A 69,353-nucleotide genomic window follows, 5' to 3' on the forward strand; every position below is an offset into this window, starting at 1 on the left:
TCCAGCCCAGAACAGAGGCAACTATCCAAACAGAAATGGAAGAACAGCCCTCTTCTTGTCCTTGTATAGTCAGTTTTTCCCTTTTTGAGTCTTGTAAAAGGGAGTTCTGCCTGAAATTGTTTCAATCTGTCATCTTTCATTCTGGCCAGAACTACTGGTTTTTGTACTGAGGAAAATTGTAAAAGCCCTTACCAGTCTAAGGCATAGGAAAGAACTTACTTGGGAGATATTCTTCACCCAAATTCACAATCGCTTGTTCAAAGTCAATAGCTTGGGGCGCAAGTTATTTTTACTCTCTCAAATCTGTTAGAATTGAAAAATTGCTAACAGTGGCACGCTCGACACACAAAGAAAGTTAATTTATTGACCAACCATGGTCTTTAAATTAATGGGGAACTTTACCCTACCATCACAGGTACACAAAAAGGGGTGAACACAGTGCACTAGTGTTGGCCGATTCAAAGGCTACGAGTGGTCAATTTTATTGGAAAAAAGAAGAGAATTCAAATTAGAGATTTAGGATTCCAAATGATAAAAAAGATATGCAAAAACAAGACTGAACCGGTTCAGCTATACCAGTCTGTACAGTGAGCTAGGGTTGGCTGATACAAGTGCTAGAAGTGGTCAATTTGATGGGAAAAAGTATCATGATTCAAATCAAAGATTGGGGATTCAAAAGGATAGAAAAGATCTGCAAAAACAAAACTGAACCGGTTCAGCTAATACTGTCCGTACAGTGAGCTAGGGTTGGCTAATACAAGTGCTAGAATTGGTCAATTTTATGGGAAAAAATATCAGGATTCAAATTAGAGATTGAGGATTCCAAATGGTTGAAAAGATCTACAGAAACAAAACTGAACCGGTTCAGCTAATACAGTCCGTACAGTGCACTAAGGTTGGCCGATTCAAAGGCTACGAGTGCTCAATTTGATTGTAAAAAAGAAAAGAATTCAAAGTAGAGATTGAGGATTCAAAAGGGTAAAAAAGATCTGCAAAAACAAGACTGAACCGGTTCAGCTATACCAATCTGTACAGTTAGCTAGGGTTGGCTCATACAAGTGCTAGAAGTGGTCAATTTGGTTTGAAAAAATATCAGGATTCAAATTAGAGATTGAGGATTCAAAAGGACAGAAAAGATCTACAAAAACAAAACTGAACCTGTTCAACTATCCAAGTCCGTACAGTGCGCTAGGGTTGGCCGATTCAAAGGCTACGAGTGGTCAATTTGATTGGAAAAAAGATGATAATTCAAGTTAGAGATTGAGGATTCAAAAGGGTAGAAAAGATCTACAAAAACAAGACTGAACCGGTTCAGCTAATACAGTCTGTACGGTGAGCTAGGGTTGGCTAATACAAGTGCTAGAATTGGTCAATTTGATGGGAAAAAATATCAGGATTCAAATTAGAGGTTGAGGATGCAAATGGATAGAAATGATCTGCAAAAAAAACTGAATTGGTTCAGCTATACCAGTCCGTACAGTGAGCTAGGGTTGGCTGATACAAGTGCTAGAAGTGGTCAATTTAATTGGAAAAAATATCAGGATTCAAATCAGAGATTGAGGATTCAAAAGGGTAGAAAAGATCTGCAAAAACAAGACTATACCTGTTCAGCTAACCCAGTCCGTACAGTGAGCTAGGGTTGGCTGATACAAGTGCTAGTAGTGGTCAATTTGATGGGAAAAAATATCAGGATTCGAATTAGAGATTGAGGATTCAAAATGGTTGAAAAGTTCTGCATAAACAAAAATGAACCGGTTCAGCTAATATAGTCCGTACAGTGCACTAGTGTTGGCCGATTCAACGGCTACAAGTGGTCAATTTTATTGGAAAAAAGAAGAGGATTCAAATTAGAGATTTAGGATTCCAAATGATAAAAAAGATCTGCAAAAACAAGACTGAACCGGTTCAGCTATACCAGTCTGTCCAGTGAGCTAGGGTTGGCTGATACAAGTGCTAGAAGTGGTCAATTTGATGGGAAAAAGTATCATGATTCAAATCAAAGATTGGGGATTCAAAAGGATAGAAAAGATCTGCAAAAACAAGACTGAACCGGTTCAGCTAATACTGTCCGTACAGTGAGCTAGGGTTGGCTAATACAAGTGCTAGAATTGGTCAATTTGATGGGAAAAAATATCAGGATTCAAATTAGAGATTGAGGATTCCAAATGGTTGAAAAGATCTACAGAAACAAAACTAAACCGGTTCAGCTAATACAGTCCGTACAGTGCACTAGGTTTGGCCGATTCAAAGGCTACGAGTGGTCAATTTGATTGTAAAAAAGAAGAGAATTCAAATTAGAGATTGAGGATTCAAAAGGGTAAAAAAGATCTGCAAAAACAAGACTAAACTGGTTCAGCTATACCAGTCTGTACTGTTAGCTAGGGTTGGCTGATACAAGTGCTAGAAGTGGTCAATTTGGTAGGAAAAAATATCAGGATTCAAATTCGAGATTGAGGATTCAAAAGGACAGAAAAGATCTACAAAAACAAAACTGAACCTGTTCAGCTAACCAAGTCCGTACAGTGCGCTAGGGTTGGCCGATTTAAAGGCTACGAGTGGTCAATTTGATTGGAAAAAAGATGATAATTCAAATTAGAGATTGAGGATTCAAAAGGGTAGAAAAGATTTGCAAAACAAGACTGAACCGGTTCAGCTAATACAGTCTGTACGGTGAGCTAGGGTTGGCTGATACAAGTGCTAGAATTGGTCAATTTGATGGGAAAAAATATTAGGATTCAAATTAGAGGTTGAGGTTTCAAATGGATAGAAATGATCTGCAAAAAAAACTGAATGGGTTCAGCTATACCAGTCCGTACAGTGAGCTAGGGTTGGCTGATACAAGTGCTAGAAGTGGTCAATTTAATGGGAAAAAATATCAGGATTCAAATTAGAGATTGAGGATTCGAAATGATAGAAAAGATCTACAAAAACAAAACTGAACCTGTTCAACTAACCAAGTCCGTACAATGCGCTAAGGTTGGAAAATTCAAAGGCTACGAGTGGTCAATTGGATTGGAAAAAAGATGATAATTCAAATTAGAGATTGAGGATTCAAAAGGGTAGAAAAAATCTGCAAAAACAAGACTGTACCAGTTCAGCTAACCCAGTCCGTATAGTGAGCTAGGGTTGGCTGATACAAGTGCTAGAAGTGGTCAATTTGATGGGAAAAAATATCTGGATTCAAATTAGAGATTGAGGATTCAAAATGGTAGAAAAGATCTGCAGGAACAAAATTGAACCGGTTCAGCTAATAGAGTCCGTACAGTGCACTATGGTTGGCCGATTCAAAGGCTACGAGTGGTCAATTTGGTTGGAAAAAAAGAAGAAAATTCAAATTAGGGATTGAGGATTCAAAAGGGTAAAAAAGATCTGCAAAAACAAGACTGAACCGGTTCAGCTATACCAGTCTGTACAGTGAGCTAGGGTTGGCTGATACACGTGCTAGAAGTTGTCAATTTGATGGGAAAAAATATCAGGATTCAAATCAGAGATTGAGGATTCAAAAGGATAGAAAAGATCTGCAAAAACAAGATTGAACCGGTTCCGCTAATACAGTCCGTACAATTAGCTAGGGTTGGCTAATACAAGTGCTAGAATTGGTCAATTTGATGGGAAAAAATATCCGAGTATAGTTGAGGGATCATTGCTACAAATAATCCCAACTGAAAAGTCACATTTGCCCATCAATAATCTAAGAAATGCTTGTCACGTCATCATTTTAAACAGAAAAAGTCACATACTTGACGGTAGTGACTAATGTTGCAACACAACACCCAATTGAGTGACCTCTGCAACTAATATTTGAGTTGAGTGACCAAAATGTAACTTCGAGTATGGTTGAGGGACCATTGCTACGAATAACCCTTATGTTTTTTTCAAATAAGGTTGGGGAAGTTTTCCAAACATTTCTAGACAAGGCTGGGCCCGTGCCTGCTCCTAGCTAGTGGTTTTATAATTGCATACATATTATAGCAAGCATATATCTCCACGCACCCATCATGATCATGATCAGAGCTAGGAGTGGGCACGGTCCGATTTGGTTCGGTTCTCGCTCAAAACCGAAATCAGTACTGTTCATCCGGTCCAATTCAGACCAATTTTCATAAAAATGTACTAACTAAACAGAACCAACCCGCACCAGTTTAAATTCGGTTTGGTTTCAGTTTTCCTAGTTTGGACCAGCTCTAGGAACGATATGGAGCACCTACTCTATGGGTCGTCTGCTCTCTCGAGGTCGTCCTCGAATGTTCGGAAAATGCTATGAGGTGTTCGAAAATGGTTGAAGTAGTTGAATAGGAGGATCACTATTACTATAGCCCTTGGTAAATTTAAGCCCAATTGATAATTTTTTCCATTTTGAATTTTTAGAGCTTCAAGCCGAACTGAATTCTTTTACATTTTTGGGCTCTAAACCCGGGCCGGTTTAAACAATTGAATGTGCAATGTAGAAAATCGACGAATCCATACAAGTAAAACCATATCTGAACCTTCTCAGCCAAAAGATACCAAAACTAAATAATCTATCCAACAAACCATCCTTCGAAACCAGAAACAAAAAATGACATTCCACGATTTATAATAAAAATGAGAATCTAAAGAACACTAAAAGACCAAAACATATCCAATCGAAGAGAGTAAGAAACAAAAAGAGAAATCAGACAGAGAGAGGAGAGGAGAGGAAGAAGAGAACAAGAAGAAGAAAAAAAAGAGAAAAAGAGAGAAGAAGTGGCGGCTAGGATTTTCTTCAGGAGAGAGAGGAGAAGAACGAGAGAAGAAATGAGAGAGAGAAAGCACCTAGCTAGGGTGAGAGAAAAGAGGGAAGAAAAAAGAAAAAAGAAATAGAGAGAAGCTTTTCAGTCTTGGGATAAGAAAAGTACTTTTTCTTTTGGAGTGGGCTTGGATTTGGGATTGAGGTATAAGAGCATCTCCAACCGATGTGTCAATAGTGCCACATAGACATTTAACGGCTAGAAATAACATCTCTCATCACTCCAACCGATGTGTCAAAGCTTACGTGGAATGAAGGCTGGAGGTTGAGATGTTATTTTTGACATCCCAAAAGCAAGATGTCAAATGAATATTTTTTTCTTTTCTTTTCTTTTCTTTTTAATTAAAAATAAATCAACACTAAAATGTAATAAAATAATAATTTAATTTGACATATCGGGTGAAGTGCAAAGCTGTGTAAGACGTCAAATTGCCACATCAGCAATCAAATTTAGGGTTAATGACCTAAATGGTCCCCCAACTATTGCCCTATTATCATTTTGGTTCACCAACTAAAATTTTCAATTCAAGTGTCCTTAAACTTTTTATTTTATACCAAGATGGTCCATCCGTCAAAGTCTGTGTATTATTCCGTGAAATCAAGGGACAAAACCGTATTTTTAAGTGAGTATCCTCCTCTAAAAGGGTTATTGATCCTAATGGTCCCCCAACTATTGCTCTAGTATTATTTTGGTTCACCAACTAAAATTTTCATTTGAACCGTCCTTCAACTCTTTTTTTTTTTTTTTTTTTTTGTATCAAGATGGTCCTATTGTTAAAGTCTGTCAATTTTATTGTTAAATTGAGGGGTAAAAATGTCTTTATGAATTAAAATAGTAATATATAATTAAAAATTAAAGGAAACTATTATAAAACTTAAAAAAATTTAAAACATTGAATCTCACCAGATACATGGCTTCTTTTTTTTTCGTGAGACTGACCTAACAATTAATAATAATAAATTCTCTATTGTATAAATTAATAAAATCAAATAAATATAAAAATAAAATAACAATTTTTTTAAAAGAGTAAACAATAACTAAAAATTAAAGGAAACTATTATAGGAACTTGTACCTAATTTTAAAATTGAAAAAATTGAATCTCACCACCAACATGGCTTTTTTTTACTGACATGGACTTAAAATGTAATAATTTTTTTTCTCTATTGTTTAAATTAATTAAAAATTTTAAAATCAAATAAATACAATAAATAAATAAAATTGTCGGACTTTGACGGTAGTACCATCTTGATACAAAAAAAAAAAGAGTTGAAAAACGGTTCAAATGAAAATTTTAGTTGGTGAACCAAAATGATACTAGAGCAATAGTTGAGGGACCAGAGGTACTTTGGTTTTGAACGATAGAGCTTCTCAAAAAGTCACATATACCCTTCAAAACTCAGTCACGTGGCCATCACGTGATCAGAAGTAACGGAATCTGTAACGGATGGACCATCTTGGTACAAAATAAAAAGTTTAAGTACGTTTGAATTGAAAATTTTAGTTGGTGGACCATAATGATAATGGGGCAATAGTTTGGGGACCATTTAGGTCATTAACCCTCAAATTTAAATTTGATGTTTGGTATTTGACATCTCCCTTGGAGATGCTCTAATTGATAGGTTTAGGCCAATTGTTTGGGCTTGAAGCTGGGAATGGAAGGTTTAGGTAAAATAAGGCCCACTGCATATATTAATTATATTCAAGCCTGTCCGGTTTTTGAAGGCATGGAATTGGAACCGGAACCAGCTAGAACTGGTTCGGTTCGGTTTGTTGACCGGTTGTTGACTTTTTCGTCAACTCGGTTTTCCGGTTTGCTGGTTTGAATGCCCACCCCTACTAGAAACTACTGAAAATTCTGTAATTTATCACAAACCTGATCATCAGCCAATCTCAATCATTGACTTGAGATCCTTCACAGCTTCATGAAAGGGGTTTGCATCTTCTTCAAGTCATCCTTAAGACCAACTTCCGGTATGTCTTAAGGGTTTGCAGTTGCGTTCCGAAATGTACATATAGGCATCAAGCATCCACGTGTTCCTGTCGTTGGAGGGCTTGCACCGCTCTCAACAAATCTTCGATCATTTGCCACATCTCAACCATCTCTTTTTGTTGGGCTTGGTTTCCTCGTCCACGACCTCTAGCACGTCCAACCATGGTGTGGAGCAAGGATTAACCTATGCTCTGGTACCAATTTGATGCAGGGCAGCGGCTATAAGCTTCTGTCAGCAACCCAAGCATTCCCAAAATACAGAAAATAGAAGGATAAAGCAATATAATTGAGTTCCAGGGCAAAAATCCCAAAAGAAACTTCTATATACTAAAGTCTGGAATTATATTTATACTAGATTACATCAGCCAAACATTCCTATTCCTGGTTTATTAAGAAAACCTAATTAAATAGGGAAATTAAAAACTAAACAGGAAATTAAACCAAATTCTAATAAGAATAGGAAAGCAATTAACAAAATAATTTATTAATTTAATATAACTAAAATTATTAGCTGATGAGCCTACTTAGGGCCAGTTTGGCATTGCTGTGCTGTGAAAATAATCGCTGTCAGATTTGCTGTGAGAGAAATCAGCTGTGAGAGAAAGCAGTTTGGCGTTTGGTAAACTTTTTGTTATAAGTGCTGTTTGTACAATAATCAGTTTCTGAGTGTTTGGTAAATTTGTTTGTAAAAGTGCTGTGAGTTGTGTATAATAACTAAAAAAGGCATTATGCTGAAATGACTTTTTTGTTCAAGTGTTTGGTAAAAGGAAAAGCACTTTCACTTTAGCTTATATAATATATTTTTTATTAAATATGTTTCCATCACACCCTAAAAATTATTTTAATTATAAAATAAATAAAGTATTCCATTAAAAATAAATATATTGTCAATAATATAGTTATAACAAAAATTAAACTAGTCCTAAACAAGCAATCATATACATTTCTAAGCAGATGAACTCATTAAACTTGCGGCTATATTATTTCTCAATGCCTCCATTTCTTGTGTTACAGAACCATCTTCTTGTTGTGCATCAACCTCTCTCTCAATCTCTTCATCTTGAGTACCATTTAAGTCATCTTCACTTTCATCAAAATGACAATCACGTTTGGCATGTCTTCTTATATAGTTATGAAGTGTCATGGTTGCAATAACTATTTGACTTGTTTTGCAAAAGGATAACTAGGCATGTCTCGTAAAATACTCCATCTCTTTTTCATACCGTGAAATATGTAGGAATTTTAGGAATCACAATCTTGAATTACTCATGAGATAGACCCTATCATATAATTAAAGTAAAAATTGGGTAAACCACATTGTCAAAAGAAATCTTACAATAAACTGACAAGTAAATGTATTCCAGCAATAAAAGTTCCCAAAACAGTGACCACATTTTGGAAAGCATGCTCTGTGTGAAACGGCGCACTGATATAAATTATAATCCAAAAGTCTCATACTCTCCTTCAATCATTTTGTTTTTTAGGATACGAAATACAGAGTATTTCATAAATATCCAAGTTCTTATTTACACTGCTAGTGGAAACTAGGCCCCTAAAACAAGAAACAACACCGAATAAAGTCACTACCATTTTACGATTTAGGGTTGAAAGTCACTATGATTTGAAATGCCACCAAAACTGTCCAAAGTTGAACTATACGCCTCAAATAATCCCAGCCCCAAACTACCACTTACTATTCAAAGGCTTTGTCATTCAACTCTACAAAATAAACCAAAAGGTTGCCATCACAATAAAATTTCATAACACAGCTTTCTTCCCTCCTCAGACACACATGAAAATAAAACAAGCTTTCCTCAACAGTTTCAACGATATGATCAAAGCACATTAACTATTAATGACCAAATATCTTTCAATCAAATATTATATATAACGTATAGGGAAATGTTTGGGATAGAAATATTTCAATTGTTCAGGCTTGCAAAGCTGATATTCACTAGGAAAGTTTGTATGGACCCCTCTATTAACTAAGGTACATGAATTAGTTTAGAAATACCAAAACTCTTATATAATTAACAGTATTAACCAGAAATAGAAAGCCTCTTGAACTGTGGCAACACTTGACTTTCTTTATCTCTATCTCTAAACTAATAAAAAGAATTCACCTAACCAACTTGCAACTCAATAAGATACCAAATAACAGTGGCTCACTACTGATATAAAAATTCATCTAGAACCCAAAATTCCAAAATGAAAACATAACCAATGAATCAATGATAGTTTTTCAGCATACATATATTAGGAAGACAAACAAAACAAGACCATAACAAAATCTGTCATATTAACACGAATGCAAGCATTTCAGGACCATTACAGTGAAATATAAAAAGATTTAAAACCACTAAGAGGGGTTTAGAGCTTTATTCTTTGGAGGTTATGACCAAGATAATAGAGAAAATTCCAAGAAAAAAATACTGATGGCCAAGATAATATAGAAAATTCCAAGTAAAAATTAGAGCTTTATGCTTTGGAGGTTTGACCCCCTCGAAATCTATTTGCCCATAACCAAATAAAGAGAAACAGCAAGAGAGAGAGAGTGAGTAAGTGAGGAAGGCTGGGATATTTTTTGCAAGCGAGACAAATAGTAATAGAGCAACAGACAAAGACAATAGGGATATTTTTTGCAAATCGGGCAGGACTGACTTTCTAATCTAAGCCCATTTTCTTGGGTCAGTGGTGATGTGCGTTTTTGCTGTTGGTTTTCTATATCACGTATTGGCATGAGAATGACATTTTTTTCATTTGAGAAGATAGTTAAAACCCTAGAAATTAAATAGAAAGAGGGAAGATTGAAATTGAAAAAAAAATAAACATAATATGCGTCTCTTACCTGAGTCTTGTGGCTCAGCAATGAGCTTCAATGGATCCAACAACAAAAAACCATAGGCAGAATGGAAGAGAAGGAGAAGAGTGGGCTCTGTGAAGAGATTGTGTGAAGAAGCAACGTGATGTGAGGGAAGGAGGAAGAGAGAGCGTGAAAATAGATTGGGGTATTTTCGGAAGTTGTAAAATTCATTAAAACCCAGCGCTCCCTCAAATCTGATTACCGTATAATCAGAAAATGAAAGCAGGTCATTAGCTGCTTTCATTTATTGCTTTCTCTCATAGCAATTTTTAACAATAAGTGATTTTCTCATAGGTTACCAAATGGGCTGGGCTTCCCGAAATTTTTTAAAAATCACTTATTACCCCAAATAAGCAATGCCAAATGGGTACTTAGATTAGGAAAGTCTAATAGATGCTCATGCATCATTGGATTACCTCGAGTTTTTCTTTATACCCCTTCAAAACAAAGCTTGGAGTAAATGCATAATACAGAAACTGTAACAGCTTGTACAAAAAAAAAACAAAAATTATATATAATGAGTTTCTTTTGGGTTGGGGATGAAGGATTTTACTTGATCTCCATATACGGTGAGGCTTGTTTTAGCAGGCAAGACGTATTGTGATAATCTTCTCCGCCTGCTTTCACTGTTAAGATCTGCATAATTAACAAATAAAGCAGTTAGATGATTTTAAAGACAGCAGAATTACAAGGTGGTGATAAGACGACAACATACCAACGCCATCCTTTTCTTGCCTTCCATGTAAGCTCTCAGGTACTTGGTCAACTGTCCCAAGACAGAAAACACATTAGTAAATCCTAAGCTACTACATTGAAGTTATCGAAAGACTAGAGCCAAACGAAGGACTAGTGACAAGAATAAATCAGTAAGTGAAAACAATACCAAAGAGTCCTGGAAGTGCTTCTCCAATGGCTTCATTGGATTCTTCTGATGCTCCAATAAAGACTAAAACAAAAAAAGAAATGGATAAGACCATGGACACACACACATATATAGAGAGCGAGGAAAACAATAAGGGCCTTATAAGTTGCCAAGAATAAGCAAGTAAAATGGTAAACTAATTATGATCAAGGGCAGATGAAGAGTGAGGTCGAAAAAACCAACTTAAGGCTACATACTCTCAAGCACAAGCAAAAGACCATTGATGTTTTATTGATGAAGTTACTTTCAAGCAATCTTACTCCCTGCAAATTAAAAGAAAAAACCTAAGCCATAAACAAAATAATTATTCAAAATCAAGACTATACATTGACTTGTGCAAAAAATTTAATCTGTACACAAAATGTCCAAACCAATTCAAGCATTTCACTATCAATTTCAAAAACTGCTTATGTTGCCATCTAAAGATAAATAGAATGAGGAGAAAAGGTAATAGAAAAAATGTGGTATCATTTATTCTAATGGGTTCCTTTAGTTCAATACAACCCTTCATTAAGTAAAGCATCCTAAAATAGTAATAGTATAAATCTGACAAAATGGTTATAACGATTCTAAAGTATATATATCATGCCTTGTGGGATGCAGTGAACAACCAAAATTGAACAAATTTCAACATTAACCACAGCTAGTTTAGTGAGAATAATTCAGGCACATGGGTGAAACCTGATTCCCAGTTCTTTTTTCTCTTCAGCTCCCGCAAGATCAACAATACTAAGAACACCATCATTTGCTGGATCCTTAACCTCTCCATCAGACTTGTCATCAACAATACGGAGGTTAATAACACATTGCGACCGGCTACAACCATAAAGAGAAAAAGTTGTCATAATACTTATCGAATGTAAGAACCATGCAGAAAAAATAGCCGAACTATAGAATATTTGAGCTCATCAATAACATGGAAACTCGAATTAATGTAAAGAATTTTATAAGTTGAAGAGGTTACACACACCTTGATTGGCTATTAGTATTTGTTGCACTAGTAGCACGCCTGAGTAGTGCCTGAGAAATTAGAAACTCGCCATGTCTCCAATCAGAAATTACGACCTGTTCACAAAAAAACAGTAGGTGCTAGTTATTTTTAATAGGCTTATTTACTGTAGCACTCCCTGAAACTTCGGTCAAATCTCACTTAACCCCCCCAAAGTTAAAATGGCCCACTTAACCCCCTTGATCATGGTTTTGTGTTTCACTTAACCCCTCACGGTCAAGTCAGTCAAAAACTCTGTTAAAAATGCCGACGTGGCACAAATGGGACCCACAAATTTGTTGAATTGAATGCCACGTAGGTGCCATGTATAAAAAAAAATTAAGATTTAAAAAAAAAAAACATAACTCAACTATTAATAATAAACGAAAAATAACAATAAAAATACAAAATAACAAAAGGAAAAATTAATAGGAAATTAAAAAAAACCAGTAACACCGTCTTCTCCATATCCTTCCACCATGGCCAACAGATCTCCTCCCTCTCCCTTCGTACCTAGCCAACCTTATATATATACTTATTTATTTATTCATCTCCCCAACCCAAGACAACCTCTCTCTCTCTCTCTCTCTCTCTCTCTCTCTCTCTCTCTCTCTCTCTCTCTCTCTCTCTCTCTCTCTCTCTCTCTCTCTCTCTCTCTCTCTCTCTCTCTGTGTCCAAATTAGTGCCATCCCAGATCTATCACAGACTCAACTCAACTGCAATACCAGATCCAACCCTTAAGGACCAAGGCCACGCCACCATCTTCATCATTAAGCTTTTTGGCCCCCGCAACCCACCATCTTCACCTTTCCTTTCCTTTTTTTTTTTTGGCAGTGGGTATGGCTTGTTATGGATGATAGTGATGGGATGGTGTTTGTGCCTGATAGATCACGGCCATGAGCTGGCCGAAGGAGCCCTTTCTCTCGGCCCTGGCACTTGTTCGCAGAGGCTGAAACGCGGCGTTTCGCCAGGGCATTTCGCCTTCCTTAAAAATAAAAGAGGAAATGCTAAGGCATGATCATCTCGGCCTCAAGCATAGGCCGAGGCCGAGGCCGAACAAATTTGCGGCCAAGGCATTAAAGGCAAATCATCACGTGACAGCAGGGTCCCAGGCTTCATTTAATGAAGTAGTGCCTGTTTAATGCAGCGAACCCATTGGCCACAAAGTAGCATTTAATGCATGAGGGAAGGTGGGAAGTGACTGAAGTCAGGATTTGGTGATGAAGATCAGAGTGATTAGACGTGGACATTCTCACAAGGATTCTGACAGCTTGAGATGTTGGTTCACCAGCTATCCAGGCCATAAATGCGTCTCCACGGCCAGAGGTTCAGAACCCACGATCGAGAGCGGCGGCCGAGATTCACCGGGATTTCTGGAGTCTCACCACCATACTTCATGATCCCAAATGTCGATTGGACTACCCACTTGCGCTAATCAGACTCCACTATGCGTAAATTCAGCCTCGATTACTCATCCAGGGACTCTTCCTATAAATACAAGACTCGAGCTACATTCAAAGGGTTCAACACCAAAACAAGCCTCCCACGGAGCAACTTATTTTTTCCTGTAATGCACTTTCAATATCTTTACTTGCTTTCTTAGGAGTAGTGTTAGATTGTAAGCAGAATCCATTCATCAATATATCATACGACCCTTGATTTTCAAGGCGCCGGAGCACCATCCTTGTTGTTCGTTCACTCACCCCATATATCACACGACCGTCGCTCCCTGAGCAGCGCGCCGGAGCACCGCCCAAAACCCACCACCAACACCATCACTCGACGGCCTTGTAGTTCAGGCCGTGAACCTAACAGCCGAGACCAGTTCCTCTCTCGGCTACAATCATTTGACTAGGAAGACAGATCAAACAGGCGCACCATTCATCCATCCAAAACTCATCGAAACATCAACGCACGGTAAACCGTGCTGGCACGCCCGCGCACAACCGCACCGCACCCAAAAGCAGGAAACCCCGTGTTAACGCACATCCCCTCGGCCCGGAACTCCAGGCCGTGAGATTTGCGCGGCAGACAGATGGTTGGTTGTTGAAGAGGGAAGGATGATGGGGCATGGCTTGTGGTTGGTTTGGGTGGTTATGGATGATGGTAGGTTGGTTGTTGGTTGCAGAGGGAGGAGGAAGGATGATTGGGGCATGTTTAGGGATGGGGGTAAATCAATGCGCAACCTGGGCAAGGAGGAGGGGATTGGAATTGTTTTTTTTTTTTTTGGTTTGTTTAAAATATTATTATATTTTTGGTCAAGATTTAAAATATTATTATTAATAGACAATCTTTAACAAAAATATTATTTAACAGAAAATCTTTCTTTTTATTTTATTTTACACATGGCACCTACGTGGCATTCAATTCAACAAATTTGTGGGTCCCATTTGTGCCACATCAGCCTTTTTAACAGAGTTTTTGACTGACTTGACGGTGGGGGGTTAAGTGGAACACAAAACCATGGTCAAGGGGGTTAGGTGGGCCATTTTAACTTTGGGAGGGTTAAGTGAGATTTGACCGAAGTTTCAGGGGGTGATACAGTAAATAAGCCTTTTTAATATCCAACCACATAATTCAAACAACTCAAAGGTAGTACTCAACCTACCTCATGTAGGCCGTTAAGTGTAGATCGATGCATGGTTAAATCAACCCCATTAGGGGATAAATCAAATGCCCTCTCCTCCTTGCCTCCCTCACATCTTATTTCAAAGATTGATATGAACAATGACCTGAGAAGAATGAAGATATCATATAAAATAAAGGGGTTGTCAAATTCAAGTCCAAAAGGTTTGGCTGGTATTAGGTCTAATCAGCGTACTTCTGTTTCTCAAATCCTAAATTAATTACAAAACATCTTGCCAACTGGACTGATTGGGTTACTAAAAAGCGATCTCATATTTCTAACAGATTATGGCTTCATATCTGTTTAAACTAACATGATTCTATATTTGCAATGAAAAATCAAGTGACTAATTAAGTGAAATTTGTAAGAACTCTATTTGAGTTCACATCTATTTAGGATCCCTATTTGATCAAGATACAAGGGAGAGATAAGCAGGGTTTACACAGATAAGTTTGATAGAGTTGAAGCTCTATCTAACTTGTGGAATATCTATTATATTAGGCTATGGACTCATGAGGTGATAAGGATTCCTTTATGGGCTAGGAACCTCAAGGCTCTCACCCTATAAAACTAAGGCTTCGGTCCCCACTCTTATGCACTGAAAAAACAGACTCATATTCCTACCCATATAGGAGAGATTTATAGTGCATAAAGAGAGGAAGAATAAAGCCAGTTCGTGTGTTTTTGCTGCTATTGTTGTGCTTGCTCTAATGGCTTCTCAAGCTTAGTGCTTATAGATTACATGTGAAATAGAACTTACAAAATTGACATACTTATCAAATTTTTCTATAATAAATTCAGTACAATTGGAAAATAATTATGTAATAGCATAGTGATACCCTAATTATACCTGGTAGAATCAGAAGTCTCTTTGAAAATCTGTTGAAGTGCAAGCGGCACCATACCGGGCTTTTATGGCTCTTTCCAGAGCCATTAGGGCCGAATGCAGCAAGCATCCCACTATTGCCCTTCAAAAAATCCTCCACCAGTGGCCTCATCATCTTCTCATACACCTCCTCTATCAACAATAACACAAATTAGACAAAAATAGGTAGACATAATAGCAAGAAAAAAGAAATGCAACCGAAAATGAAAAGGGAGAACTGAAGTCACCTGAGAGGAATCAGGGGAGAAGACTTGTGAAAAGCCATCATATACCTCTGTCTTGGTGCGGCCCCGTTCCAAGGCCAGCGGTGGTGATAGCGTCACCGACCGGGAAGTTTTAACCCTTAGGCACATCTTCTGAAACCAAGGTTCAAACGCCGACTTCCTTCTGAATCTTGGGTTCCGATCTCCCCTAACGCCACTCTGCAGAAGTGGCCGAATCCTCAAAAACAGTCCGAGATTCTCGGATTTAGCAATGTCCGGTGTATCTTCCGTTGCTTGGTCCATCTGCGCGCCGTTTGGTATTGCGTTTTTTGGGCTTAGTTTAGGGTATTTACTTTGATGACACAGAAGAAGAGAGAATCAGAGAAAGATGAAGAAGAAAAGATCAAGAGTTTTTGTATTGATTTGTCTGAATGAATAGTTACAGTAAGCTTATATCTATATGGTTAATTACTGTAGACGTCCGTCAACTATGGCCCCAGTTGCAATTGGGTCCGCGAACTAAATTTTGTGGCAATTTCGTACTTTAATTTGACAAGAGGGTGCAATTAGGTCCTGCCGTAACTGAATCCGTCGAAATTGACCATGTGAGTGTCACGTGGTCTTGTCGGTCGGGGTATAAGTGACTTTTCGTCGTTTCGAATGAAACAAATCGAATATAGGGCTGAAGAAAAGGGAAAGGACGTGAACTATCCCTTCTGAAGCAGCCATTGGAGTTAAAATTCCTGCAGCAATGACTGAGTGAGTGAGAAATTTTCTGTGTAAGGTTCGAAATTTGGGGTTCATCGGGGGTACAGTTAAAGGTTAGGGTTTCATTTTGGGGGTAGTTGGGTTTTTGGTCCTTTTGGCTGATAGTGATGGAAGAGTTTGACTTCCGTTGGGGTGGTGTTGCGCCTAAATACAGTAAGTGATTCTGCCTGTTTGAATACGTATGAGTTGGTTTTGTTTTCATCTGTGTGGTCCATAGCTTTTAAAGATTCCTTACACGCTTTGATGCTTTATACTGTCGTTGACTGCAACACTTAGGGTTTTTTTATCCCTTCTTGTCTTCTATCTATGCCTCACACCAAATGGACTGAAGTTATTCCATAGCAATTTAAAACCTGAACGAAATGTGTACTGTATATTTTGGTTTTGGTGCAGAACATTGAATTAAAAAGGAAAAGTTTTGACCCTTGTTTACTGGTGCAGAACATGAGTTGGTTTTGTCTGATTTTAGGTGTGTGTGTTTTAGCATTGTTTTGACCCTTGTTTACTATGCAGGTAACCATGAAAACTGTAGTTTAGAACTTCACCATGGGGGTGTGTTACAAAGTGGGGAGTATAAAAAAGGAAAAGTTTGTTACTTGGATAATTTTGTACATGATTTTCTGTCATTGGTGGACTTAAGAAAGATAGGGAAAGGGCTTGGTTACAATGTAGACATTTCCAACCCCAAACCAACTCTGGAAATATGGTATAGGAAGGGTGGAACCCATAGTGTAAGTGGGGTTGAACTTATCAGCTCTGATGCTAAACTGGTTGACATGCTGGGCCAAATGCCATGTAATAGGATTATGGGGTTGTACTATACTGAAGTGGGCAATTCTAATATAGTTTGGAGTCAAGGTTTGGATGGTGCAGACAATTATGCAGAGGTGCAACACAATGTTTAGGTGGAAGATGAAACTGGGGTGGAAGATAATGTTGATGTTGAAGATAAAGATGAAGCTGAGGTTGTAAACAGTGAAGAAGATGATGGAGAATTTGTTGATAGTGATTACGAGTTCAGTGAAGAAGAATTTGGGTTTCAGACAGTTGAAGTGCCTGTTCATGAAGGGGCAGAGGACAAAGGAGGCGATAGCAATAGGAGGCCTGGTTTTGAAGCTCCTGGAGAGGTGTCATCAGATGGTGAGCACACCTCAGATTTTGATACTGAAAGTGAGGGTGTTGGGGATGATATGGAAGGGGATAATGAAGGGACAAGTAAGGTGAGAAGGAAAAAAAAACTGTCTCGGTTTAAGCAGTATAGAAGGGCGGTGGACTTAAAGAATCCTGAGTTTCGGCTTGGGATGCAATTTGAAAACAGACAGGTTCTTAAGGAGGCACTCAGGGAATATTCCATTATTCATGGAAGGAAACTGTTCTTTGAAAAAAATGACAAGACGAGAGTAAAGACAATTTGCAACGGAGGATTAAAATGTCCATTTGTGGTTTATGCTTCACAGATTGGAAAGAATGTGCAAACATTTGTAATTAAGAAGTTGAGCTTAGAACACACATGTGGGAGGGTGGAGAAACTGAAGTTTGCTAATCCCAAATGGATTTGTGACAGATTTTCTAGCAAGATTAAGAGAAACACATATTGGAATCTCAAAGCTTTTCAAGGAGAAGTTTTGGAGTCCTATCATGTGAGGGTGTCCAAAACTCAAGTGTATAGGGCAAAGAAATTGGCTAAAGCACAAATTGAAGGAAACTACATACAGCAATATGCATGGTTGTGGGACTATGCAGAGCAGTTGAAGAAAACCAACAAAGGTAGTACAGTGAAAATTAAGTGTGATATGGTTGAGGGTGAAGCAATATTTCAAAGGATTTATGTGTGTTTGGCTGCTTGTAAAAGAGGGTTTTTAGAATGGTGCATGCCTGTAATTGGGGTTGATGCTTGCCATTTGAAAGGTCCTTATTCTGGCCAAATATTGACTGCTGTAGGAGTTGATGGTAATAATGGTCTTTTCCCAATTGCATATGCTGTGGCTGAGATTGAAAACAAGGACTCTTGGATTTGGTTTCTGTCTTTGTTGATTGAAGATTTAGGTATTAGAAATGGTTTATCCTGGGCTTTCATAAGTGATAAGCAAAAGGGGCTCATACCTGCCATTGCACATGTACTACCAACTGCAGAGCATAGGATGTGCGTCCGGCACTTGTACAATAATTTCAGAGCAACACATGTTGTGGGCAGCTGCCAGAGCCACTACTATTCCTTGGTGGGAAGCAGAAATGGACAAGATGAAGGAAGAGGACTTGGAAGCTTGGAAATGGTTGGTGCAGAGACCACCCAATAATTGGACCAGATCTCATTTTCATACAAGGTATAAGTGTGATCTTCTACTGAACAACCTTTGTGAGAGCTTTAATGCAGCTATAATTGATGCCAGAGATAATTCCATTTTAACATGTTTGGAGAGTATTCGAATGTATGTGATGCTTAGGATGGCTAATCGAAGGGCTGCTTGTGGTAAATGGAAACACCCTGTTGGCCCAAGGATATTCAAAATAATTGAGAAGAACAAGATGGGAGCTTCTCAATGCATTCCTAGATTGGATGGGGAGAAAATGTATCAAGTCAGTCACATGTATGGTGGAGAGTTTGTTGTAGATCTTGCAGCAATGTCTTGTAGTTGTAGGAGATGGGATTTATGTGGCATACCCTGTGCACATGCTATTTCAGCTATATTCCACATAGATGAAAACCATGTTGAATATGTACATGAGTGTTATAAGCCAGAGACATACATGAGGTCATATCAACCAATAGTTCACCCCATCCCTTCTATGGATCAGTGGGTTAAGGGTGGCTTGCCTCCAATTAGACCTCCATTTCATAAGCGGCAACCAGGAAGACCTAAGAGAGTGAGGACAAAGGAGGCTGCTGAGGTTCAATTACCAGCCCCAAACCCACCAAACCCTTTGCCTCCAGGTTACACTGCTCCAGCAGCAAAACTTAGAAGACTCTTCATTAAAATTAGATGTGGAGCATGTGGAAAAGAAGGCCACAATCGAAGAGGATGTGGAAAACAGGTTGTTTAATAAAAAAGGGTTTTGTTATGCATTTTAATTATTTGTACTGTGGTCCGCTATGGTTGTGATTTTGTATAGTTGTGCTTGTATGTTGTGCAGGCTGAGGCAGCCCAAAATGGGAATGTTGGCCAAAATGAAGTTCAAGCAGCTGACAATGGAAATGCAGGCCAAAATGATATTGCCCCAGCCCAAACTGAGACTGCCCCAGTCCAAACTAACACTGCCCCAACCCAAACTGAAACTAATGCTGCCCCAACTCAAACTGACACTGCCCCAGCCCAAATTGAAGTTATTGGGCGCAGAGGAAGAGGACGAGGAAGAGGAAGAGGCTTATGGAATCCAGCTGCAAGGATGTCATCTTCACAACCAGTTAGTTGCCTATTATTCTTGCCCAACTCAGATTTTTTATGTTTGCCTATATAGTAATATATTTTGTTTGTGGTTTTTATCTTAGGTGGTAAGGGATATCAGTCAAGGAAGGGTCAATCCGCCAATGACATTCTCACAAGTGCCCGTGCGAGGAAGATTCAAACACACTGTCAAAAGAGGAGGACAAGTATAGACTGTCAATTGGGGTTGATTTTGTGGACTTTTAAGACCTATTTTTGGACTCTTATGTACTTACTATGTGGATGTGTATTTTGGGTGAACAATTATAAACTCAAGTATGCTATTTGGTAATGTTATTTTGAAGGCTCTTTTGCCTATTCTATGTAATGTTCAGGTGTATTTTGGATTGTATGTAATGTGCAGTTGGTGAATGTTAATTGGTAATTGAAGCCTTTTGGATTGTATGTAATGTGCCCCTGTTCATTTGGTATACACTGCCAATTCGGCACAAAATCAGCTTATATAGCAAAAATCTGATACATTGCCAAATAGGCACAAAGTAACCTTAGCCCAGGTTTCTGCCCATTTCTGCACTACCATCAAAAGCTGTTCAAGAGTATATACAACATTATGCCCATTTTCTGCCATTTCTAGACTACCAAATCATCCATATTGATGAACAATATCACAATTATTAAACAAAACAGAACAACAACCCAGAACCACCTTTGTCTTTGTCGATAACTCAAAATTTCCCCTTCTAGTACAACAACTTGTTGACCCATTCCCAGATTCTGTTTTTTCAAAATCTTGATTTCTTCTTCCTCTTCTCTCAGTTTTTGCTCTAATTTATTCTTCTCTTCTTCCATCTTTCTGAAATTCTCCGCCGTTGCTCTCAATTCGTCCTCCATTGCTCTTACTCTCCTAAGTAACCCAGGCAAGATTTCCTTTCCTCGTGCGCATGTTTCTTTCTCCACCCATTCGAAAAAATGCACCCCCCTCTTACTGTTCTGCAATTCAAACAAAACGAAACACCAATTTCAGACCCAAAAATCCACCAATTTCTTTCTCCAACCATGCGAAAAAACGAAACACCAATTAACCCTTATGCAATTCAAACAAAAACTTACCCAATTATTGCAACATGCCTCAAATCTTCTTCCGGGATTCAGATCTGTCCATGAAGTCCGCCGTTTGATTTCCGACCCACACTCGCAGTAACGACGCCTGCTATTTGAATCTGTCGAACTCTCCGACATTTTTCCTTCCCTTGCAGCCCATTCTCATGCCTTCAGTTCTTCAGTCTTCATTTGGGGGTCGAAGCCAAGGGTTTAAGGCGAGTGTTCAGATTCGAAGGAGAGTCTTCAGACTCGAAAGGACGTTTTTACCCCTCATTTTGACGGACAAATTGACAGAATTGGACGGCAGGACCTAATTGCACCCTCTTGTCAAATTAAAGTACGAAATTGCCACAAAATTTAGTTCACGGACCCAATTGCAACTGGGGCCATAGTTGACGGACGTCTACAGTAATTAACCCTATATCTATATATATAAAACAAAAGGCAGAGAATTGTGAAACATTCAAAATACCAGAAAATGCCCTTGGTTAATTTAAATATTAAGAATTGAAACTCTTAATTAAATGAGGATAATATGGTAAATTCACAATTAAAAAAATTAAAATTAAAAACAAAATCTGATAATAGATCCTACTTTTGCGGAAAATAACTACCCATTTTTTATTTTCTTAATTCTAAAAACTAAAAAAAGAAAACCAATTGGCACACGCGTGAGCGTGTGGCAAAGGGCTAGTACATATAATCGAAATCCTAAAGCTAATTAAACAGTAATTAACAGATAACTAACTATAACACGTGCTCTCCATGTGACAAAGTAACAAAGAAAGTGAAGTGGAGTGAGAGAGGTGAAGTAGGGTTATGGAATGGGCTTTGAAAATAAAAGGTTTATGAACTTTAAAGTTTGGCTATTTATTTGGGTTAAGGAGAATTGGGCTTAAGTATGAGATATGTCCAATATTGTCATTTCAACCATTTTATTCAAGCTGATGGGACTAATAAAATGATTAATTCTTGGAGATAAATACCTCTAGCGGTGTGAATAAAACTGACGGAATTCTTTAATTGTCCTTAAATTGCTATAATCATGAAACTACAATGGCAAAAGTGACCGAATTAAAGCTACAGGAACCAAAAGTGAAAAAGAAGCAAACTATAATGACCAAAAGTGACATTTGGCCTTTATTTTTTTTTATCAAGTTTGGTAAAGAAAGTGGAATCTAGCTTTTCTATAAAATTAAAGTCACTCAACGACGTGATTTGAAGAAGCAGTTGAAGGGATGATTATTTTTTTCGGCTTTTGCGAAAAGCAAATAAGGAACGGTGGAGTTTAATGAATTTTTATGAAATGTCCATAATACCCTTTTTTATTTTTATAATTTATCTCATAGGGTTTTTAGGTCTAGTGGTCCCTAAACTTTGACCCAATTCGCATTTTGATCCCCTAATTTCCAAAATAGTTCTCGTGATCCTTCAACTTTAGTTTTGTTAGGACAAATGGTCCTACCGTCAATTTTGTTAACTTTTCTGTTAAATTTGAGCATGTGCATGGCACATGGTGTACTGTTGATGGTCAAAATCGGAAATTGATTCACTCCTGAGAGAAAAACTTTTATGTCACAGGGATTCCACAGTTAGCATCACATCAATATCCCCATCCAAAAAAATAGATATAGTTGGAAACCAATTTCAGTTTCAATTTAAAATTTTACAAATATTTTCTGCACCCATTTTCTCCTCTCCCTTCGACACTCTCTCTTTCCTTCATTCCCTTTCTCTCTTCAATCTCTCCTCATCCATCATCACCCACACACCTAGGGGTGGGCATTGGAATCGAAGAATCGTTCAACCGAACCAAATTGGACCGGAAAAAATCGAGTTGACTAAAAAGTCAAAATCGATTGAAAAAACTGAACCAGACTGATTTTGACAGATTTTGATTCCAGTTTCGTGCCTCAAAAAAGGACAATGCTTGGCTCTTGATATATCAGGAGCCATTCCTCCTCAACCATGACGTGGGCTCCTTCAAAAACCAACACGTGTGTCCTTTTTTCTTTTTTCTTTTTTTTTTCCCCTCTTTCCTCTTCCCCAACGCTTTTACCCCAACTTTTTTGCTGGTTTTAACCTAAAAAAAAACCTACAGCCTCCCCAAAGCCACCGCCACCCCTGTTCCGAATCCACCCTCATCACCAACCTCATCCCAAAAAAATTACAGAGCCAGAGAATTTGTAAGACCAACAAGCCAGCCCCTCGCCTTCGCTCACCTCAGATCTGGAGGGTAGAAAGTCGCCGATCTCCATTGTTTCCGGCGTGAAGAGAGAGAGAAAGGGAGAGATAAGTGATGGAGAAATGAGAGAGAGAGAGAGAGAGAGAGAGAGAGAGAGAGAGAGAGAGAGAGAGAGAGAGAGAGAGAGAGAAGAAAGAAACCAGAAAAAAAGTTGGGGTAAAAGCGTTGGGGAAAAGGAAAGAGGAAAAAAAAAGAAAAAAAAAAAGACACACGTGTTGGTTTTTGAAGGAGCCCACGTCATGGTTGAGGAGGAATGGCTCCTGATATATCAGGAGCCAAGCATTGTCCCTCAAAAAATCAGATCGAGCCAAATCAGACCAACTGTATTAATTAATTAATTAATTAACTAATTTGAAAATATCTCATACTTAAGCCCAATTCTCCTTAACCCAAAAAAATAGCCAAACTTAAAAGTCCATAAACCTTTTATTTTCAAAGGCCATTCCATAACCCTACTTCACCTCTCTCACTCCACTTCACTTTCTTTGAGCCGCCTTCTCCCTTCTCTCTTCAACAACTCTTTCTCTTATTCTTCTTCTTCTCAGCATCATCTCCTCTCTCTCTCTCATTCATTTTCATCCTGGCAAACCTACCCAACCCTGATCTCGTATTTGAAGCTCAAATTATTGGTACGTTGTTCAAATTGCAAATTGCCATGTTTGAATTTAGCTTATTTTGTTCATATTTTGATATGTGTTTTTAAAGGTGCTTGATTTTCCATTCGGACGTTCTGGGTATTTTTTGGTTGATTGCTTTATTGTATGCTTTATCCTTGTCTAGCTGTGTTGGTTTAAACTATTTTAATTTGGTTCAAATAGTTTTGATTATGGTTATTTTTTTCAAGCAGTATTATTTATCTCATATTTTGATGTGTATTTTTAAAGGTTCTTGATTTTTCATTTGGGCGTTATATAATCCACCAAAGTGATGGTCCGGCCCCATCACATGAAAAGCTTTGCTCTGAGAGCTGCTTTGGATGAGGTATCTGCTCTTGACCCACCTCCTCCTTCGTCTTCTGGAAGTAAGCGCAAACCAACCCTGAGTTCGTAGCGTCTTTGAAGCTCAAATTGTTGGTACGTTGTTCAAATTGCAAAATGCCCATGTGTGAATTTAGCTTATTTTGTTCATATTTTGATATCTGTTTTTAAAGGTGCTTGATTTTGCTTTTGGGCGTTCTGTGTCCTTGGTTGATTGCTTTATTGTATGCTTTATCCCTTTGTAGTTATGCTGGTTTAAATTATTTCAATTTGGTTGAAATACGTTTGCTTATGATAATTGTTTTAAGCAGTATTATTTCGCTTGGTTTCTTTGCTTTTTCCAACTATGAATTTGATTGAATGTTACTTTTTTGATTGATTGTTCATTTAAAGTGCTTAATTTTAAGTTTGAGTTCCTTGAGCATGTTTCTTCTTGTTAATTCTCCTACTGTACTTTAGGTTTTGATTCTTATGCAAAAAAAGATCCCTGTGGGTGTTAATATAAGATTTTTTTCGGCTGGTGGTCTGTTTCTAGTAAAGCTTTGTCACTTTTGTATTTTATAGTAGAAGATTGATTTTATGATCGGAGGAAACCAATTAACATTTTTGTGTTTAACAATTGTGTGTTAAATATGCCGGAACCAGGATATGAAGGCTGCTACTAGTGTCATAAGATTCAATAAGAGATCTTGAAAAAGCCTATTTTAAAAGCTTCAACAGATGGCATGCTTCTACCCCCTGTAAAAATAATGGGCTTAATAGCCAACTAGTTTATCATGGAGTGTAAGACACAAAATTAGAACTTTTCGATTGTTCATTTTTTTATTTTATCATCTTTTTTTATATATTTTTTTTTTTCTGATGCATGATTCAGTTCTTTGAACTCTTCTTATAATTGATTTCAAAAGAAGGTTCTTTACTCTTGATATGCAGGTTCATCTGTATTTTCAATTTACAGCTCTTTTTGCATGAACGGAGCTTTGATTGTTGTCACTTATAATGTGAATTGCGTGCAGTGTGTTATTCTGCTCAATATTCATAATTGTTTTTTTTGTTTTTTTTTTCCCTAAAAATGTGTGGGTTAATCTGTTGCAGAGCTGTTTCTGGAGTAAATAGATGTCTTGCAGCATCTGAAGATGATCTACAAAAGCTTTGCTCTGAGAGCTGCTTTGGACAAGGTCTTTGTTCTTGACCCACATCTTCCTTCACTTCTGGAAGTAAACACACACCCAACCCCGAGCTCGTAGCATCTTTGAAGCTCAAATTATTGGTACGTTGTTCAAATTGCAAATTGCCCATGTGTGAATTTAGCTTATTTTGTTCATATTTTGATATGTGTTTTGAAAGGTGATTTTGCATTCGGGCATTCCTGGTCTTTTTTTGTTGATTGCTTTATTGGATGCTTTATCCTTTTGTAGTTGTGTTGGTTTAAACTATTTCAATTTGGTTCAAATAGTTTTGAATATGGTTATTTTTTTCAAGCAGTATTATTTAGCTTGGTTTGTTTGCTTTTTTCGATTATGGATTTAATTGAATGTTACTACTTTGTGATTGATTGTTCATTTAAAGTGCTCAATTTTAAGTTTGAGTGCCTTGAGCATGTTGCTTGTTAATTCTGCTACTGTTTTTTTTTTTAATAGAAACATTGTATTGATAATCAAGAGGAAAAAAGTCCTCGGTCAAACAACAAAACCTACATAAAGAGTGTCTGACCTACTAAGACTGAAAAAAATTGTAATTAAAAACAAAACTTAAGTAAAATCATCCTAAGACTGCCATCATGTCTCTCATGATGATAGAGTAGTGGTAATCCTTGAACTACCCCGAAGTCGAAGCCCAAAGAGATGCCCAAAATTTAATTCTATCCCATAATTCCTCAACCCTTACTCCTATATGACCCTGAAAAATTCTTCGATTGCGCTCCATCCAGATATTCCAGAATATAGCATGAACTAGACAATCTCATAGAATTCCAGCTCTCTTCCCCTTCCCTGAAACCCTCAACTTGATACTAAGGAGCTCAAAACACCCTTTAGGAATCACCCACTCCGCTCCGAGAGCACCCAACATCCTCCTCCATAATTTTAAGGAATACGAACAATGAATGAACAAGTGATCAGTGTTTTCTGCATTCTCTTTGCAAACAACACACCAAGAAGGGGATAAACACATCTTTGGTTGCCTCCTTTGAATGATATCGCAAGTATTAATTTTGCCATTTGCTGCCAGCCACACAAAGAACTGAATTTTCGGAGGTCTTCACCTTCAGATTGAGATGAAAGGGGGGAAGACATCCCTGGTGTTAGAGAGAAGAAAAGACCTGAAAGACTTGCACAAAAACGAACCCTGCTCCTCAATCTCCCATGATCTCTGATCCAATCTAGAACTATTTAATCTCACATTCCCCAATATATCCAAAAGTATTACCACTTCTGCAATTTCAGCCTCCAACAAATTCCTTCTGAAATCAAAATCCCAATTAAGAGGCAGCTCTTGAGTGTTAGCAAAATGGGATATACTTTGATTTTTTCTCCTAGACAAGGAAAAGAGTCTAGGAAACAGATTTTTTAGTATCCCTTCTTTCAGCCAAAGGTCCTCCCAAAATCTAATTTTCTCCCCATTTCCTACAGAAAATTGGCAGCATTGAAGAAAAGAATTATACCCTTTCGAAATTTCTCGCCAAGGATTCCTACAAGACACATTAACTATCTGTTTAGTATCCCACCCATTTGAGTCGATTCCGTACTTGCTCTTAATGATCCTATGCCATAGCGAGTTGGTTTCTAGTGGAAATCTCCACAGCCATTTAGCTATGAATGCTTCGTTTCTTTCTCCTAAAGAGCCAATTCCAAGACCACCTTCCTCTTTCGATCTATTCACCCTTTCTCACCTGACCAAGTGACTTTTCTTCCCTTCTTCTAGTCCTTCCCATAAAAAGTTACGCATAAGCTGTTCGACTTTGGCAGCCACTCCTATAGGCTTCTTAAATAGTGACATATAGTAAGAAGGAATGTTGCTCAAAACAGCTTGGATTAGCGTTAGCCTTCCACCTTTGGATAAACAAGCCCTCTTCCATTTTTGAAGTCTTTTCTCCACCTTATCCTTGACTGGATTCCAGAAATTAAGAGCTCTTGGGTTCCCCCCGAGAGGAAGACCCAAGTATACCATAGGTCAGCAACCTACCTCGCATCCCCAACTGCCCGCCATATTATTCAGTGCTTCGATACTAAAATTGATCCCGAGAATGCAACTTTTAGCCTTATTAATCTTCATTCCAGAAACATCACAAAACAACTTCAGCAGCTCTAATAGATTTAACCAATACTCTTCCTTGCCATCCAAAAGGAAGATAGTGTCATCTGCAAACTGGAGGTGAGAAACTTCCACTTGATCATGTCCTGAAACAATTTCATATACTAGGTTAGTTTCTTGAGCCCTTTCTATTATTCTGCTTAATACATCGCTAACCAAGGTAAATAGGAATGGTGATAACGGGTCCCCTTGTCTTAATCCCCTAGAAGCCCTGAACTTTCCTGTTGGTTTTCCATTGATCATAATGGAAAAGTTGACAGATTTCAAGCAGCCTTTAATCCAACTTCTCCATTTGACGCCAAAGCCTTTCCTTTCCTGCACATCATCTACAAAATTCCACTCACCATGGTCGTATGCTTTCTCGAAATCTATTTTGAACACTAGCCCTTTTCTTTTCTGTTTTCTGACTTCCTCTACAACTTCATTTGCGACTGACACTGCTACTGTTCTTTTGATTCTGTTAATATAAGATTTTTTTTCAACTAGTGGTTTCTTTCCATTAATGTCTTGTCGCTTTTATATTTCTTGGTCGAAGATTAATTTTATGATTGGAGGAAACCAATTAAAATATTTTGTTTAACAATTGTGAGTGGAAATATGCTGGCACTAGGATATGAAGGCTGCTACTAGTGTCATAAGATTCAATAAGAGATCTTTAAAGGGCCTATTTTAGATTTCTCAAAAGATGGCATACTTTTACCCCTATAAAATTAATAGGCTTAATAGCCAACTAGTTTATGGACTAGAAAAAACTCAATTATAATGGAGTGTAAGACAAAATTAGAACTTTTCGAATGTTCTTTTTTTCTTTTTTTTCTGATGCATGGTTCAGTTCTTTGAACTCTTCTTATAATTGATTTCAAAAGATGGTTCTTTACTCTTGATATGCAAGTTCATCTTTATTTTCAATTTACAGCTCTTTTTATATGAAATCCCTATTTTTAAACTTGTGAACGGAGCTTTGATTGTTGTCACTTATAATGTGAATTGCACTTGTGTTAATCTGCTCAATATTCATAATAGTTTTTTTTTTCCCCTAAAAATGTGTGGGTTAATCTGGTGCAGAGCTGTTTCTGGACTGAATAGATGTCTTGCAGCATCTGAAGATGATCTACAAAAGCTTTGCTCTGAGAGTTGCTTTGGATGAGTTATCTGCTCTTGACCCACCTCCTCCTTCATCTTCTAGAAGTAAGCGCAAACCAACCCTGAGTTCGTAGCGTCTTTGAAGCTCAAATTGTTGGTACGTTGTTCAATTTGCAAAATGCCCATGTGTGAATTTAGCTTATTTTGTTCATATTTTGATATCTGTTTTTAAAAGTGCTTGATTTTGATTTTGGGCGTTCTGTGTCCTTTGTTGATTGCTTTATTGTATGCTTTATCCTTGTGTAGCTGTGCTGGTTTAAATTATTTCAATTTGGTTGAAATACGTTTGCTTATGATAATTGTTTTAAGCAGTATTATTTAGCTTGGTTCATTTGCTTTTTCCGATTATAGATTTGATTCAATGTTACTTTTTTGATTGATTGTTCATTTAAAGTGCTTAATTATTTAGCTTAATTTTTAGTTTGAGTACTAAACTAAGTGACGACAAGACACAATGACTTGCATCAATGGAAAATTGAAAAAAACAAAAAACAGAACGGAACTAGTGGCCAAAATCACGACCAGAACTGAAAAATATTGGAACAAACTCTAAACTTACAATTGATGAAAATGGGAACAGAGAACTATCATGTACGAAATTGATAAAAGCAGAGAAGTATCTGAAAAAGCTCCTTAAGTTCCGGAACCCATAGTCTTTAAACCACTGAACGCTTACGTACTTATGAATTCTGTCTAGGGTTTGAACGCATAGGTACAAAGAAAGTATAGACTATAGACTATTGGTGACAAAGCCCATCATGTATGAAATGGCAGCGGTTGCCGAAGTCGCAGCCACTTATGCTGTGGAAGTGCTTGCACTGAGTCGTTTTATGCTGGGGTTGCTTCTTCCATTCTGCCTCCCCATGGGCAAATCTACAACGTTCTCCATAGGGGTAACCCTCGAGGGTTGACCATTTATCGCAAAGCTGCGTCTTGTAGTTTGTAATCTCAGGAGGTGGCATGTGCACATTTGGAGCTTGTGCAGGATCCTGAGAGTTCAAAAACTAAAATAAAAAAAGCTGAGTTTGAAATTCTTTGCAGTTTTTTAGGAAGAAGAGGGCCTCATTATCAGACTTCATAATCTCCTTGCATTAAGGCAATAAAAAATTCATCCATGCAATACAATTCTTAACAGTTTTATAGATTATATATTATCTCCCTGACTATAAGGCAATAAAGAAAATGGGGTTTTACAGTCGAATTAGACTTACCATAGCCATTGGCCCCAAACCCATATTTGGCTGCAGCATGTGCCCACCTTGATGCATAGAAATAGGATTTTGATGGTTGAGTGGATATTGTTACAAAAGAAAAAATGAGAGTTTTATAAATTGAAGAACTGAGAACTCACTCTCATTTTTTCTTTTGTAACAATATCCACTCAACCATCAAAATCCTATTTCTATGCATCAAGGTGGGCACATGCTGCAGCCAAATATGGGTTTGGGGCCAATGGCTATGGTAAGTCTAATTCGACTGTAAAACCCCATTTTCTTTATTGCCTTATAGTCAGGGAGATAATATATAATCTATAAAACTGATAAGAATTGTATTGCATGGATGAATTTTTTATTGCCTTAATGCAAGGAGATTATGAAGTCTGATAATGAGGCCCTCTTCTTCCTAAAAAACTGCAAAGAATTTCAAACTCACTTTTTTTATTTTAGTTTTTGAACTCTCAGGATCCTGCACATGCCACCTCCTGAGATTACAAACTACAAGACGCAGCTTTACGATAAATGGTCAACCCCCGAGGGTTACCCCTATGGAGAACGTTGTAGATTTGCCCATGGGGAGGCAGAATGGAAGAAGCAACCCCAACATAAAACGACTCAGTGCAAGCACTTCCACAGCATAAGTGGCTGCGACTTCGGCAACCGCTGCCATTTCATACATGATGGGCCTTGTCACCAATAGTCTATACTTTCTTTGTACCTATGCGTTCAAACCCTAGACAGAATTCATAAGTACGTAAGCGTTCAGTGGTTTATAGACTATGGGTTCCGGAACTTAAGGAGCTTTTTCAGATACTTCTCTGCTTTTATCAATTTCGTACATGATAGTTCTCTGTTCCCATTTTCATCAATTGTAAGTTTAGAGTTTGTTCCAATATTTTTTAATTCTTGTCGTGATTTTGGCCACTCGTTCCGTTTTGTTTTTTTCGGTTTTCTATTCTGATGCAAGTTATTGTGTCTTGTCGTCACTTAGTTTAGTACTTAAAATTAAGCTAAAACCCCACAGAGATAATTTATGAAAGTGAGACAACGTCTGCCACAATCATGGGACAGAGTACCGCTAGCATTTTCAACAACAATCATGTGAGGTTGATATATAGACTATGATGGTCAATCACACCATAATTACTTACTGACTTTTTACACTAACATCCCTTTTATGAGGTTTTAACTATTTTCATAGAACCCCCCTTGATATTTTAAAAATTACACAATCACTTGAGGTTTCTAATTGTTTTCACAAAACCATCTTTTTGTTGATTGTTCGTCCTTTCACAAAACTAATCTCAATGAATCTAGGGTAAACGGCCGAAAACCCCGCTGAACTATTTCAACTATCGCACTTCACACTCTAAATTATTTTTTCAGCCGATTTAGCCCGGGATTATTGTCAATTTAACACCTGTCATCAAGTTTTTACACTTCCATCCAATTTTCTGTTAATTATAAGGGTAAGGTTGTCATTTTACAAGGACAATACCAAAAAATAATAAAGAAAATGCAAAATCATGATTTCTTCTCTCTCTCTTTGTTCTTTTTCCTTTTCCGTCTTCTTCCTCTCTCTTTTCTTTCTTCTCTCCTTGTTTGCTCCATCTCTCCATATCTGCCTCTCTCTCTCTCTCTCTCTCTCATTTTTCCTTCTTCTTCTTCCCTCCCCTTCCTCGTCCGCAGGTAACAAAAATCAACAAGGGAAATTGATAGCCAAACCAAATCAATGGACACTTAGCCAACACCCACTATCAAATAAAAACAACCCAATCACCCATAAAAATCATCCAGTCTTTGAATACCCAGACATTGTGAAATGCAATCCCCAATCAAGAACAAGTAGGTGGCGATTGCAGACAAAGATGAAAAGATATCTTGATTTCGATTATATGTTTATTTGCACAGACCAACCATTGGCATTCACTCAAAAACCCTTAGGCCCCGTTTAGTTCACGGAATGGATTTGAGGGGAAATCAATTCCCATGTCATTTCCCAAGGAATGGGAATGAAAGATTCCTTTCCCACGTTTGGTAATGTTGGGAAAGTAATCGGGAGATTTCACTTTGTTTCCTTTCCCATGTTTGTTTTGAGTAGGAATGGAAAACAAAATTTGTATAATTTTCCAATTATACCCATATTAAATCAAATAAAAAAAAGAATGCATTTAATGATACGTTGTAATTATAAATTGTTCATAGGGACAAAATAGTCATGAAAATTGTGCATTGAATGTTGGCACATTTTCCCAAACTTTCCCATGAGGAGGGAAAGCAAAACCCAAGTTAAGAGGGGGGCATCACTTTCCCCCCTACTTTCTCATGTGCCAGGAATCCGTTTCCCATTCCCGGACTTAACAAACATGGGAAAGCAATTGAATTCCCATTCCTATGCCTCCTTTCCCATGAACCAAACGGCCCCTTATGGATGTGCGATTGCAGACAAAGTCTTGGGGCTAGGGGAAGACGTTGATTGTCTTCCCCGTTTTGTCCCCCTCTCCTTCGATTGTAACGACTTGGAGCCTTCGTTCTATTAGATGCTGAGTTCGCTTCTAACCAGGTTGGTTGGCCTGGTTGCGGGGCAATGATGGAAGAGGCCGGTCTACCGTTGGAGATTATCTGGAGGCTTCGATTTTTATAGGAGTGGTGTGTGTTGGTCTTCTTCTTCAGATCGAACTCCAGCTTTCTCTCTGTTTCAGTCTCTTTCTCTAATTCTCAGACATGGGTACTTTCAAGGTAAGCATGCATAGCTTCTTCTCATATCTCTCCCCCCTTGTGAATTCATCCTCATCTGCTCTTCGTTTGTTCAGCCATCTTTCCAGCTGCGCTTCATCCTTCTTCTCATCGCACGGGTTTATCTCAAAGGGATTTCTAGGTTTCATAAAAAAAGGTTGGTTTTAACATTCTTTTGGTTTTCTAGGTTGGTTTATTTATTTTTCATGTCGAAAATTGAGAACTAAATCAGAAATTGAGTTTGGTTTTTTGTTACAGGGAGGAAGATCTAAGGAAAAAGAACTGGAGTAATCAATATGAGAACCCCCAGTCTGCTCATCAATCTGGTAATTGATGTCTGTGTGGCTGATTTTCTGTTTGCGTGTGGTTATAGATTCTTTTTTCTTTTTTTTTATGACTCCAGATCAGAATTATAATTCTAATAGATGTTATAGATTTTCTGTTTCCGTGTGGTTATAGATTTTTTCTGTGGCTGATTTTTTTTTCCTGTTTGTACTTATCTTGCGTTCCCTTTTTGGAGTCTCTCTTTGACCTTGAAGATGCATAAGATTCTTGATTACTGTCAATTACTGAGAATCCTGTTATGTCATTTTCACATACAGCTCACACAGACTAGCTTTCTATAGCATATACAGCCCTTGATTATAAAATGGTGGAACCACATTCTCTCGATATAGTATTGCAATTGTATAGCAAGCTGTAAAATTTGTTGTATTACCTGCATTGCCCTGCTCTTTCTTCTCTGCTCATTTTCTTCTCTTGCCACAGCATTCCTCAACCTCGCTCTTCCTGGCCAACATCCCAACCCAGAAGTTGTTGTTCAAGAAGTTCATAGGTAAATACATAGCTTTAATTACCTCCTCTGTTTTTTTTTTTCTCTGTTTTCTTCTGTTTCTCAGCCTTTTGTAGATCTGAGTTATCAATCTTTACTTCTTTTTTCCCTTTATTTTTCAGGAAGGTTTATGCTTCTTTGGCAAGAAGGCAAATGCTGCAAGGAACCCAAAAATACCAGGACTCTTCATGCCTAATAGGAAACCCAATAGATGACTGTTGGGAATGTGACCCAAATTGGCCAGACAACAGGCAGAACTTAGCAGATTGTGCAATTGGGTTTGGCCAATATGCTCTTGGAGGCAAAGGTGGTGAGTATGATGTTGTCACAGACTCTTCTAATGATGATGCTGTGAATCCAAGGCCAGGCACTCTGAGATATGCTGTGATACAGACTGAGCCTCTATGGATTGTGTTCCCTGGCAACATGCTCATCAAGCTCTCCCAAGAGCTCATCTTCAACAGCTGCAAGACCCTTAATGGCAGTGGAGCCAATGTCCACATTGTGGGTGGTGGCTGCATCACATTGCAGTTCATAAGCAATGTCATCATCCACAATGTGCATATCCACCACTGTTATCCGTCAGGTACATGATTTTTCCACTTCATTTCATGAATTTTTATTTACCATATACGCATGGTTTGCTCATAGTTAAGTTTACTCAGATTTACTTGATACTCTTGGAAAAATAATTTCGGTGTATGCTCTAGGAATTAGCTCAAGTAGCAGAGAAGGTGTTTGATAAAAATTGGTTAGGATTTTGATCCATTCCATGCAGGTGACGCTAATGTGTGTTCAAGCCCAACCCACTACGGCTACCGCACAAAATCAGACGGATTTTGATCTCAAGGAAACTGACCTTTTGGACTTTATTTACTCTGTTTAAAATTGGCTTTCTGAAAGGGAAGATTTGAATGACTGATGAAACAGAGAATATGATTATATGTCAAATATTATATTGTTGTTTTTCAAATAGCATTCGTCTTCTGGCTGCTCCTATCCATATATATAATGACAAATAGCATATTTGGATAATCAAATTTGTTCTTTTTCTTCCTTTTCAAAGTTACTAGGTTTAATTGTAACCGAAAAAAAAAGTTACTAGGTTTAATTTGTGCTTCCACACAATATATAATTTATTCTCCATTTAGTTTAACAAACTTATTAACGGCACTCTCTGCATATTTTCAGGATTGATAATCAAATACAAGGCGATTTCAATCCATCTTTCGTGTATGAGCCCTCATAAAGATGATATTTATATGCTTTTGTTGAAGAACTTTACGAAATATTCATTACATTTTTGTGTTGTTTTACCCCACATTGTATTTCAGTATCTTCTTGAGGATGTTGCTTTGGAGCCCAAAGGGTTGAATAAAATCCCTGTAGGTCATGAGTTCATGCTTTTTTTTAACTTTTACAGGGAACTTTTTACTTGATGTGGATAACTATCATTCTAGCCATGACATTGATTGAGGAGCCAATATATTTAGCATTGGAATTTAAAATTAACTTTAGAATTCTTCATTAGTTCTCAGGTCCAGTGAGATCTATTTCTTTTACTTTCGAGGTTTATATTTTTTTATAACTCAGGTGGGTTTTCTGGTAACGCAGCTTCAGCCCCAAAAATCAAGAAATTGTGAATTCTCCAGTAATGTGTTGATTCATGCAGTTGACAAACTCGGGAGCTTCTTAAGGCAATTTCCTCTTTTTCCAAATGCGTTTCAGGTAAATTTTGAAGCACTCTGTGCTGCAAGTACTTTTGTTGAGTTTTTGTTCTCACATTGCATTGAATGAGGTCGATATTTTCTTTATTGGTCAGCTTCAAAAACTGAAAGTGGAACCAGCACATAAAACTTCTCCAGAGTAATATTCTAACCAATTTTTAGGTTTAAGATTTAAGGCATCATGTGAACCTGGTATTATGGTGGCTTCAGATTATTGACTTATTTATTGTGGTGCTAATTAATTAAACTCAAGTTATTTGTGCCTAATGAACCACAACTGTAATAATTTTAGTTGTAATACATATGTGTTTGTGTGTCTATTTGTTTTTTGGTATATAAGCAGACCGCTGTCTCGCATTCTACATGCTGAGGCTGATAGATAATTTTGATGAATTAGAACTTTATGATACACAAGGACAGAGTTGTAGGAACTGTCTTCGCTCACAATTAAGATGTCATTGTCCCCTGAATGAATTTGAAAACAAACCAGTCTTCGCTTCATATCCTCATATTTTCATGTTTCCATTTGTTGGTATGAGAAAAGGAAATGTAGCAGAGGTTGTGATTTCTGTTGGGGTCCATATTTTTTATATTCCTTCATATCCAAAACAGTGTTGCAACGGATTAATTAATTGAGACTCTGTCTTATCTCACATGGAAAACCAAAATTATATAGGTTCTGCTGCATGCTAAATTTGCAGCTCAACTCTTTCATCTATGTTATTGAGTCTTTGGAGCTCATTGTTTAGACTGTTTATGGAAAATTTGATGATTTGCAGCATCAGTGATTTAGACAATTAAGGCACAGTGATTATCATCCATAGTTTTGACTTTGGTTTTTCCTTTTGTATTCCCTAGAAATTAATTTTAGTGAGAAATCTGGATTTCCATGTCAGAAGGTTTGTTTTAGAAAATGCAAAATCCAAATATTATGAAGTGTGCACCGGAGAAGATCCTCTTTTTGCTTTTCCAAAATATAAATAGTCTATTATATTAGTATGATGTTTCATACCCCCAACTTATCTTTGATAGTTAATGTTCCATTTGTGTTTTGCAGGCCTGAGTCATTGGGTATTATTTTTGGAATTGTTTTCTTGGTCTTGGGAATCTTATTCCAGTATTTCAACTTCACTGCAGATTCAAATGTAAGTTTGCTCTCTTTCATTGAATACAGGAACATAACTTTATTTCAATTTACAATTTCTGCAATTTATTGTTGCTCAGAGGTGAAACTGTTTGTTTTTGGTGAAACATGAGAATTCCTGTTTGTTTATTATCTGTTTGCCTACTTTTTAAATGTAGTTATTTACATATTTAAGGGCGTTAGTGAAAAAACTGTTCCCACCAATTGAGGGGTAGGTGATGTGAGTACATTTTGTTCAAACCCATTAAAGTTTAAAAATGAAAGAGATGGAAAAAATTTGATGGCCTAATACTAATGTGGTGTTTAAATTTGGTGCCCTAATACTAATTTGATGGCCTTATAAGATGTTTTAGATGTAATGAACAAAACTATAACCTATAGCTTGTTATTTCTGCCTTTATTCTGCTTACATTAACACCTGTCATTTTCCAAATTTGTACCAACAGAGTTAAAACCTCTACAGAGGACAAGAAAGAACATAAGCCACCTCTACAGCAGAGCTAACAAGAGAAAGAACCCCTTCTAACAGAGATCAAGGCAGAAAAATCCTCTTCCACCACCCAGTAGCATATATATAAAGACCTATCCAAACTCTTTTGAACAATGAGCTGCTCAATATTGTCGATATTTTGATGTTTTGAATGCTACTTGATTTATTAAAATATGGTCAGTATTTTAATCATGACAAACAGCATAAAAAACATGTTATTATCCTATTTTTTGTAACTTAGACTTGCTAAACAAAGCATGATGCCACTATTTAGATCTCCATGTCTATATAAATAGTACCGTCTTTCCTACACATTTCACACGGTTTTAAAACCCGCTGCATCGCACGGGCACCATTGCTAGTTGATTACGATTTGAGTATTTTGATTGTTTTCCACATGGTTAAAGCCTACAAGTTTTGAGTCTGAGGCAAGAAGGAAAAGAAGGAAAAGAAGGAGAAGAAGAAAGATGGAGGAGGAGATGATGGTTAAATTGATGACGAAAAAGACAGGTGAAAAGGGAATAGGAGGAGAGTGTGTTTTATTGAAATGAATAGTGAGCAGAAGAATATATTCTTTTTCTTGCCCAAATTGATTTATTTCTTATTTTTATGATAGGTTTAAATGATACATCTTTAAGAACAACTTATTATTGTAATTGTTAAATTGCTAATGTTTCGAATTACTTAAATTTTATCTATAGATTTTAATTGATGTATAAAGTTAAATACTTTTGCTTTATGAATTTGAGTATTCGGATTGAAAACTACTTTAATCCTTTTGTAAGATTTTATATTTTATTTTCATCGATTGTGCTTCCATACAAGTTATTTAGAAGTAATTTTTATTTTGTTGATGGATACAAGTTGGATATGCTTTGATGCTAAATTTTTTCCCCATGATGTTCTCATTGAACATTTTACCTAAATCATTAATATGGTGAACTTGGTTGATTATAAATTTTGAGTTAAATGTCTCAATTATACATATCGATTTAACAAGGCTTTATATTAGTATATATATACTGTTTAATCATTAATACTTACTGGTAGTAACATTGGTCACAAAGTTTTCATACCTCGAATAAGCCTTACAGCAACTGAAAACAAATGACCTTTCATTTTTAAAAGGCGCCAATTCCCAATTAGACCGTGTTATGCAATGTCAAGGTAAGGTCTTAAAATCATAATAGAAAATAATAAAGAAGTGCCAAATAATTACACTAAAAACATAGTGTATAAAGATGTTCTTCAAAATTTACAATGAGGTTCCAATTTTGTTGTATCCATAATTAAACATTCGTATATTTTTTCTCATTACTTTTAATAAATATATACATGCATTTTTATGCTAACAAAAAATATATTTTATTTGCAGATTTAAAGATTTAAAGCACAATGAGTTTTACTTATATCCGTGATTTGCAACCGTTTCAATTTAACAAGAAACTCAAAGTACGTATCTGCAGAATGTGGCGATCAAAACTTATTGGATCTAATGACCAATTCAACGGCCTTCAATGTATCCTGGTTGACCAAATGGTAAGAAAAGCTCTTTTTTATGTTATTTCAATTTAATTATAATAACATCACTTAAAGAAAATTAAACTCAACATAGTTAAATTTGTCTAACGCATTTTCTATTATCTATTATCATATATTTGTATTTCCTTGCTTTTAAATATAATTTCCCCCTTATTAATTTTTCTTCTCCTCTTTTTTCAATTATGTAGACAGATGCAATACAAGCTAGCATCAAAGAGATCAACTATGATTTCGTAGCTCCAAATATAAAAGCTGGTTGCATTTATGAAATAACACATTTCCACACTGGTCGCAACAAACCATCACACAAAGTTGTACCACATGTTGCACAATTGTTCTTCAATGTGAGAACAACTTTCAAAGAACTGCCAACCATTCACCCACACATTCCAAGACATCGATTTTATCTGGTCGATTATACTCAATTGTCCACTCGCATAGACAAAATTGACATCCTAACAGGTAATACTCTATATATTATTAAAAACTATACATCTATAAATAATAAGTATTTATCCAAAAAATTTACACATTTTAATATCCTTATAATATTTTTTTATCAAATTGCAAGATGTTTTTGGACACATTACTGGAATACAGCCATTGGAACAAAAAAAATGGTCACCAATGAGAGGCTTGAGAATCAATGTGAAGTCTGCATTGAAAATATCATGTACAAATATTTAGAAAATGTTTATAATTAAAATTTTAAACTATTATGTCTCTTTCTAAAATATTTTTTTCTCCACATTTAATCATTCAGGAAAGAAGATGTTAGAATAACCCTGTGGGGAGATACTGCAAAGACTTTTGATTCCCAAGCTTTACAACAATTGACATCGCCAATATTTGCAGCTTTTACAAGCCTGAAAGTTAAACAATTTCAAGGTATCCAATTTATTTTCATCCTATTATTTACACTTCATCTCAAATAAAAACAAATCTAATTTATGATTTATCAACATGTAGGTAAAATTGTTCTCAACAGTAGTGTCTCCACATTAATTTTTATCAATCCAGATATACAAGAATTGGCGGCCTACAAAATGATGTATGAATTTTTATCATTTTTGTTTTAACATATACCTTTGTTTCCCCATTTTCCTAAAATAACACCTCTTTTTATTATATAAAAATAACAATAACCACAGCTTTAATGACTCTACACATGCCATTAAAATGATGCCTTCTAACGCCACTCAACTAATGACACCTCAACATTTAGAAGCTACTAAAAAGCTATCTGTCCAAGAGTTAAATGTTCTTGACCCAGATACACATAAGGTAAATACACTAACTTCTTTCTTTAATCTCCTTATTATTCGTATTTTAACATACAATTTTACAAATTATTTAAACTAAATTTCACTTTATTCTTCTCTAATCACTATATATTTTATAATTGTTTTTTCTATATTAACAAAAAATTTAAAATATGTTTTAGGACACTCCCATTTTATGCAGAGCATCTATTACGCGTTTTGACAAACGTAACGGTTGGTGGTATAAAGCATGCCTATCTTGCTTTAAACAACTTAGAACTGCTACCCACCATGATGAACTTTTGTGCCCCAAACACAATAATCAAATTACTCTCCCTTGGTAATACAAATCTCAACAATTTGTTTCATTTTATTTTTCCATAAAGTTTAAACACAATTGTTTTAAATTATTAAAACATTACTTAAATTTTACATACAAGTTCAAAGTGAGCTTAGTGCTTGAAGATTCAACTGATGAAACCAATGCAATCATAATTGGAAGACCAGCAGAACAGTTGTTTAGAATTTCTTGCAATGAACTGGTTGTTCAAAGAGGTTTTACCGACCAACAACAATTGCTAGATGCAATTATGCAAACAAGAGGACAAGTTAAAAAAAATTCAACTTCGATTTGGGAGCATGAGAAGTGATTCCAACAGAAATGATCTACTCATTCAAGCAATCTTTGACGACACAATGCCACTTCTTGAACCAACATCGCAATCATCTGACAAAAGTTTGGCTGCACATGACAAAGAAAACATTGCTACCCAAATGGTTCCACCCATTACCCCACTTCTCTCAAAGCAAATTCCAAGTGCATCTTCCACAAGCTCAGCTGATGCTCCTATAACAGAGGCTACCCCAATTTCAAAAAAAAGATTTAAAGACGCTGTCAAAAGAGCTCTCTTTACCTTTCGCCCATCAAAAAAACCAAAAAGGTTAAAATTTATATAACAATTAACTCCTTTATATCAGTATTTACGCATTTTCTAACATTTGCCAATATATTTCTTTTTCTTCCATTTAGAATTTCTCTAAGTCATGTTCGAACCAAAAACAAATCTGAAGAAATTGTTGCTACAAAAAGCATGGAGGAAATTGTATCAGATTCTGATTTACCAATCATTGGCTTAAAGAAGAAAACAAGCGAAGACAGTTCGGCAACCAGTTCTCCTACCCCGAGATTAGAGTTTGTATTCTCTCTTTTACAATTCACTCATCTCATTTAAATACATATTACATGCATAATATTCAATTATTCATACCTTCATTCTTCACTCAATCTTTATATATTAAATTGTAACAAATTGTGTTGAATTTGACAAAATCATTATTTTTGTGATATTCTGATTGATGCTTTGTTTTAATATTGGGTTCCTTTCAATTAAGGTATTATAAGATTATCTCTACTTATTATATAGGTCTAAAAACCATTTAAATCACTATTGAATTACGTATAAATAAAATTTTTGCATGCCGAACATTTGATAATACTATTAAATTGTCATTTTTGCAGGTGAATTTTTTTAGGAAATGTCCATTTTTCAGGGGAGGCTCTACCCGTTTTTCAGCAGAAATGTCAAACTCTTAAGTAATTTTAACTTCAAATAAGGGCAAAAGACATTTTTGTCATATGTACCTAACACATAAAAGAATTAAAAGCCTAAACATTATATTTACATCCTTTTCTTCAATTTTTCTTCAATACATCCACCCATGATTATTATACCTCTCTTCAACTTTTCCTTTAGATAAGCACAAAATTTAAAATATGTTTACTTTGTGTTACTTCAATTGAAAAACCATCTACGACTTGCTCATTAGTTCTCTTAATTCTGTTACTTTGTGTTTCCTCGGAAAACCATTTATAACTTTCTTATTAAATTGTTAAATTATATTATTCCTGTTTATACATAATTAGATGTTTATGATTATTGTCCTAACTCGATTCCCCATTCATCAACATTAACACTTACTATTTTCCCACTTTTTTATAACAAGGTCAAGACCTCCATCAAAGAGAAGAAAAGTCATGAAGAAATTGCAAAACAAAACCCGCCCAATTAAACAGCATGCTGCTCAAAACTATCCAACTTTAGCTATTTTGATAGCTGCTTCCCACTATTAACATCTCAATGTATATACAAACGTGTCTACTATTTTAACATAACAAATAGCCTGTAAAATATGTTATTACTTCATTTTTTGCAACTTTACTTCTTTAGTTAAGCATAATGCTATAAGTTAAATCTCATTGTATATATAAATAATCTTACTTTGTCTACGTAATTTCAAAACCCGCAGCATCGTGCAGGCTTTTTTGCTAGTAAATAAATAAAAGACTGAAATTTTATGATTTTTTTTTCGTTTTGGATAATCTAGGAATGACATTTATTACCAATGTGGCTTGAACCTACAACCTCTCAAGGAGAGTTTGAATTCATACCAACAGCGATAGATACGTACATATATGCTTCCAACTTAATATATTACAGGGCAGATGTGATAAAGGTAGTAGACGTCTGAACCCTATTTGGTTGGTCATTAGCATTCAACATGGTATCTAGTTCCTTGATGAATCTCTCCATAGCTGGGGCCGGTAAGCAAATAGGAACCACAATCCCATCTTGGCCATTATTGTCTTTGAATGGAATGTAGAAGCTAGCCACTCCAGGTATGGCCCCGACCCCACCCTTGGCTGGCCCGCCATACGCTGCTTTGCCCCACCCAAAGTCCACCTCTCCAAACCCAGCACGCGTCAGATCGGACACAAGGTACGTCCCCACCACCGTGAAGTGTGGCCGGCCCCTTATGACCATGAGATCTGCCAAAGAGCGCATGTACTCCTCTGTCACATCAGCTTTGGCCTGCTTTACCAGCTCCAGCGCGTAGCCCAACGGGTTCTGGCAAAGCCTGCCAGCCGTCGTGAGAGCCACCGGGAACGCAAACGCGTTGCCATAATAACCCACGGGCAGAGCAGGGTTGAATTTGGCACGGGCATTCACAATGCACAGCACGCGCACCTCCTCCGCCGGGTCTGGCTGAAGTGCTATGGTACGGCAACGCCAGAGGCAGGCCGTGAGGACCTCAAACGTGGAGCACTTGCTTAGGTGCTGTGGAACGAATCTACGGATGGCGGACATCTCGATGGGCCTGAAGAAAAAGGAGCGGTGGGCCATATCATCAAGTGGGATGATGGTGCCCTGGTTGTCCGCCACTTCATCGTACTCGTGGTGCGTACAAGTCACGCGCGGTGGATCACGAGCTTTCAGTAGCTCCCTTTTCCACACAGGCTGGATGGAGGGGACACGTGCGCCACGTGCCATCTCTCCCACGGCCATCATGAATTGGACTAGTCCTGCTGCATCACCCATGGTGTGGTTGAGACGCAGGGCAAAGATGAAACCACCGCACTTGAGGCGCGTCACCTATTACACCACAACACTGTTAACTAATGGCGCCATAATAATATTAATATTTTTTTGGTCAGCGAGAAAATAATTCTTACTAATGAGAAAGAAGACTATGAAAAAAAAAAGAAAAAAAAAAAGACATGTTTTACTCCTTGTGAATTATTTACTAATTAAATACTCTTTTTATTGATGTGTCGTTGCTCGTGCCTGTGATAAACAATTACCTAATTTTAATTACAAATGGGAACTTAAATATTCTTCCAACATTTAAAACAGAAATACCATTATAAATAATTTGCTTAATCAAAGATATACTTTGTTCCAAAAATATAATAAGGTGGTTACATTTAGACTGAGGTTCGAAACCTGTTGGAAGCATTTTGTGGTTAGGGGCAAGTCGAACCCCAAGTGGGGATTAATCTCACCTTTCGGATGTGGGAACACCTTGTGGTATTTACCAAAATAAAAAACAGAAATACCATTATATATAATTTTCTTAATCAAAGATATACTTTGTTCCAAAAATATAATAAGGTGGTTACATTTATGTCCTTGTATATTTTCAAATTATTTTAATTTTTTCAAACTTTTAGATTGGGTAGAATACATTCAAATACCATAAGAAAAAGCGAAGAATTAATTGTGTTGTTTACATGGGCAGAAAATATATGAAATTTTTATGTGTGGCGTGCCGTACTATGTTATAATATGTGTTTTATTTCTTAGTATTTTATCTTAAAATATAATTAAGGTGGCCATGAATTAGTTTGTTGGACAAGTAATTAGTGATGAAATATATATACTAAAAGTATGTATATATCTATATACCTGAATTAGCAAGAGTGGGCAATTAAGAACCCCATCCGATCCAGGAACATTATAAAGAAGTTCCTCCAAGCAAGGGAATGGGGGCTGAAGAGCATCACCAAATTGCTGTAGCGTAACATCGGCATCAGCCTCAATGAACAAGATACCCTCAGCCGTGCAGTCTACCATAAGCTTCCGGGCAGGCCCCTCCCTAAGCCTACCTGCGAAAGGGTAGTAAAACACTAGGGTCTCTGCAATTGCCTCTCTAATGACAGCCACAGGATCACTTCCTTGCATGGAGGGATCATAGCGATAAAATTGTATCACAGGTATCTGAAACCGAAGACTTTCTTGGTCATCGATATCAGAAAGTTGTTGAAACTCATGGGGTGTGGCCTTAGCCGGTGCCACCAGTTCTGGTTGGCGCCTTCGCACTGTGAACACTAAAGAGGTAGAAGGGGATGCCATATCACAATCTGATCGATGGATGGGACTGAATAGGAGAGTGGAGAGAGAGAGAGAGAGAGAGAGAATTTGGGAGCTAAAGTTTGGTGGTTGACGGTACTAGTAGTGTGTGTTATCATAATTATTGGGGAGGTTATTTATAATAGGACAGAGGCAGTGGAATTGGATGGCCTACACCTTTTTTTTTCCATTTTCTCTTTTCCTTTCCTTTTCTATATGTTTGGGTGGGTGGGTGTGAAGTTGCATCCTAAATTTCCTGGCTGCTCTGATTGGGTTGACTTGAACCTTGATAACGGACTTAGACCATAAGAAAAACGACTTGATAAAAAGAAAGACTTGATAGTCGACTTTCTTTTTTATTATGGACTTGACTTGGCCTCGATGGTTGTTGTTGGGTATTTACTAATCAATCTTCCGGCTAACTTCCAGGCTAAACTTTGCCATAAATAATTAAAATAAGACAATATAATATAAAACTTGAGAAAATTTTACAGTGGGCTTGGCGCATGGATGCACCCATTGTTATAGACTATTAGATGAGTAGTTGGTGATGTGGAGTTATCCACACCGTTGAGTTAGTTACCAGATAAATCGGTTGTTGTAGGTAAAAAGAAAACAAAAACTCTCCTTCAGTAGCGTTGGGTTTCTCTTTTCTCTCTCTCTTCCAGTTCGACTCCTTCCAAAATCGCTCCTCTCCTCGTTCTGTGACAACGAGACAGCGCGACGAACACAACTCCTCTCCTCTCAGGTATCTCTCTGTTTCTTCTTGAAAATACCTGTAGGATGACTAAAAATGCCTAAAGGGGGTGAATAGGCCAATTCAAGATTATAATCAAGTAAACAAAAATAAACTTTGGTAGCAGGATTGATATGGCTTATCAATCCTGAAACGTGCTGGGAATAAAATAAAAGAACACAAAGAGAATTATTTTACATGGTAAAACCCCACCTTTGGAGAAAATCCACGGGACTCCTCAGTCCAACACAAATCCACTATAGAAATATGATTACAAGAAGTACTCACACACTTATCCTAGACACATTCTAGATAATGTCTACCCAGGGGCGGATCTGTGTGAAGGGCAGGGTGGGTGCCCGCCCATCCAAAGTTTTTATTATTATTTAAAAACCTATATATGTTATAAGGGCAGCCCAAGTTTAAAAACTTAAAAGCTAACCCAATATACCCACATTGCCCATCCAACTTCAAAGTGGTCCCAGCTTTTGTCTCTTCTCTTTTGGCACACCAGCTTTTCTCTCTCCTATTCTACAGACCCGACGACAACAACATCCTTTTTCCTCTTTATTTTCTGCATCTTCCTATTATATTGGCTGGGAGTGGGCAGTGGGCAACTTGGCAAAAACTTGTCCTCTCCTTTCTACAACAACAAGCAATTTCTAATTCTCTCATTTTTTATATATCTTTAATTATAGTTTTAATTTAAAATTTAATATTCTAGGGTTTACTTAGAGATTGAATTATAATTTTGTGATTTTGTTGAAATTAATTAGGGCTTTGATTTTAGGAATTTTGTTGAGATGTTTCAATGTTTGATTTGTTCTTTGTTGATATTGTTGAGATGCTATTATTATTAGAATTTGTTTGATTTTTTGTTGGTATGTTTGATTTAAATTATTTATTTTACATGTTATTCATAGGTTATCTTTGATTATGTTGGATCACAATCGGAATCCCAAGAGAACAAAAAACTTGTTCTCTTTTTTTAAGAAAAAGAATGATGGGTCATCATCTAGTACATTGCCTTCTAGCTCTTCTTTATCTATTCCAATATGTGATGAGCAAAATCTTCCCGAGTCTCCCATTATCAAGCCTCAAGTTGAAAGAATTGAATCTCAAAGAGTCGATGATTATCATGATTTTAATATCAATTATCTTGAGCGTGATCCGGGATTACATCGTCTAATATGCAAATATCCGGTGAATGAACAAGATAATGTGCGAAGAGCATATATTCTTTTAGGACTATGTCAACCCGAGTTAGAAGATTATCCAAGCCACTTAGAAGGGCGGGACTTTCGTCGATTTAATAAAAAGTGGTTTGGTCAATTCACTTGGCTTGAGTATTCAGTTGCTAAGAATAAGGTATTTTGTTTTCCTTGTTTCATTTTTGACATGAATCAGTCACACCCAACCTTTATTGTTGATGGGTATCAAAAGTGGAAGAGAATTGGTGGGTCAACGGATTCATCATGGCCTCGAAAAGCCAATGCTTGATTTGCTAGATACCTAATGCCCTCTATTGTGGCCGTAAGTCGCAACCGATTTTCCATCTCTTCATATTGAAAAAGTGGTAGAGAAGCAATCAAAGCAACAAGTGATGGAAAATCGGTTGCGACTTACGACCACAATAGAGGGCATTAGGTATCTAGCAAATCAAGCATTGGCTTTTCGAGGCCACGATGAATCCGTTGACTCATCTAATCGAGGAAATTTCATTGAAATCATAAAGTCTTTTGCAAGAATGAATATAGAAGTTAAGAAAGTTTTCCTTGATAAGGCTCCTCAAAATGCTCAATACATTGCACATGACAAACAAAAGCAAATCTTACATATTTTTGCTAACAAGGTGAGGAAGACAATTTGTAAGGAACTTGGGAAGAACAAATTTTGTATTCTAGTTGATGAATCACTTGATGAATCCGGTAAGGAACAAATGACTATTATTCTAAGATTTGTTGATTGATTGTGATGGATTTATTCGTGAGCGCTTCTTCGATATTGTGAGTGTTGTAGACACTAATGCCTTGACTCTTAAAAAAGAGATATGCAAAGTGCTTGGTAATAACGACATTCTAGTGGAAAACATGTGTGGTCAAGAGTATGATGGTGCTAGTAATATGCGTGGTTCATGGAATGGCTTACAAGCATTATTTCTTCAAGATTGTCCATATGCATATTATGTGCATTGCTTTGCTCATCGCTTGCAATTGGCATTAAATGGTGCAGCTAAAGATGTGAAAGTTTTATGGAGATTTTTTTTAATGTTGACTAACATTGTGAATTTTGTTAGTGCTTCTCCTAAGCGTCGTAGTGAGTTAAACTTAATTAGAAAAGTTGAACTCAATGGGTTGTTGGATTCTGGAGAACTTGAGACAGGTAGAGGACTTAATCAAGCTCGTAGTTTGAAACGAGCTGGAGCCACTCGTTGGGGCTCTCATTATGCCTCTATTACAAGTTTGATGTGTTTATTTAAAAAGACTAAATTACTTCTTCAAGAAATCAGTGATCATGGACCTAACCAACAATTTCGTGGCGATGCTGAGAGTAATTATATTGCTATGATGTCTTTTGAGTTTGTGTTTTCATTGGTTTTGATGGATAAAATTATGGGATTGACCAATTTTCTTTGTCAAGTATTTCAGACCAAAACTTAAGACATTGTAAGTGCTTTAAATTTTGTTGAAAACACAAAAATGCAGCTTCAAGATATGAGGGTACATGGCTGGGATGATTTATTCTGTAGTGTGGTATCATTTTGTGAACTACATGGTGTTGATGTTCCTGATATGGGTGCTCGTTATATGACGGGCACACATCGTTCTTGTCAACAAAAAGATTTTATTACATTTGAGCATTACTATCGCGTTGATGTATTCAATGATGCTATAGATTGCATGTTAAGGGAGTTAAATGATAGATTTCCAGAGCAAACTGTTGAACTTCTTATTCTTTGCTCAGCATTGGATCCTCGTAATTCATTCAAGTCATTCAATATTGAGCATATATGTAAACTTGCTGAGAAATTCTATCCTGTTGATTTCCTTCCAAATGAGTTGAAAGATTTGGAAATAGAGTTGAGGTATTTTGAAAATGATGTACATCGCCTTCCTTGCTTTAAGGAAACCAACACTCTTCCTCATTTATGTCAACAATTAGTGGAAACAAGTTTGGTAGAGAACTATTGTTCGATCAACAGGTTGATTCGGTTGGTGTTGACTCTTCCCGTTTCTACAGCAACAACGGAACGAGCTTTTTCATGTATGAGAATTATTCAGAATCGGCTTTGAAGCACCATAGCTGATGAGTTTCTTGCTGATTGCATGACCCTCCACATTGAAAGAGAATTTTCTAATAGTATCACTAATGCAATCGATAATTGAGGAATTTAAGACCTCTAAGTCTCGCAGGGTAAAATTTTAGATTTAATTAGTGATGTTTTGTATTACATTTACTTGTGGTTTTTGTTTTTGTTGTTAAACTTTTATTTATATATAGATGTATTTGAGGGTAAGGCTTATTACGTCCCCCCTGACTAGGTGTATCTTTTTCTGATTATTAATGAAATTCACTCGTACCATCGAGTTTAGTATGTAAGTTCCGCCCAATTGACTTTCCAATCCTGGATCCGCCACTGTGTCTACCGACTTCTTCGTAACTCAACTTCTGTCACGGGATGATCTTCGACACTCCTTATGTTGAACGCAATACTGGTCACGATTGCTTCAAGCTCGCCGGAGGAAAACAGCCACCACGGTCTTGATGCCCTCAACCATTATGAGTCACCGAACAATGCAAGTGAATGCAATATGAATGATTAAAGTGTTTGATAAATCACCAAATAAACATGGAACACTTGATGATTTATCTCAAATATATGCACAGCAGCTTTCTTAGGAATTTTAGATTCTTAAACAAAATATCAGAAAGCTCTACAAAGAAAAGAATGGCACATGGTTTTTTTATACAAGACTTGTTCTCTCTAGTTAGAGAGAAGCACAGTATGCCACGAATGTTATTGTTCCAATGGTACCACAACACATGAAACACTTGTTCTATCCTATCATGAATATTAGACTTGATTAACTTTGGATTCAAAGAGATGACGCCAACTAGCCACACTTTTAGGGAGAACAATATCTCCTAAAACCAATTAACTAGAAGATGAGCAATGTGCAAGTCACAATAGGAAAAGCCTAATATTTTAACTTAAATCAAAATAGAGTCCAATTAGGAAAGCAATCTCAAGAGATAAAATCTAATCCTATTAAAATAAGATTAACATAAAAGTGCTTGGGTGAAAATAACTTTAACTAGGAATCCTATAATGAATGCATGATTATGTCATGATTTACCTGAAATCAGTTTCCTCATATCGATCAAGTCACACTTCGAAAATCCGAGATTGAATGTGTTGCGCCAAATCTTCCAGTAAACATAATTCACACACTACTTCCCAACCTATGCTAGAGTCTAGGAAATGACAATACAATTTTCATACTAACACTTCTCCCTAATTGTCTCTCTCATCTCTATATCTCATGGTCTCTCAATCTCCTTCCCAGGCTTCATTTCAAAACCAAACCCATACCAAAAATCTCAGCCCCAATTGAAATCCCCATTTAGCTTGATCCCTGCCATCTCTCTCAATCATTTCAGCCTTCACTCTCCCTCCCTCACTCAATTCTCTTTCTCTATAGCTTTGGCTTGCTCTCTCTCTCTCTCTCTCTCTCTCTCTCTCTCTCTTAGATACGAGCACCAAACGTGCGTGGGCACAAATTTGTGAGTGATGGGCATCCTTTGAAATAGAAAGTTTAGGGTTCAACACAAAAAGACTACATGCAAGCAAATTTTTATTTTTATTTTTTGTGATTCTCTTCTTCTTCGACACTGAGTTGGAAAAAAAAAATAAAAAATTCCTCCACAAGACCAAATCAGTACCTTTCTTTCAAGGTTTTTATTTTTATTTTTATTTTTATTTTTAAAAATAAGATCTTTCAAGGTTCTTTCTTTTTCTATGGATAAATATAAAACATTTTCAAAGTGTAAGAGGATCTTTGAATAAATATTTTGTTAAAAAGACCAATGTTTCACTTGAAAATTTACCAAATGCATCTGAACAACCAATCCAATCTGATCTAGTAATGCATCACCATTTTCGACTCATTCAAGATAAGAAGATTTATTATCATTATTTTAGCTGATAGGACCCAACCCAAATTCCACTTTGGAACTGCGCCGAGCACACTTGACCAAATTGCCCTTCTAACGAAAACCAAAGTTTTTTTTAGGTTTGAGTTCTGCCGAAAATTCGGCAGAGTCTCCTGTTCGGTTCATTTTTACACATGATTTTTCATGTTATTCACCCACTATTTTGAGTTAGTTCTTGACATTTTATAGCTTTTTACTTCTTTTTTGTGTTTTAATAGGTTTTACCTTGGTTTGTATGAAAATGAGCTAAAAGTGCATTATTTGATATAAATTCTGTTTTTGTTCATTTTCGTAGGTCAACTTCGTGGCCTTGGATCAGCATGTTCCGGTCCTTGGATGAGGTGATGATCTTCATAAGACTTGTTCCAATGGATGTTAACTACAACATATCCAAATTTGAGCTCCATTGGACAAGTATTGCCTATCCAACCAATCCAGCATGTTACCACAGCTCTGGAAATCCGGATTTGGCCAGCTTTTACCTCCTTTGTGTCATCTTAATTTCTTGTTACCATAACTCTTGGTAACAAGGAATTACCTTTGCAAATGAGATATTTTCTGAAGCTTTTGGCATCTTTGTGAAGTCAAGGCTTCATCATGGCAAAGGGGACAAGGGCAAAGGCTTTAACTAAAGTATGAGTTTTATATTATATTTGTGAGCTGGAAATTGATGGGCAATGGAAAGTTAATTGCAATCTGAAGTGGGAGAGGTTTTGAACGTGGGTAGCCAGGCTATTCTATGATTCTACACCATTGAGAGCAGATTTTGGAGAGCTTGGAGCTAGGAGAAAGCCAAGGTGCAGCCAAGAAAAGTGGAGAAGAAGACTTCCACCATTGATGATCTTGAAGCTTTCATCATTTTCTGAAAATCTGTAAACTCTTTCTAATTTCATTTTGAATTTGTGTTTGAAATGATTATGAGGAACTAAACTCCATAGCTAGGGCTTAGGTTGAAGCCCTAAACATGATTACCTTTTTGTTTTGATGCTTGAGTGTATGAATTTCTAGATATTGTTGATGAATTCCAATTCACCAAATTAATCTATCCTTGATGTATGTTCTTCTTTGATTGATCACCTTTGAAAGCATGCTTCTTGAGATTGTTGGGATTATGTGTATCCTCATGTTATCCTAAGCAATAAATGGATGAAGTAAGAATCATCTATGTGAATTGGTTTCTTGAATACCTAATGTAAACACCATGCTATTAGGATTCTTGTGATGTTCATATTCTCTTTGAACTTAATGGGTTCTCCTTGTAATTGAATCGAAGTACGAACCATACCTAGGTTCGGTTATGAGGAGGGCACAAGTATTGTAGCACGAACCATGCACTTTACGTATATTAGAGAGAATCAATGCGTCTTGAGCCACGACCCATGGTCTTGATTGCGAACATCTTCATCAACACGTTTAGAGTTCATTACTTGAGTATTCATGAACTTGGGTAGAATTGTTTAGGGTGGATTCCGAAACCCTAGTGTTTGTTACATTTTGATTTCACATCTTGATAATTCATCTCCGCCATTCTCATTTAATTTAAAAGTCCATTTACTTTCATGCAATAGAAATAGGTTACTTTGAACCAAATCAAAAAAACCCCCCCAATGTGTGTGTGAGTTGCGTGTTTGACACGTTTTGTGTCTTTGTCACTGAATTTTGTTTGTTTCCGTAATTGTTTTGGACTTTTGGTCCGCGTTGTGTTCTTGCATTTTCTGTGCTGATTCCAACCGTATAAAGAACGTGAATTTTGGATAAACGGTTGGAAAGTTATAGGTCAAAAACTGGACAGAGGTCGAAACTGAAAAACAGAGAAACGAATCTGTCCAAATGGTGATAAACGGGTGATAGAAAGTGCTGTTTGTGTTTTTCTTTGTTTTCTTGTGTTGTTTCATTTCTTTTATCTTCCTTACTTCATTTTTAGTTTCCAATTTGTATTGTGTTTGTGTGTTGTGTAAAATTAGTGTGAACATTTTGCTTATGTCCCTTCTGAATTTGGATATTTCATTAGATAGCACTGTAGAAGATATCCAAGCTCAAGCTTTGAGAGAAAGGAACATCCAACTAGCTGTGTCTACTCCATTGCCTTTTTCACTCTCGCCATTTTCATCATCACCAAGCTCACCAAAAGTCGAGTCACCTCCACCTTCACCAATGGCGGCAGCAGCTGCAAATGCGGAACTTACTATGCAAGAATACTCTTCACCGCCAACAACTGGACAACCATCTTGCATAGTATATCCCGCAAGCACTTTGGAAAACTTTGAGTTGAGATCGGGCATGATACACATATTGCCTAAGTTCTTGGGAAATCCTGGAGAAAATCCTAATGCACATATCCTAGACTTTGAGGAAGTGTGTTCCACAATAAAGATTGAAGGCATGAGTAGTGATGAGATAAGAATGAGACTTTTCTCATTTAGTTTGAAGGATACAGCAAAGGAATGGCTTCACTATCTACCTCCAAATTCCATCACAACATGGACGGATCTTGCTACAAAGTTCTTGCAACATTTTTTCCCAGCACAAAGGACAAATGAACTCCGAAGTCAGATTACAGGAATTCTGCAAAGGCCGGGAGAAAGCTTCCAGGATTATTGGGACCGTTTCAAGAAGCTTCTAATCACTTGTCCGCATCATAACATACAAGCTTGGCTTCTAATGCAACACTTCTATGAAGGACTTTTTGAAGCGGACCAAAATAATGTGAATGCAGCTGCAGGAGGAACTATAATGACCAAGACTCCAACAGAATTGCGAGCAATATTTGATCTTGTTGCTGCAAATGCTCGCCAATATAATTCAAGGCAAAGACCAGTCAGAAAAGGGGAATCCTATGATGTAAGTACCCTTTCTAGTATGGAAGCTCAGATTGCAAACCTAACCAACATGGTGAAGAAATTGGCACCGGGATCATCCAAGGTTTGTGCATTTTGCTCCACAATTGGTCATGACACTGAGGATTGTCCCTTGGCACATGAGGAAGCAAATGCAGTGGGCTCATTTCAAAGAAATCAGTGGCCTAAGAATGATCCTTTCTCACAAACATACAATCCGGGGTGGAGAAATCATCCAAATTTCAGGTGGAGTGACAATTCGAATGTTCAACAAGGGCCAACTCAACCATCTCAAGGGCCAACTCACCCACCTCAAGGTCAACAACATACTCGCCCACCTCATGGTCAAATGCACTACTACAATCCACCACAACCACCACCTCAACCACAATCTACAGGAAAATCTTTGGAAGAACTTGTTGCTTCCATGGCTAGAAACACAGATAGTTTCATCACTGAGACAAAAAGCTACATGCAGAGGAATGACACCCACATGCAGAAAACGGATAAGGCCATTGCCAATCTAGAAAATCAAGTGGGACAAATTGCTCAAGCTTTGAGTCAAAGGGAACCTGGTATGATGCCTAGCCAACCAGAGATTAATCCAACTGGGCGTGAGCATGTTCAAGCAGTTACCTTGAGAACTGGTAAGGTAATTGGTGAAATTGATGGTTCTAAAGATTTAATTCACAATGTTGATGACATGCAGGTTGAACAAGTGGCTGAGCCTAAAGAAAAGGATGAAAGCAACAAAGAGAGAGATAAGCAAGCAGCTTCTTCATCCGAGTGGATCCCAAAGCATGAACTTGCAAGAAGGGCAAGAAAGGAGAAGGTAAGTCGTGAACCTACTGACGAAGAAATCTTACGTGCTCCTTTTCCTCACAGGCTTATGAGTTCCAAAAAAATTCAACAAGCCAAGGAAATATTGGAAACCTTCAGAAAAGTGCAAGTCAATATTCCTCTCTTGGATGCAATCAAGCAAATTCCGAGTTATGCAAAGTTTTTGAAGGACCTTTGTACCACCAAGAGGAGATTCCAAGATCATGAAACGGTTGCACTAACGGAAAAAGCTTCTGCTGTTTTGCAAAGGAAGCTCCCTCCCAAATTGAAAGATCCAGGAAGTTTTACAATTCCTTGCATAATTGGAGATAAATTGTTTGACAAAGCTTTACTTGATTTAGGTGCTTCAATTAATCTGATGCCTTATTCTGTTTTTGAAGCCCTTAACTTAGGTGATCTTAAACCAACTTCTGTTAGCATTCAATTGGCGGACCGATCAGTGAGATATCCAAGAGGAATTTTGGAAGATGTACTTGTGAAAGTAAATGATCTCATCTTACCAGCTGACTTTTTGGTGCTAGAGATGGAAGAAGCTCCTATTCCGGGTGCGGATCTTCCATTGATTCTTGGCCGCCCTTTCATGGCCACTGCAGATACTGTGATCAATGTTCGACAAGGAACATTGACAATGACAGTTCAAGGGGAAACAATAAAGTTCAAAGTTTATGATGCCTTTAAACTCCCCAATGATGAACATGAATGTTTTCGTATTGAATCATTGTGTCATATTGTGCAAAATACATTTAATAGTACTCATGGTACAGATTCATTAGAAAAGGTGTTGACACAAAATCCTCAAGTTGCTGAAATTGTTGATAATGAGTTACTTGAGGCTGTGAAATTCCTTGATGCATGTCCAGCCATACCACGTAAGTACACTCCAAATTTTATACCTTTGCCAGTCAATACTGAAAAGCTTGTTCCTTCTCTTGACAGGGCACCCGAGTTAGAGCTCAAACCATTGCCATCCCACTTGAAGTATGTTTATTTAGGTAAAACAGAGACATTGCCCGTGATTATTGCTAGCAATCTCAATGTGGAAAATGAACAGAAGTTGATGCAAGTGTTAAGAGAACACAAGGGAGCAATTGGTTGGAGTATTGCGGACATCAAGGGAATAAGCCCAACAAGATGCATGCATAGAATTTTACTGGAAATTGATTCCAAACCCACAAAGGATGCTCAACGCAGGTTAAACCCAATCATGACAGAGGTAGTCCGAAAAGAAATTCTGAAGCTATTGGATGTGGGTATAATTTATCCTATTTCCGATAGCAAGTGGGTAAGCCCGGTCCAAGTGGTTCCTAAAAAGTCAGGAATAACTGTTGTAAGAAATGAGGGAAATGAACTTATTCCTTCTCGTGTCAAAACGGGATGGCGTGTTTGTATTGATTATAGAAAATTAAATACCGCCACCCGAAAAGATCATTTTCCATTACCATTTATTGACCAAATGCTTGAACGTCTTGCAGGTCACAGTTACTACTGCTTCTTGGATGGCTATTCAGGATACAATCAAATTGCCATCGCTCCTGAAGACCAACACAAGACGACATTCACATGTCCTTATGGTACCTTCGCCTACCGGCGTATGCCATTTGGATTGTGTAATGCCCCGGCCACCTTCCAACGATGCATGATGAGTATTTTCTCCGATATGGTAGAAAAATTTATTGAAGTATTCATGGATGATTTTAGTGTGTTTGGTCATTCATTTGATTCATGCCTTAACAACTTGTCTTTAGTTTTGCAAAGATGCCGGGAATGCAACTTAATTCTCAATTGGGAAAAGTGTCATTTCATGGTACAACAGGGAATCGTTTTAGGTCATGTGATTTCCAGTCAAGGCATTGAGGTTGACAGAGCCAAAGTAGATGTGATAAGCGGGTTGTCACCTCCCACATCAGTGAAAGAGATCCGATCCTTCTTAGGACATGCCGGGTTCTATAGAAGATTCATAAAAGATTTTTCTAAGATCTCTCGACCATTGTGTAGCTTGCTTGCCAAAGATGCAAATTTTGATCTTAATGATGAATGTTTGGCAGCTTTTCAAAGGCTCAAAACTCTTCTCACAACTGCACCTATCATTATGCCTCCAAATTGGAATTTACCTTTTGAATTAATGTGTGATGCATCTGATTTTGCAGTTGGAGCTGTATTAGGACAAAGAGTTGAGAAGAGATTGCATGCAATATATTATGCAAGCCGTACCCTTAATGATGCTCAGTTGAACTATTCAACTACTGAGAAAGAGCTGTTAGCTGTAATTTTTGCTTTAGAGAAATTTCGTTCGTACTTGATAGGCTCTAAAGTAATTGTTTTCACTGATCATGCAGCTTTGAAATATCTCTTGGCAAAGAAGGATGCAAAACCAAGATTGATACGATGGGTTTTGTTGCTCCAAGAGTTTGATATTGAAATCAGAGATAAGAAGGGATCGGAGAATGTGGTAGCTGACCACCTTAGCCGATTGATCACTAACTCCAATACCGAAGAAGACACTCTTCCTCTTCGTGAATCCTTTCCTGATGAGCAACTTTTTGCATTACAAATTTCTGACCCATGGTATGCTGACATTATCAACTTTCTCGCTACAGGAAATATACCAAGGGATTTGTCAAGAGGTCAAAAGGACAAATTGCTGAAAACCACCAAGTCCTATGTGTGGGATGACCCATATTTGTGGAAGTATTGTTCGGACTCCGTGATTAGGCGATGTGTTCCCGAGACCGAATCTCAGTCCATACTCACATTCTGTCATTCGAACGCATGTGGTGGCCACTTTGGAGCCAAGAAGACAGCTTTAAAAGTTTTGCAAAGTGGATTCTATTGGCCAAGCTTGTTCAAAGATGCATCACAATTCTGTCTATCTTGTGATAGGTGTCAACGAATGGGTAACATTTCATCTCGAAATCAAATGCCTTTAAACCCAATTCTAATTGTTGAAATATTTGATGTTTGGGGAATAGATTTCATGGGTCCATTTCCTTCATCTTTTGGAAATCTATTTATTCTACTTGCGGTTGATTATGTTTCAAAATGGGTGGAAGCAATTCCAACCAAGACTAATGATGCGAAAGTTGTTCTTAGCTTTCTTCGAGCCAATATCTTTTGTAGGTTTGGAACACCGAGGGCCATCATTAGTGATGGGGGATCCCATTTTTGCAACCGATCATTTGAGACCCTACTCAAGAAGTATGGCATAACTCACAAGGTGTCCACCCCCTATCACCCTCAGACTAGTGGACAAGTGGAGATTTCTAACAGAGAGGTGAAGCATATATTAGAGAAGACTGTTGGTCCTACTCGAAAGGATTGGTCTTTGCGCCTTAACGATGCTCTCTGGGCCTACCGAACTGCTTACAAAACTCCAATCGGTATGTCTCCATTTCGCTTAATCTTTGGTAAACCTTGTCATCTACCTGTTGAGCTTGAACACAGGGCCCTTTGGGCAATTAAGAAGTACAACTTCGACATGAAGGAAGCAGGAGATATCAGAAGGTTACAACTGAGCGAACTGGATGAGCTTCGCAATGATGCTTATGAGAACGCAAAAATTTACAAAGAAAAAACAAAGGCGTTTCATGATAAGCATATCATTAGAAGGTCGTTTGAAGTAGGGCAAAGAGTATTACTCTTTAACTCTAGGTTCAAACTCTTTCCAGGTAAGCTTCGTTCCCACTGGACTGGCCCATTTGTTGTTACTAATGTCTTTTCCTATGGTGCAGTTGAAATCCGACCAATAGGCATAGGAAAGGAATTCAAAGTTAATGGGCATAGGTTGAAAATCTACCACGAAAATACTTTGCATCAAGAAGATGAAGTGCTTCACTTCATTGATATACATTCGGGGATGCAAAACTGAGTTGGGAAGGTAAGTCCTTAATAAAGTTTTCAACCCAAAAAAAAAAAAAAAAAAAAAAAAAAAAAAAAAAGAGAGAGAACGACCGGTCGTACATGCCTCGCGACCGGTCGCTCGTTTGGTTTTTCAGAAAAAATTGAATCTGCTTCGAAACGACCGGTCGCTTTTCACTCGCGACCGGTCGCTCGTTGTTTTTCTTAAAAAATTGAATCTGCTTCTAAACGACCGGTCGCTTTTCACTCGCGACCGGTCGCTCGTCGTTTTTCTTAAATTTGAATCTGCTTCGAAACGACCGGTCGCTTTTCACTCGCGACCGGTCGCTCGTTGTTTTTCTTAAAAAATTGAATCTGCTTCTAAACGACCGGTCGCTTTTCACTCGCGACCGGTCGCTCGTCGTTTTTCTTAAATTTGAATCTGCTTCAAAGCGACCGGTCGCTTTTCACTCGCGACCGGTCGCTCGTCGAAATTTTTTTTAAAAAACCGTCTTTTTCTTTCCTTTCTCTCTTCTCTCTCCTCACTTCCTCTTCTTCCCAGCGACAGACCCACCCCCCCCTTCGACTTCTCTCTTCTCCCTCCCTCTACCTCCCTCACAACCCACCCTAATCCTAACCCAAATCACACTTTTCTCACTTAATTTTTCGAGTAGAATCCGTTTTTGGCATCTATTCCTTGAAATTTCAAGTGTTTTCTTCAATTTGAGGTGATTTTCAGTTAGGGTTACTGTAGCACCAAGGTAATTTTCGAATTTTTCTTGGTGTTTTCTCTTTGATTTTCTTACTCTAATGCATTCCTATAGTTGTTTTGTTTCTAATTTGTTGTTTCTCTTGTTTTTGTTTTGGGTTTGGCTTGTGTTTATCATTTGGTGTGATTTTCCTCAATTGGGTATGTTTTTCTCACTCTCTTATTTGATTATTGTTGTTGTTATTTGTGTTTATTATTGGAATTTTGTCATTTTGGTTGAATGTTGGGAATGTTGTTTACATTTTGGAATTTTGGCTTAATTGTGCATTATGATTAATATTGTGGCATTGTGGTATTTTACATTGTGATTAAATTGTTGACTCGTTCGAATTGGTGTATATTTGTATTGTGGCAAATTTTGGCTATGTGCATGCATTTTGGTTTTGATATTGGTATAATTGTGGCGTATTGCATGTTTGGGAACTGTGGCATGAATTTTGTTGTTGATTTGTTTTGTGCATATTGTTTTTTTTTTTCTCCTTAGATGTCTAGAGCTAGACAGGGTACCAGAGGGGGTGCATCTTCTTCACGAAGTGCACCTCAACCGGAAGAGGCAATGCTCACTGCCACTGTGGTTACTGAGCGTAACTTAGATCTTAGTCCCTCCATCCAAACCGCTGGACTTATTCAAGTCCGGCACCTTATTAGGGACCGAAACCTCATACCCTTAGCTCACATCTATGCAAAATATAATGAATCAATTGTGCGTGAGTTTTATGCCGCTTTCCCTAGGGAAGAACTTAGACGTAATGCAGAGGTGCCCCTTAAGGTTCGGGGCAAAAATATTGTACTATCCACCTCCATTATCTCTGAGGTTCTTCAAATAAGTGACAGAGAGAATACTGTTAATTGGAGACAATTTTTGGGTGAGGATTTTGACATGCAAAGGGCAGCTGAAACACTTTTTTATGCTGACCCTGCTGCCTTTGCATCTCAAACTAAAAAGACTGTCCTCATTCAGGGTAAGTTGACACCCTACTTTGCCATCCTGTGGAGCTTTGTGCGCCACAACATTTATCCATCCGGCCAACGGTCGGAAATTCCATCAGTAGGGGTCAAGCTCCTGCAAATTTTGCATGAGGGAACTTTTATCCTACCAGTTGTTGACATCATTTTTGAACGCCTGAAGGCTTGTGCACGTAAGAAAAGCATAATTTATTATCCTTGCCTTGTTAGCATGATTTGTGACCGCTCAGGTGTTCGGGCTCGCCCCACTGATATATATGTTGAGCCCATGGGTCCCATTTCGGACACTTCTGTGTCCAAGAGTATCTCTCAGAGGCGCCATGCACATGCACCTGCACCCGCACCTGCTCCAGTGCCGCCTCATATGCCACCACCACCACACGGGCCGGCCTCATTCCAGCCATTCCCACCTGCTCCCACTGTCGACACTTCTGCTTGGGAGCCCTCTCTCCAAGCCATTTGGGACTTGCAGATGCTCCAGTATCAGCAGATGCAACATATGAGCACTTCCATTGACGCCATTTGGACGCACCTCCAGATGCCAGGTCATCCCGGGACCTCTGCACATGTTGATGGTGATGATGTTGATGGTGATGATGATGATGAGACTGATGATGATCAGTAGTACTTTGAGCTTTGTACCCTTTTGAACTTTTAATTTATTTTGTTTTTGGGTTTTATTTTGAGACGGTTATTAGTTTGTTTGTTTCAACTTTTACTGTTAGTTCAACTTTTAATTGTTTACTATTTCTTTTATTTTGTGATTATCCATCCCAATTTTTCTATATGGCATTGTTTAGTATTAAATCTCCCTCATTTATAAACATTGTTTCATATAAGTTTGGGAAGTAGGTTGTTTATGTTTATGCACTCAGAATTTTGGCTCAAATGCTTATTTCATTCCAAAACATGTGATTCTACACACAAATTTCTATAAAAAAATAAAAATAAAAAAAAAAAAAAAAAAAAACAATAAATTTATGAATCACTTGTTTCTTTTGCATTTTGAGCTAGCTGAGGCTTCTGCTAATTGCCTCTGTCTGTTCTTGCTTGTAGAATCTGCAGCAGCTCTACATGATCTTCGTTCCTTTTCTGCAGCATCTCTACATGCTGGTTGGCGCTGTAGAGCCGCTTCTGCAGGTCCGCCACCAGAGCTTTCAGGACCGCCACCTCCTCACTCAGTGCCCCGCACTCTCGTGTTCTCGCCAGTAGGCGCATGCCCAAATTTGTGGCCGAGACCGCGTTGAGCACGGTTAGATTGTGGGACTCGTCCACTGCCATCTGGTCAGACCTCTGCGCCACATGCAGGTGATCTGCAACTGTCAGTCTGCTGACAGTCATGCCCTCCGGCATTACTGCCCTTCGCGGCACCACCTCAGAGAAGTTTGAGGCCGAGCCATGGTGGTATGAGGAGTTTGGGAAGATAGGGTTTGGAGGAGCCCTTATCTGGGAATTTGGTGGTGCTAGTGACAGCTCAAGGTTGAGATCATCAAGGTGAGTACATGTGGATGCCATTGTTTTGTCTTTGGATGTTTTTGATGGTTTTCCTTGAGTTTGCAGAAAGAATTGCAGGGTACTCTTCCGCTTGCAGAGGCGTGGCTTAAATAGACATATGCAGATGAGAGGGAGAGCCAACGCCATTTCGGATTTCCCGGGCATGCTCGACCTAATCGCTTCAAGGGGGAGCACATTAACTTTCACTTTACTTTTCTTTTTTCCGTGTTTTTCTAGTGTTTTGTGTTTTTGCCTTTCCCTTTCGGCTATCACCTTTGTCTTATTTTAGTTAGGGAAGTGTGTTTTCCCTTTCGGCTGTCGTCTTTGTTTTGTTTGGGAAGTGTGCTTCTTTTTCTTTTCCAACTTCATTTCTTTTATTTCTGACAATCAAAAAAAAAAAAAAAAAAAAAAAAAAAACAACAAACAAATACACGGAAAGGGCAAAGACAACCAGGCACACCACTAATACATTAGAAATTATTCTTTCACAGTGCTCGGTGTCTCGGCCATTGGACCTTTGAGTTTAGCCCTATGGCTATCCTCTTCCGGGGCTTCACGCACAGCCTCTTGGGGCTCATCACTCGAGCTCCCAAAGATCGCACTCTTAGCTTGAGCATACCTACTCTCGCGATCGGTTTTCTTGCGTTTACCCGGTTGGTCCAGGTCCTCCAGCTGCTTTCTCATGTCATGGGCGTAAACACTTACCATCTTTGAGAGATTTTGGTTCTCTTCCCGCAACGCCTCTAGCTGGTGTCGATTCACCTCCACTATCCTTGCCCTTTCCCTTTTTAAACTTTTAATAATACTCTGGCACTCTTCCACCATACTTCGCTCCGCCGCCAACTGACCTCTTAGCACCTCCACTTCATGGGACTTCGCAAGTAGGCGATGACCCACACTTGCGACTGTTGCGGTGCTTTGCACGCTTAGTGCCAGAGCATCGCTCACGACCCGGTTGTCATCCCTTGATCCCAGCACCCGTATATCCTTGGGAGTTACTAGATTTCTAGCAACTCCAAGGGCAACATCGTTGTCCAGCAGTATCGAGTCATTCACTGTCACGTGCCCCCGTGCAGAGGCAAAGTAGGGCATCCACACTGGTGCCACTGCTTGGCCCCGAGTCTGAGTCGGTGGAGCTAGGTTGAGATCCAACGAGAATGGGTAGGAAGACGCCATTTCAACTCTTACTTTCTTTTGTCTTTCTTTTCTCTTTTGTGTGTTTCTGAGTTTGTGTGTTCTTCCCCAACTCTTTCTCTTCTTCTTTTATAGAGTTAGTTTTTACGTAACCCTAGCCACTGCGCTTCTGCGTTTTGCGCGGCCCTTACGGCCTATCCCCTTAGGTCACCTCACCTGGTCCCCAACCCCTTTAATTACAGTTCCGCCTTTCAGCGCTTTTGAGAAACGAAAGTCGTCACACCTTCCTATGAAGCCAATAATTCTGGCTTGGGACCGAGAGAGAGACCGCTGCTTGTCGACACGTCTCTCACTTTGTTTCCCGTGACTCACAGGTGCCGAGACTTCAGGGCCCACTTTTTCTATTTTACTGAGTCCTCGCTCTTTGTGCTTCTGACTTGGTTTCTCTGTTTTTTATTTTTATTTATTTACTTTCTTCGCTTTTGGGCTTTCGTTTGGGTTGGGCTTTCATTTGGTTTGTGCGTTCTTTGGGTTGGATTTCTGCATGTGTAAGACTGTTGTTAGGGCTTACTGTTTTATTTGTTTCTGTTTGGATTCGTTTTTGTTTTTGTTTTTGCGACCGTGTTGTAGTTGTTTTTCGTGTTTGTTCTTGTATTTACTTGCTTTATTCCCTTTAATTCTTGTTATAACGTTGTTGGTGCCTGAATTCTTTAACATTGAGGACAATGTTTGTTTCTAAGTTTGGGAAGGGATAGCAAGTCTTTTTCGTTTCACTTAAATTCTTACTTTCTTTTATTTTGTTTTCTTTTCTGTTTTGAGTCTTTTTTGTTCTTAAGTCACTTTCCGGACATATATGATGAGATTGTGATGAATGTTTAAATGACTTGATTGAAAATGCTTTAAAAAAAAAAATAATAATAATTTGTTATTCACTAAATGGCATCGTTCTAGCATGATATGTTTGAAACCCTCTACGCACTTGCCATTTGTTTCATAATTCTCTAGTTGAGGGACTTGCATGATCCAAAGAATTGTATCAAGCATGAATTAGACTTGTATAACCATATAATGTGAGCTTTGAGCCTTGTGCTTCAATTCATGAGTGTTATACACATATTCTTACTTTTCTTGTCATCTGAGTTGTTGTCTGATCTCATTATTCATTGATTTGGTTGAGCACTTAAAAGTTACTCATTCTTGTGCAATTTGATTACATGACATTTGAGAAATGATATTAAGGCCCTCTTTGGACCGTTTGTGCCTTTCAAGCTAACCTTATGCATGCTTAAGCATGATTTTCCATTGTAACCACTTTGAGCCTACATGTATGCCTTTTCTTTCAAGTAACCAATTATTACTTCTAGCCTTAGCCTGAAAAACAAGAATTTACCTTTCTAAGGAACTCGTGAGCTTTAATTTAGATGTGTTTTTCATGCTAAGTTTGGGAAGGGTTATTACACCTAATCTAAAAAAATAAAAATAAAAAAAAGAGTACTTCACTCAAAGGGTGAAAGATGAGAGAAAAGTTGTGGTTATTTGGCAATGGATTCAAATTTAAATTCCATGTCTCTTGGTTGGCCTCAAAATAAATAAATTGATGGTTGTTCAAATGGAAGGAAGGAGTGTGATTCGTAATTAGTGGAGGTATAAGGCTTTGTGGTCTATTTGATCACCAAAAAAAAAATGAGTGAAAATCTCAAGCGTGATGTTTCAAAGTCTTTTAGTCAACGATTATATGCTCTTACATTGTGAGTTCCTTGGACTTTGTTGTATCCATATCCTTCATTTCTTACTCACCTTACACCCTTAGCCCCATTACAACCTATAATAAAGACCTAAATTGATCCTAAATGTCATGTGGTTGATTTGCACACATTTTTCAGCTTTTAAGTGTTTAGCATCCTTCTTGAGATCATATTCATGCATGTTTTTCATCTTGCTAATTTTGAGTTAAGTCCCGTATGGTTTAACTCTATTCTCATATTTATTATTGAGTGATGCATTGTAACCCTCTTCCGAGTGATTCATTTGTGAGAGGACAACTTTGGTGAGATTTGAAGTTACATTTGTGCTTGGTATGATTTTTGAAGTTGTGTGAAAACTGAAATTGGAGAATGAGTTCCATTTGGCCATCACACTACTACACTTGAGCATGTTGTGTTATGAATTTTGCCGCCTTGTGAATAATGTGTAAACTGAGTTTTTCTTGTGAAAACTTTTGAGTCGGTTGCATGAGTTGCTCTCTCCTTAGAAAGTGTTCGGAAAGTTTTGTTTCGAGTCTTGTTTTAATTTCTGTTTTGCTCGAGGACTAGCAAAAGATAAGTTTGGGAAGTTTGTTCGGTTCATTTTTACACATGATTTTTCATGTTATTCACCCACTATTTTGAGTTAGTTCTTGACATTTTATAGCTTTTTACTTCTTTTTTGTGTTTTAATAGGTTTTACCTTGGTTTGTATGAAAATGAGCTAAAAGTGCATTATTTGATATAAATTCTGTTTTTGTTCATTTTCGTAGGTCAACTTCGTGGCCTTGGATCAGCATGTTCCGGTCCTTGGATGAGGTGATGATCTTCATAAGACTTGTTCCAATGGATGTTAACTACAACATATCCAAATTTGAGCTCCATTGGACAAGTATTGCCTATCCAACCAATCCAGCATGTTACCACAGCTCTGGAAATCCGGATTTGGCCAGCTTTTACCTCATTTGTGTCATCTTAATTTCTTGTTACCATAACTCTTGGTAACAAGGAATTACCTTTGCAAATGAGATATTTTCTGAAGCTTTTGGCATCTTTGTGAAGTCAAGGCTTCATCATGGCAAAGGGGACAAGGGCAAAGGCTTTAACTAAAGTATGAGTTTTATATTATATTTGTGAGCTGGAAATTGATGGGCAATGGAAAGTTAATTGCAATCTGAAGTGGGAGAGGTTTTGAACGTGGGTAGCCAGGCTATTCTATGATTCTACACCATTGAGAGCAGATTTTGGAGAGCTTGGAGCTAGGAGAAAGCCAAGGTGCAGCCAAGAAAAGTGGAGAAGAAGACTTCCACCATTGATGATCTTGAAGCTTTCATCATTTTCTGAAAATCTGTAAACTCTTTCTAATTTCATTTTGAATTTGTGTTTGAAATGATTATGAGGAACTAAACTCCATAGCTAGGGCTTAGGTTGAAGCCCTAAACATGATTACCTTTTTGTTTTGATGCTTGAGTGTATGAATTTCTAGATATTGTTGATGAATTCCAATTCACCAAATTAATCTATCCTTGATGTATGTTCTTCTTTGATTGATCACCTTTGAAAGCATGCTTCTTGAGATTGTTGGGATTATGTGTATCCTCATGTTATCCTAAGCAATAAATGGATGAAGTAAGAATCATCTATGTGAATTGGTTTCTTGAATACCTAATGTAAACACCATGCTATTAGGATTCTTGTGATGTTCATATTCTCTTTGAACTTAATGGGTTCTCCTTGTAATTGAATCGAAGTACGAACCATACCTAGGTTCGGTTATGAGGAGGGCACAAGTATTGTAGCACGAACCATGCACTTTACGTATATTAGAGAGAATCAATGCGTCTTGAGCCACGACCCATGGTCTTGATTGCGAACATCTTCATCAACACGTTTAGAGTTCATTACTTGAGTATTCATGAACTTGGGTAGAATTGTTTAGGGTGGATTCCGAAACCCTAGTGTTTGTTACATTTTGATTTCACATCTTGATAATTCATCTCCGCCATTCTCATTTAATTTAAAAGTCCATTTACTTTCATGCAATAGAAATAGGTTACTTTGAACCAAATCAAAAAAACCCCCCCAATGTGTGTGTGAGTTGCGTGTTTGACACGTTTTGTGTCTTTGTCACTGAATTTTGTTTGTTTCCGTAATTGTTTTGGACTTTTGGTCCGCGTTGTGTTCTTGCATTTTCTGTGCTGATTCCAACCGTATAAAGAACGTGAATTTTGGATAAACGGTTGGAAAGTTATAGGTCAAAAACTGGACAGAGGTCGAAACTGAAAAACAGAGAAACGAATCTGTCCAAATGGTGATAAACGGGTGATAGAAAGTGCTGTTTGTGTTTTTCTTTGTTTTCTTGTGTTGTTTCATTTCTTTTATCTTCCTTACTTCATTTTTAGTTTCCAATTTGTATTGTGTTTGTGTGTTGTGTAAAATTAGTGTTCTTTACGTACTCAAATTAGAACTTATAGGAAACCGACAAGTTCTTCGTGGGATCGACCCCGTACTTACATAATCTATACTTCATTAGATTCGTGCACTTGCGGGTATTTTTAATTGGTTGTTTGCACATTAATTTGTGTCCTTTTAGGAATGCAACATCTCCCCTGTAAAATTACTCGTTCCCCAAAACTTTTTCACTTGTACAACAAGCAATTTAAATAACCACAACCATTTAGCATGCACAATAGTAGAATTCATGCAACCAAACATCAAATCTTTATGGCCTCAGGCCTCTTTAAACCAAATAAATTGTTATGTCATCTAAAACTGATCTCAACTTTTTGGAACAACATGAATACATTAGCAGATTTCAAAAATAACTTAACTGAACAACTTTTCAATCACTTGATCTTGCGGCTGCACCTAGTAACTCTAGGTTGACCACGTACCCTTACTAAGGGATCAAGCCATACATAGTTCTTTCACTTTTTATATTGCACTTGTATATCTTTATCATTTATTATATTTCAATGTGATTTGCAAATCAATCCAAGTTCTCATTTTAGTGATATGCTCAATAATATTCACAAACTCTAGAGCAATACTTTCCAACTTTCCCAATTCTCAAAACAGTTCATACTTGCACATAAATAGGCTACTCAAAGAATTTCCTCTAATTCATAAATAAGTTTATATATTACTTGCGTATTTTATATGTATATATAATAATTAACTTATTACAGATAAGTAGGAAAACGAGAAAATTATTAAGATAATATTGACCACGTGAAATCTTAATGTCAATATCAACAGTTTAGATAAAACATATTTCCCTCTTTTACATGTAAAAACAAACTCATCGCTTAAGAAAAAAATTGTGAACTGTATAAAATTCTTAACACTTAGAAAACTATCAATCCTTGTCTCATAAGTCGGAAAACATGTGTTAAAACCTTCACTAATAAGTACCAAGATAAAATCATCAATTTTAGTTTAAAAGATCTCAAAACTCAAATACTCTCCACCTAGGTGTACCCCCATTTGTGATTCGACAATTTCACTAATATTTCGTCAATTCCAATAATATTCCGTCAATTCCTTGTGTCACATAATATGACACATCCTCACAGGCCTTAGTAACACAAAGTCAACCCGAGCTGCATTCCTCACAATACTTGGGGGACATGTAATCAGCCCAAGAACGCACATCCTCGCAGAACTCGGGAAACATGTAGTCAACCCGAGAACGCACATCCTTGCACCACACGATTGAGGCATCCCTGAAACTCGTGGGATATTGTCATAAATGATCAAAACTGTTTCAAAGGCAAAAAAAAAAAAATTGGGGGGGGGGGGGGGGGGGTGTACTCTTGTGGTAGGTTTGAAAACCATATTTCAAATCTTTCTCAACTTTCCAAAAGTCAGTTCTCAACTACCTTTGAATTTACACCATGTACTGTTGAGAACTAGTGTCCATTATTCATTATTTTCAAACCACTGGGTATATATATTAAATATAGACATGTACTTAGATATTTGATTAATTTATTATTCACGTTGAAATCCGATTAACAAACCATTCCCAAACTCTTCACAACTAAACACAATATAATATCCTGAAAGTAAAAGCAATTACATAATAACTCATAAACATTAAATCATCCAATAACACTCAGTCTGATACTTTAATAATAATCATAAAATAATAATAATAAATAAATACATAAATAAGTAAATAAATAAATAATAACCCCTAGAGATTCCACCACTTCCAATAATGCATAAACTTCGAATATTAGAAATAACCTCCAGGACTACCATAAAATACTATAATATAATCTCAAAATCTAACCATAGTCAAAATAATTCACATAACAGTCAAGCCTTGTTTCTAGGATCGTTCTAACACTTCTTGAAGAATGAAACTACCTCGGAAGATTCTCGGTCAACCGAGTAGTCAAACTTCCCAAAACTGGTCAATTGGGCCTACGGGGCCCATGACTCGATTTCCGATTCAAAAGTTCCTTCAGGTTCAACAAGGTTTAATAAACATGTCCTGCCATTTTGGTCTGAATCGAACGGTCGGATCGCTTGCGATCGCACGATCGAATGGTTAGTGTTTAACGTAAACTTTAAGTCATTGAATCGGAGTATTCAAGACTCCGATTAACTATCCGTGAATTCCTACACGATCCTAGAGATGCCTAGATCAACATATTTGAAAATGAAGTCAATCCAACGGTCCGAACATATCGAACCTGGATAACGCCTAATATGCGATATCCAATCAACAATCAAACGGTAACAAAATTGAAATCCGAGCATACTGTCATGCTCGGGACGGCAGCGCGTGGGTGTCTAAAGCGATTCCGATGATCGAAAAATCTCCAAATCGCCGGTCAAGACCTATACCTACATGATCAGAATAATGAATAGAGTAACTTTGTTCTTGGACCAACCCCAAAAAGTAACCGGAAGTGGCCGGAATCAAGGGCCAAAATCGGCCAAAACTTCTATCACTTATTTGAGAACCAAAACGAATAAATTAATCTTAAACAACCCAACCATCAACTAGAACACATTGAGATGATGAAAAAGCATACCTAGATCGATGAAATTGGTGGCCGAAATCGCCCTAACGAGCTCCAAGAAATTTTGAGAAAAGCTGGCCTATTTTCTGTGTTTTTCGATGACGGCGGAGGCTAATTGCCACCCAAATTGGTGGCAAGATCAAGCGACGGTAGCCCAAAATTTCCGATGGCTGTAGCTCGTCGCGAAGGGAGGGGGGGTTTGGTTCGCACGCGAGAGAGAGAGAGAGAGAGAGAGAATCTGGTTTTTAAAAATCCCTTTTCGAAATAATTACAGTTTTGCCACTGGACTATTTTCTATCGTAATTTCTTCGTTACAACTCCGATTTGAGCCCATTACTTGTCTATGAACTCATGTCGACGTGCTCTATGCAACAATACTGCTAAAATTCCCAAATTCTTTCTTGAACAAAAATTCAACTTTTAGACCAATAAAATATTCTCAGGGTAAAATCGTCTTTTTCTTGAATAATTTAATATTTAACTATTAATTTAGGATCGGGTTATTACATTAGCCATTGTTGAGGCCCAAAAAATCCATGGTTGGGCCCAAATAAATCCCTGGCCCAAAATGATATATTATTGAAAAAAGATCCGATTTGGAGCACATGAAAGTATGACATACATGAGTCATACTCCGCACGCCATGCTAAATAAAAATTCGTCATGCTAGAAATTGAGATTAAAATTATAAAATGCATTTAGCTCTACAAATCCATGCCAATTATCCTATCAAGCGTCATATTTAAAAGCATGCCAAGCAACATGCCATGCCAAGCGGAAAATTATTATTTCACACCCAATCGCACTACAAGCTTAAGTGGGCTCAAGCCACTCGAATGCCCAGGGCTTGCTTGAGTGGATTGTGGTATGGATGGTAATAAATTGTCATGAGGCCCATTTATGGACCGAGAAATGGAAGTTCCAGGTCGCTTGGGA

At 37.5% G+C, this 69,353-nt stretch overlaps 3 protein-coding genes, 1 non-coding gene and 2 pseudogenes across 14 annotated transcripts; 3 read left to right on the forward strand and 3 right to left on the reverse strand.

Annotated features, from left to right (window-relative positions):
- Nucleotides 1-10,172: 10,172 nt before the first annotated feature.
- Nucleotides 10,173-15,551, reverse strand: LOC110755910 (kinesin-like protein KIN-6; annotated as a pseudogene).
- Nucleotides 15,552-23,149: 7,598 nt separating this feature from the next.
- On the forward strand, nt 23,150-37,062 carry LOC110755911 (uncharacterized). 11 transcript variants are annotated; one of them, XR_015826238.1, is made up of 15 exons: nt 23,152-23,374; nt 23,630-23,818; nt 24,818-24,992; nt 28,100-28,274; nt 31,958-32,133; nt 32,208-32,287; nt 32,389-32,456; nt 32,899-32,965; nt 33,085-33,548; nt 34,154-34,347; nt 34,556-34,690; nt 34,785-34,828; nt 35,747-35,834; nt 36,280-36,499; nt 36,731-36,856. XR_015826238.1 is itself a non-coding variant. In XM_088245308.1 (14 exons), the coding sequence occupies exons 5-14, from the start codon at nt 32,119-32,121 to the stop codon at nt 36,872-36,874; spliced, it is 1,299 nt and encodes a 432-aa protein (XP_088101434.1). In that variant the 5' UTR covers nt 23,150-23,374; nt 23,630-23,818; nt 24,818-24,992; nt 28,100-28,274; nt 31,840-32,118; the 3' UTR covers nt 36,875-37,062. The 11 variants fall into 11 exon arrangements, 7 of the variants coding, with proteins under 7 accessions (XP_088101434.1, XP_088101439.1, XP_088101436.1 ...); XM_088245308.1 differs by lacking the exon at nt 36,280-36,499 and having other exon boundaries at nt 23,150-23,374; nt 31,840-32,133; nt 36,731-37,062; XM_088245309.1 differs by lacking the exon at nt 36,280-36,499 and having other exon boundaries at nt 23,151-23,374; nt 31,935-32,133; nt 36,731-37,062.
- Nucleotides 37,063-37,706: 644 nt separating this feature from the next.
- LOC110755903 (replication protein A 70 kDa DNA-binding subunit D-like) lies at nt 37,707-40,650 on the forward strand (annotated as a pseudogene).
- An 807-nt stretch (nt 40,651-41,457) lies between these two features.
- LOC110755953 (HXXXD-type acyl-transferase family protein) lies at nt 41,458-43,936 on the reverse strand. Its single transcript, XM_021957280.2, has 2 exons — nt 43,372-43,936; nt 41,458-42,558 (listed from the first exon to the last, which is right to left on the reverse strand). The coding sequence occupies exons 1-2, from the start codon at nt 43,816-43,818 to the stop codon at nt 41,620-41,622; spliced, it is 1,386 nt and encodes a 461-aa protein (XP_021812972.2). The 5' UTR covers nt 43,819-43,936; the 3' UTR covers nt 41,458-41,619.
- Nucleotides 43,937-46,154: 2,218 nt separating this feature from the next.
- Nucleotides 46,155-47,858, forward strand: LOC110755939 (uncharacterized). Its single transcript, XM_088245325.1, has 4 exons — nt 46,155-46,479; nt 46,571-47,145; nt 47,257-47,652; nt 47,754-47,858. Exons 1-4 carry the CDS (start codon nt 46,155-46,157, stop codon nt 47,856-47,858), a joined length of 1,401 nt encoding a protein of 466 aa, XP_088101451.1.
- Nucleotides 47,859-52,303: 4,445 nt separating this feature from the next.
- LOC148291063 (small nucleolar RNA R71) lies at nt 52,304-52,410 on the reverse strand. The gene has a single exon (XR_015827248.1). It is a non-coding gene; the product is annotated as a small nucleolar RNA R71 (small nucleolar RNA).
- Nucleotides 52,411-69,353: the final 16,943 nt, after the last annotated feature.

This window comes from Prunus avium, chromosome 8 (genome assembly GCF_965620075.1).
Source record: "Prunus avium chromosome 8, drPruAviu1.hap1.1, whole genome shotgun sequence".
Lineage (NCBI taxonomy): Eukaryota > Viridiplantae > Streptophyta > Magnoliopsida > Rosales > Rosaceae > Prunus > Prunus avium.

Bases quoted from the DNA above. Each gene is read 5' to 3' on its own strand.
- LOC110755911 (XM_088245308.1), top strand. The intron at 32,288-32,388 runs GTTGGTTTTAAC...TTTTTGTTACAG, and splicing joins TCTAGGTTTCATAAAAAAAG to GGAGGAAGATCTAAGGAAAA. The intron at 34,829-35,746 runs GTAATATTCTAA...TGTGTTTTGCAG, and splicing joins GCACATAAAACTTCTCCAGA to GCCTGAGTCATTGGGTATTA.
- LOC110755953 (XM_021957280.2), bottom strand. From the start codon at position 43,818: ATGGCATCCCCTTCTACCTCTTTAGTGTTCACAGTGCGAAGGCGCCAA. The intron at 42,559-43,371 runs GTATATAGATAT...GTGGTGTAATAG, and splicing joins GCCCACTCTTGCTAATTCAG to GTGACGCGCCTCAAGTGCGG.
- LOC110755939 (XM_088245325.1), top strand. From the start codon at position 46,155: ATGGAAAATCGGTTGCGACTTACGACCACAATAGAGGGCATTAGGTAT. The intron at 46,480-46,570 runs GTAAGGAACAAA...TGAGTGTTGTAG, and splicing joins TGAATCACTTGATGAATCCG to ACACTAATGCCTTGACTCTT. The intron at 47,653-47,753 runs GTACATCGCCTT...TTCGATCAACAG, and splicing joins TGAGGTATTTTGAAAATGAT to GTTGATTCGGTTGGTGTTGA.